The sequence below is a fragment of the Coffea arabica genome, chromosome 6e (genome assembly GCF_036785885.1).
Source record: "Coffea arabica cultivar ET-39 chromosome 6e, Coffea Arabica ET-39 HiFi, whole genome shotgun sequence".
In the NCBI taxonomy this organism is placed as follows: Eukaryota; Viridiplantae; Streptophyta; class Magnoliopsida; order Gentianales; family Rubiaceae; genus Coffea; species Coffea arabica.
In genome coordinates, this window is record NC_092321.1 from 19,255,844 (window position 1) to 19,327,932 (window position 72,089).

General features: G+C 35.1%; 4 protein-coding genes across 5 annotated transcripts in view; 3 read left to right on the forward strand and 1 right to left on the reverse strand.

Annotated features, from left to right (window-relative positions):
• Positions 1 to 13,732: 13,732 nt before the first annotated feature.
• On the forward strand, positions 13,733 to 14,446 carry LOC113696532 (uncharacterized). Its single transcript, XM_027215936.1, has one exon. It carries the CDS (start codon positions 13,733 to 13,735, stop codon positions 14,444 to 14,446), a length of 714 nt encoding a protein of 237 aa, XP_027071737.1.
• Positions 14,447 to 26,426: 11,980 nt separating this feature from the next.
• On the reverse strand, positions 26,427 to 27,992 carry LOC113696534 (heat stress transcription factor A-2d-like). Its single transcript, XM_027215938.1, has 2 exons — positions 27,666 to 27,992; positions 26,427 to 27,185 (listed from the first exon to the last, which is right to left on the reverse strand). The coding sequence occupies exons 1-2, from the start codon at positions 27,990 to 27,992 to the stop codon at positions 26,427 to 26,429; spliced, it is 1,086 nt and encodes a 361-aa protein (XP_027071739.1).
• A 22,447-nt stretch (positions 27,993 to 50,439) lies between these two features.
• LOC113695991 (benzyl alcohol O-benzoyltransferase-like) lies at positions 50,440 to 53,823 on the forward strand. 2 transcript variants are annotated; one of them, XM_027215263.2, is made up of 4 exons: positions 50,440 to 50,699; positions 50,845 to 50,996; positions 51,236 to 51,761; positions 52,808 to 53,823. In XM_027215263.2, the coding sequence occupies exons 3-4, from the start codon at positions 51,276 to 51,278 to the stop codon at positions 53,729 to 53,731; spliced, it is 1,410 nt and encodes a 469-aa protein (XP_027071064.1). In that variant the 5' UTR covers positions 50,440 to 50,699; positions 50,845 to 50,996; positions 51,236 to 51,275; the 3' UTR covers positions 53,732 to 53,823. The 2 variants fall into 2 exon arrangements, with proteins under 2 accessions (XP_027071064.1, XP_027071065.1); XM_027215264.2 differs by having other exon boundaries at positions 50,845 to 50,942.
• A 17,405-nt stretch (positions 53,824 to 71,228) lies between these two features.
• Positions 71,229 to 72,089, forward strand: part of LOC113695058 (benzyl alcohol O-benzoyltransferase-like) — a 3,865-nt gene continuing 3,004 nt past the window's right edge. Inside the window, exon 1 of the mRNA XM_027214016.2 lies at positions 71,229 to 72,075. Coding sequence (XP_027069817.1) covers positions 71,602 to 72,075 — 474 coding nt within the window. The 5' untranslated portion in view covers positions 71,229 to 71,601. The remainder of the gene's footprint in view (positions 72,076 to 72,089) is intronic.

A 72,089-nucleotide genomic window follows, 5' to 3' on the forward strand; every position in this document is an offset into this window, starting at 1 on the left:
TTCTTGCCAAATTAAATGCTTAATTACTTCCTCTACGTATGCAGTCTTCCTACGGCATTTGCATGGAAAACGAGGAGAAAAAGAATGCAAATTTAATGATCTCTACCAAGGGAGAATCGAATATTATTAAGTCTAATTCTCCTTGAAAAAATTGAAAACTTCGATGTCCATGCACCATATCAACCAAGTATATGATATTCACAAATAACTAAAATGAATTATTAGAATCCAAGTCGCTCAAAGATAAGGTTAGTATATTGAACACTCAGAAAAAAATTGATTTAGAGCTTCCTTAACAAACAAAAGAGAAACATTTATAACTAAAATCTCAAGAAACTTAGTATAACTAAAATCTTAAGATTAGGAAAAATAAAATTGATTAGTTCAGACCCATCATTTTTTTAGCTCAGATGTAGATTCGCCCCTCGGAAAAGAATTAAGCACAACGGGATTTTTCCACTATACTTTCTTTTTTATCTTTGTTTTTTTCCTTTCTCTGCCATGCAGTTTAACAGAAATTGTAGCAATGAAGCTGGTCATCAATTGGTTTTGAAAAGCCAAATTCTATAAATATTGAGGTGAATGCAAACTATTGATGGCAATTGGTGCCATTTTGGATCCAAGGCAGAAAATGCGCCTTATAGAGTTCTCCTTCCCCAAAATTTATTCTCCTTTTGAGTCAGAAGAAAACTTCTCCTAGGTCTGGAAAGCATTGCTTGATTTGTATGAGAATATGTTGTTGCAGCTGGCAATTCAAGTGGAAGTACAATTGTGTCCCATGGCAGTGCATCTGATGGCCAGGATTCAAGGTAGCAAAAGTCATCAGATTAGGATGATTTCGCTGAATATATAGTCGAAGCACGGTCCTCAGCGCCCCCCCCCCCCCCCCCCCCCCCCCCCCCGGAAAAATAAAACAAATCTTTACCATCCAATTGTATCAGATTCAAGCTCATTTGACTACTTAGAGTGGTGGAAAGTTACTAACATTACATACACGATTTTATCTAAGATGGCCTGCGATATCTTGATTATTCTGATAACTACAATAGCAACTGAGGCCACGTTCAGTGTCTGTACAGGAGTAATTAATTCATATCGAGTTGCATTGGCTCCAAATATGGTTCAAGTGCTGTTGTGCACTGGAGACTATTGTAGAAAATTTTATGGGATCAAAAAGAAGATTAAAGTGAGTCTTAGATGGCTAATTTTCACTTTTTGTTGATCAATTTACTTCTTTAGTTTTCTCCTTTTATGATTTTTTATGTTGCTAAATATGCATATGCTGTTTTGGTGTATGTAGCAAATGAGAACAACAAAAAGAATTGAGCTTTCAAAGGTTTGATAGGCTACTTCAAATTTGACTCAAGCTCAGGTGTAGTACTTGCTATTCCTATTGTAATTATAGATGTTTATTAATCTACTTTTGTCCTAATTGAAACTCTAACAATTGATAATCTTTTCATCTTTGGTCGTAGCAGACTAGGACTTGCTCGTGACTGCTATTGGATGGCTTTTTTAGCATTCGGATGCTGTGAAAAACTAGAGATTGGATTTTGGATTGTTGGCTCATGGCTGCTTGCTCCATGTGATTCTGTTGCTGCTTTATGACTTTATATGATTCTATTGATGGCTCATGAATTGTTGGATTGTTGGACTTGGCTCTTTGCTTTTTCACTTAACTAACTCTATTGCTGCTTTTTTTTCCTCAGTGCTTGCTCATCTTTTTCATTTCTGAAGCTAGATTGTGATCGGTGACAGGTTGAGACCTGAGGTTCATTGAGAATTGAGATTGTGAATATTGGCAAAAAAAAATTAAGGACATTCTCTTTTTTTTTTTCCTGTGGTACCCGTACCTAGTTTGGATTGCTATTTGCCAATACGGTTAAGAGTAGTACTAGTATGGTATGTCAAAGGTACTTCCATTTGGTGAAAGAAACAGGAGGTACAAATGCAGATTGTACCAAAGTTCATCAATCTTTCAGATTGTTGGATTTGTACCGATGCAGATTGTTGGATTTGTCTCAGAGATACTCATCAATCTTTCATATACTTCCATTTGCACAGATTGTACCAAAGTTCACGTGCTGGAAGTTACATTATTTTCAAGGTATCAGCATGTCTTGTTTACTGATTTCGTGCACATTATAGAGGAATTCTGCTTCTGCATGAGTGATTACGTTTCATGCACATAATTTGATTTGCACAGGGTTCTGGCTTTTGAAAAGACGTAGCATGGTGCTTGATTCTGCCATTTTGGAATCTGGATGATACATCCTTTGAAATATTTGGAAATTCACTGGCGGCTTTATATTGCTAAATGAAATGGTTCTAAAAATTGAGTACTTCGGGTTCTGGAATGGAAATGTGAACTCAGATAGAGGCCTGAGTCGAGTCAAGTGCTCAACTCGATAAGACTCGAGTGGCACTCGAGCCTGATCAAGGTGATCTCGAGTAAGCAAAAGTACTGACAAGCTCTTTCACAAAAGTACTGGTCTTTTGATAATTCTGACAACGATTTTAACGACTTGCTTATTCTTTTTTTCATTATTATTATTTTGAAAAGATTCTCTGGTTGAAATGCAAGGCTCCATAGAGGAGTCCAGAACTTGTGAAATTCTGCAAATGTGCTTGTCAAATGTGGCAGCAAAAACATCAATGGTACACACAATGATAAAGAGCACTTTCTCCTATCTTGGCAACAAAATTACATTGAGAAAAAGAAGTATTTGCCTATAAGCCATAGTTTGGTAAAATCTCATTTTAGAAGTAACTAATACTTTTAAACGTTGCATTCAAAGTACCTTACTTCTCATTATTTAACAATTAACTTGAGTGTCATGCAATAACAGTTTCTTTATTAATGTATTATTTTTTAAGGTGTGTGAACCTTATGCTACATAAAGATGTGTAGTATACACCTTTTTAATTTGAAAATGTTGTAATTGGATACCTAATATAAAATTACTAGAGATGGAAGGCAAGGAATGAAATAAATTAGGGAAATTTGCCAAATTGGTCCCTAACATTTACCAAAAACACTTTTTTAGTCCTTTACATATAAAATCAGCCAGAATGGTCCTTCACATTTAAATTGTGAGCCAATGTGGTCCTATTGCTCGTTTTTGCTTATTTCTCCGGCTAAAAATAGCACGCCCCTCTCACATGGTCATATTTTTAGGGGCAAAACCGGAAACACATTTCATTACCCGTTGAAAGTAAAAGGAATGGACAACCACCAATATACACATTTCACCTTTGGCTCTCAAAGTTTCAAGAAACCCTAAATTGCATCCCTTGCCTTCGCCTTTCATTGAACTCCCCACTCCCCCCGAACTCCACACCCCCTTGCTGGCTAGCTCCATGAAAATGGTTATGATCAACTCATAGCTAGGTCTTATACAGGTAACTACCTCAAAAGGGCCCATACAACCTCAAACGCTGTCGTTTTCGGTCTTCACCTCCCCTCCAGGCTCCATCCACCTAATTCTTGATGTACTAATCCCATTTTTTGCACTAGAAATGGAAACAGAGGTCCAGTCCAATAGTTTTACCTATATGGGGCGAAGCTTCAGCGGCCTCAGCATCCACGATGGTTCTTCCTCAGCTTTCAGCGACTGCAACAGCGACAGATCCGGCGAATTCCCCACCGCTTCTTCCCAGAGCCGACGTCTACTTATCGCTTGCGCCTCCTCCGAAAACAACAACAACAGCTCCTCTGACGAACTGATCCGCCAGCTCGTCTCCGATCTTAATTCTCCATCCCCTGAAGACCAAAAACAAGCCACCTTGGAGCTCAGACTCCTCGCCAAAAACAAACCCGAGAATCGAATTAAGATTGCCGAGGCTGGCGCCATCAGACCATCATTAGCATTACATTTCCAAGTAATGCTTGTTAATTCGGGGATGCAATTTAGGGTTTCTTGAAACTTTGAGAGCCAAAGGTGAAATGTGTAGTTTGGTGGTTGTCCATTCATTTTACTTTCAACAGGTAATGAAATGTGTTTCCGGTTTTGCCCCTAAAAATATGACCATGTGAGAGGGGCGTGCTATTTTTAGCCGGAGAAATAAGCAAAAACAAGCAATAGGACCACATTGGCTCACAATTTAAATGTGAAGGACCATTCTGGCTGATTTTATATGTAAAGGACTAAAAAAGTGTTTTTGGTAAATGTTAGGGACCAATTTGGCAAATTTCCCAATAAATTATGTTGAACAGTCAAGTTGGGAAAACTACTCCACATGTCTTCTGAAGAGGGGGGGGTGTGTCATCGACTTAGATCTATGGTAGAAAATCTTACAAGTATGCGAATTTGCCTGTCGACTTTACATTTATTGTGAGATTGTCTACCATAACTCAACCCATATCAAAAATTGAGCTTACCCCACTGCTATTTCTAAGCCTATTATGTCATCTTATGTGTCCTTTGGGAAAGCCTTTGCTGTACCATGCATGGTTAATAGATTGAGAGCACACGGCATGAATCTTCACTAAATTTTTTAAACTCCTTACTTAGACAATAAATTTTTTTTTCTATACTTAAAATGGTTGTAAAATTAAGGAAAATAGGGTAAATTTCTCAGGGAGCCTCTAACTTAATTCAATTGTCAATTTTGGCTATACATTTATTTCAAGCCTTAAATTAGCCCCACAATAATGAAAATGTCAAATTTTGACCATTCAAGCAATTTGCACTATTAAACCACCAGCCTTTAGGCTGGTGGCCACCACCAAGTCTTTAAGGCTTTGGTAGGGTGGGAGACAAGGGTCCCACCAGTTGCCACATTATGTGTGGTCCGGTGGTGGTTCTATTCCTATTGGTCCCCCGTAGGCCCAGTTGGACCTCCCCCTAATTAGATTAAGATAGAGTAGGAGCATGAATGACGATTGACAAAAAAAAAAAAATCAATTTTCACTATTAAAACTAATGGATTTGAGGGCAAAATTTGACGAATCCAATGGTAAAAAATGGAGTGAAGGATCAAATTTTGAGATTGTTTATTGTAAAGGAATCAAATTGAGACTTGAAAGAGATATAGGGTCAAAAATTGACGATTGAAATAACTTAGGGACACCTAAAGTAATTTACCTATAAAATAAGGCAAATTACACTTTACTCCTCTGTGGTTTAGTGTTTTTCTACATAATCCCTATGATTTCAAAAATTATATATAACCCCCCATGATTTGAATTAAAGTGTTAAAGTGACGGAAATTATTATTTTTAACGGAGTCATCTAAAATATCAAAAATACTCTTATGTAAAGTTGAAAATTATTTATTAACCAAGGGGGGTTATGTGTATATTTTGAAAATCATAAAGGGGTTATATGGTAAAGTATTAAATCATAAGGGGGTTATATGGTAAAACATAAAATCATACAGGGTTAGTGTATCATGTATTTATAAGGATAGTTTCAACAATTTTAAAGGTTCCGTTATAAATGATCATTTTCGTCACTTTGACACTTTAATTCAAAACATGAAGGGGCTATGTATAGTTTTTGAAACCATAGGGGGTTATATGAAAAATCACTAAATCATGGGGGTAAAGTGTAATTTGCCCTATAAAATATGCATAACTTACCACACAACTAACGGAAATGTACTTTTTTTTTGACACATAGCTAAAAAAATTATACATTTTAATTGGTAGAAAAAGATGCATGTTTTAATTGGTGAGTGATCATTTATTCTAAAGAAGATAACTGAAACAAAGAATTTTTAGTATTTTAGTGTCTAGTCGTGTCATTTAATCAAAGTCCAAAAAATTCTCTAACGTAGCACGCACACCAGGACCCCTCGAAAAGTAAAAAACCTTAACTACTTAAAAGCCGGGATGAAAGCTTGACAAATTTTCAGGCTACTTAAATAAACTAGTGGCCTGCTCCTAAAGAGATTGGAGCTTCTTGGACCCAGAAACATAACAAAAAAAATCATAATCGCAAAATAAAAGCCAACAGAGAATATTCAGATATAAATACATGGACGCGATCAACATAACTGTAAAAAACATCAGGAGTAACAATTATAAAGAACGCCAAGAAAGCTTTTATAATCAGACAAACGTAAATGGACAAAGTCAGCAGAAGAAAGAAATCAATATAAAAAAAAAAAGAAAAAGGCAAGAAAAACCTTTATAATGAACGAATATCCGAACGCAATCAACATTAGTTGAGAATTCTTTTTAGGGCTATTGTCACTTTACCTCCTTAAACTATATCACTATTATCAGTTTACTCCTAACGTTATCTTTTAATCATTTTAGCGTTAATCATATTTTATCCCCTTAAAGAATATCTCATTTCTCAATTTATCCCCTAACCTTTAATTTTGCTCACTTAACCCCCTTTAGGACAAAATTGCCCTTGCATTATTTTGATTTTTCATTTACCTTGTTTTCCTTTTTTTTATTTCTTTTTCTCTTTCTTCTTTATTTAATTCTTCCGCTTTTCCATAAAAATCTTCATCTTAATGATTGAAATTAGAAAAGAAGAATTGCATAGATCTATCTTCTCCTTAAATGATTAAAAAAATATTCAAATCACTTTCCTAAAATACAATTTTTTTAGCATTTCAATTCTTTTAATTTTGGGTTTTCCTCTTTCCTTTCTAGTTTCTCATTTTATTTTCAAGAAAATATCATAAGATGAAATTATTTTCCTTTCTTTTATTTCTTTTTCTCTTTCTTCTCTCTTTCATCCTTCCCAATAGAAATTCTATTTCAACGAAATTTTTTTTTTGAGTTTGTAATTGCATATTTCTGGGTGAAGGTTTAAAAGGCATCAAAAACTAATTTTGATTTTTTGTATGATGCCACGTGTCACAAATTTCAATTGATGATTATTAATTAGGTCACAATTTCATAATAAGATATTTTCTTGGGAATAAAATGAGAAATTAGAAAGGAAAGAGGAAAATCCAAAATTAAAAGAATTGAAAGGCTAAAAAAATTGTATTTTAGGAAAGTGATTTGAATATTTTTTTAATCATTTAAGGAGAAGATAGATCTCTGCAATTCCTCTTTTTTAATTTCAATCATTAAGGTGAAGATTTTTGTGCGAAAAGAGGAAGAATTAAATAAAGAAGAAAGAGAAAAAGAAATAAAAGAAAGGAAAACAAGGTAAATGAAAAGTTAAAATAAGGGTTAATCACATTTTATCCCCTTAAAGAATACCCCATTTCTCAATTTACCCCCTAACCTTTAATTTTGCTCACTTAACCCCCTTTAGGACAAAATTGCCCTTGTATTACTTTGACTTTTTATTTTCCTTGTTTTCCTTTCTTTTGTTTCTTTTTCTCTTTCTTCTTTATTTAATTCTTCCTCTTTCCCACAAAAAATTTCACCTTAATGATTGAAATTAAAAAAGAGGAATTGCAAAGATCTATTTTCTTCTTAAATGATTAAAAAAATATTCAAATCACTTTCCTAAAATACAATTTTTTTAGCCTTTCAATTCTTTTAATTTTGGGTTTTCCTCCTTCCTTTCTAGTTTCTCATTTTATTTTCAAGAAAATATCATAAGATGAAATTATTTTCCTTTCTTTTATTTCTTTTTCTCTTTCTTCTCTCTTTCATCCTTCCCAATAGAAATTCCATTTCAACGAAAATTTTTGTTTTGAGTTTATAATTGCATATTTCTGGGTGAAGGTTTAAAAGACATCAAAAACTAATTTTGATTTTTTGTATGATGCCACGTGTCACAAATTTCAATTGATGATTATTAATCAGGTCACAATTTCATCTTAAGATATTTTCTTGAGAATAAAATAAGAAACTATAAAGGAAAGAGGAAAACCCAAAATTAAAAGAATTGAAAGGCTAAAAAATTTATATTTTAGGAAAGTGATTTGAATATTTTTTTTAATTTTTTAAGGAGAAGATAGATCTCTGCAATTCCTCTTTTTTAATTTCAATCATTAAGGTAAAGATTTTTGTGGGAAAGAGGAAGAATTAAATAAAGAAGAAAGAGAAAAAGAAATAAAAGAAAGGAAAACAAGGTAAATGAAAAGTCAAAATAATGCAAGGGCAATTTTGTCCTAAAGGGGGTTAAGTGAGCAAAATTAAAGGTTATGGGGTAAACTGAGAAATGGGGTATCTTTTAAGGGGATAAAATGTGATTAACCCTTAAAATAATGCAAGGGCCATTTTGTCCTAAAGGGGGTTAAGTGAGTAAAATTAAAGGTTAGGGGGTAAACTGAGAAATGGGGTATTTTTTAAGGGGATAAAATGTGATTAACCCATCATTTTACCTCCATAAGTAATTCAACTCAACATGTTAAGAAATTTTGGACAAAAATATCCTTTTATTTTATAGTATTACTACATTGTTATTATCACTTTATTCGTTTAGATTGTAGTGATATAATCACTTTAGTTCATAATATTATTTTCTAGGCATTTTACTTCATCGTTACTCTAACTAGTATGGTCAAAAATTTTTAAATATAATCCCTTTTTATATATAATTAAAAGTCAAAAAGTTGGAATGGTTATTCTTCCTTTTTTTCACTTTAAGAGATCGGAAAACATAAAACTAAAAGGGTTTTCTCAAATTTCTTTTTTTCACACTTATTAATACTAGGAAAAGAAAAAGAGATAGAAAAGAAGAAGAAAGAAAATTAGATTTTGCAAAGAAAGAAAATAAAGAAAAGTTTAATATTATCGTATTACATTAAGGTTGTCGGGATTAGGATTGAAATTTGGTAGTAAACAGAAAAGTGAAATAATTTTAAAATAATAAAAGTATTTAATTCTTTCTTATTCATAATTTTAAAAAAAAGAATTGAGCTCTCTCCCTCTCCCCCACCCCCTCTTCATCTTTCTATTCTTTTTTTATATTAATAAGATTGTCAAGAATTAAGAAATTAATACTTTAACTTTTTTTCTTGATACTAGAAAGGAGAAAGCCACTCTAAATTTTTTATTATGCAAAGAGGAGAGTATTTTTTTTCTAAAGTTTTTTAACTTGTTAAGTTGGTTTAATGGTAGGATAAATTGCCTAAAAAATAATTCTATGGGGTAAATTGATAATAAGACTATAGTTTATGGGGGTAAAGTGATAATAATTTTAAGGGTTAAACATGTCTTTTCACTTTAATTAACAAATTCCGTTAAGTTTGACCGTTAGTCTTGGGGGTAAAGTGACTAAAAGATAACGTTAAGGGGAAATTGATAGTAGCACCAAACGTTAAGGGGGTAAAGTGATAATAACCCTTCTTTTTAATAGTTAAGGACATTCGACCAACTAACTGATGTTTTTATAGATTAAAAAAAGTTGGTTTAGTTACTAACAACTCTTTATCAAGCTTCCTTCGTGCCGAAATCTTTTTGTTAACCATTGTTGGGTCAATGCAAAGTTTATATCGTTGCAGATTGGAGCAAAGTATGATGATACTAACCTGCCTTTTTTGGATCATTGATACAATGCTAAAGATCGCAAACAGATAATCATCAAATTTTATTTTGTAATGACAAAGGTATATAAAAATAAATTTGGGCTGTGTGTTATGTTATTTTTATGAAATATAATCCATTAGTTCTTCCTGCTTTCTCCATGATACTGGTATACATGGGACTAATTCAGACTACAAATCTAGATTACTCCAAGGTTATGTGACAGGGCACTGAAAGATTTAAGAAAGAATGTCTTTTAATCTATCCTGTTGACAAATGAACATGACAATTTAGCAACACATGGGAATTTGAAGAACTCAAGAAGACGAACTTGAAGAACTTGAAAGGACTTATCACTCAACAGACTTAAAATCTTCAAAGAAAATTGAAGATTAGTTTTATCCTGAGGTTTATATTTCATTGGCGACTGTTTGTTTTGAGGGAATGGTAGGGAAAAAAAGGAAAGGAAATGGAGAAATAACATTTTTTTTTTTTACGTTTGGATTGATTTGATAGGAGGGAAACAAAAGGATTGGAAGGGAAAGGGAGGGATAAGAATAGTTATTTTTTATTAGTTTGTTTTGCATCCAAAAGTGGGCGGAACGGAGGGAGGAAGGTACACTAAGATTGATGAAAATTTTAAAATTTCCTAAAACACTTATTATGTATTTATAAATGAAGCTTTTTAAATTATGAATAAAAATGGAATTAAGTGTAATACTTTCCTTTCCTTTTGTAATCCAAACAAGATGCATTGATTTCGATTTTCTCTATCTTCGTTTATTTTCTTTTCCACTAGGATCCTTTCCTCTCCTTTCTTCTCTTTCCTTCAATCCAAGTGGTGCCTCGTGTAAGAAATTGAAGAATGACTTCAAATTAAGGCCCTGTTTGATAACCCAATTCAATATTTTAAATTAATATATTCAGGCCATTTGATAACAAAAATTTGAACATCTGAATTAATTAAGTGACACTGAATTTTCTAAGTAAAACTTGCTCTCAAAATTAAGTGATATACTATTCACTTATCACGCTATTCACTTATCATTGAATATGATATGCATTCAAATATATTAGATTTAATACTTAATAATTTAATGGATTCAGATTTCATATTTCAGATTTCAATTTTCAAACTTCAAACTTCAATTTTATCAAATGCATTGTAAGTCATTCAATCAAGTGGCCCAATAATTGAAGAATCAGATTAGCCCACAACAGAGCCCAAGAATTTCCAACCGCACTTGGGCCTGGGCTGCATGAACTTGGACACCACGAAAGAAGCCTAGGCAAACATGTGGAGAACCCGGTGGTGTTGGTGCATGATTCTGGGGTGAGCGGGGGGAGAGCCCAGTGGAAAATGTGGTGGCTATGGCTGCTCCGGTGGTGGAGGAGGTAAACGGGTGTGACATAGGGCTTGGTTGGGGAAGTGGGTTTCTGGCTCGAATTGTTTCCATTTTCTAAATTGTATTGCTATTTGAATTTATGTAAATGAAAGCTCATGTGATTCTTTTTATGCCTCGAATTGGAGCTGGAATTGAAAATTTGTGACCTGGAGTTTTCCAAGTCATGTCATTTCCACTTTATTACAATTTGAAAGCCAAGTGATGATGCGTTACTATCATAAGCTTTAGGTACCAGTTTTACCTGATTTTCTGAATCGATAAGTAAGCAGATATTACTCAATCCCTGATTTATATAATGCAGCAGAAATGAAATTTCAGTACATACATGTTTTAAATTTGTTAATTGGAGAGGTCTCCAACAGGTTTCGTTTCTTTGCTTGAGAACACATTCATTGGTGCTTTATTTTTGCTGAGGCCAAGGTGGCCAACTTGTCCATTACAAGGTTTGCCGGGCCCCCAAAGAAGCAATTTCCATTTTTCCAGTAGTCTCGGACAAATTCGAGAAAACAAAAGGCAGGGAACTCAAGGCTTTATGGCTTTAAAGTTAGACATGTCAAAGGCCTACGATAGGGTGGAGTGGAGCAATTTGAAGGCCGTGATGACCAAAATGGGATTCAATGAGATTTGGATCAACTGGATAATGGAATGCATCACAACAGCTACCTTCTCTTTCAATATAAATGGGGAGTCAAAAGGATATTTAACACCTTCAAGGGGAATTAGGCAAGGTGATCCTCTATCACCTTACCTTTTCTTATACCTTTTCTTATTAGTATCAGAAGGCTTCTCCAATTTGTTGACTCAAGCAGAGAGCAATCACAAGCTATCAGGATTGAAAATAAGTAGAACTGGACCACCAATCAGTCACCTTTTCTTTGTAGACGACTCTCTGATTTTTTGCAAAGCCGACAAGGATCAACCTGAAGAAGTGATGAAGATATTGGGATTGTATGAACAAGGCTCAGGACAACTGATAAATATGGAAAAATCATCAGTCTTTTTTAGCAAGAATGTGGACCCGGACGTACAAAAGGAAATCTGTAGCAGACTAGGACATATACAGGTAACAGGTGGTACATCAAGGGAAGTATTTGGGGCTGCCTATGGTCATCACCAGAACTAAGGACCAGATTTTTGGTTTTATAAGAGATAGATGTCAAAAAACGGTCTCTAATTGGTGTAACAAGCAGCTCTCCCAAGCAGGAAAAGAGGTTTTACTGAAAGCTATAACCATGGCAATGCCAACCTATGCAATGTCATGTTTCAAGCTTCCAGTCAAACTATGTAAAGACATTCATGCTATTATGGCAAGTAGGGGTGGGCAAAATTATCCGCTAACCCGAAAACCCGTCATATCCGATCCGATCCGATCCGAAAATTAGGGTATCCGATTTTTATTATTTGATCGGGTCAAAAGAGGGTCGGATATCCGCTAAGATGCGGGGCGGGTTGGGTCACATAATTAAAAACCCGTGGGTACCCGATCCGCCCCGTATATATATATATTTTTTATTTTTATTTTTATACACACTATAAAATAATAAGTTAGAACTAAATAAGTAATTTTATTGAACAAATTGCATTACAAATATGAGAGACTATAGTTTATTTATAAGATTCATTTGTAAAGGCCATGATCTTATATTTTATAGAAAAAAGTTTAATTAATGTGGAACATATATATTAAAAACTGTGCTACTTATTTCAAACTTTTATTGATTTTGAATTCTTTTAATTTTTTTCCTTTATCTTATATTCTCTTCATATGCTTGTTTCTTGGTGGGAAACCTTTTTTTAGAAAAAAAAATTATTAAATCTTAGATGAATGTGTAAAATATAAAATTAAATTGGTATAAATCATTTTTTTAAAAAAATTAAATGATAAACGGGGCGGAGTGGGTACCCGCTGATCCGACCCTATCTCAGTGGGTACCCGTTATAGGGTACCCGCTGATATGCGGGGTGGGTAAGGGTCAGAAAATGGCTGACCCGTAAGGTGCGGGTCGGGTCAGCGAAATGGTGAATGGGACGGGTACCCGACCCGCGCCCACCCCTAATGGCAAGGTTTTGGTGGGGGGAGGAGAATGGCAAAAGGAAAGTGCATTGGTGTTCATAAAAAAAGATGGCAAAGGGAAAGCACAATGGTGGCTTAGGATTTAAAGACTTACAAGGCTTTAATAAAGCTCTGTTGGGTAAACAAATCTGGAGGCTTCTCACCTGCCCAAACTTGCTTATGAGCAAGGTGATGAAAGCCAAGTACTATCCACATGGATCACCTCTAAGCTGCGAAGTCAAAGGCAACTCCTCCTGGATATGGAAAAGCATGATGGGAGCAAGAGAGGAGGTAAGGAGAGGTGCAAGGAAGAAAATAGGTAATGGCAACGGGACCAAAATTTGGGAAGATGCCTGGATCCAGGATGGCAAGGACGGTAAAGTAGAGTCCTTAAAGCCCCCAGATTGTATGATTAGCAAAGTAAGTGAGCTGATTTCCAACTTTAGATGGAACTCACCACTAATTTTCAGGACTTTTAATGCACAAGAAGCGGGACAGATTCTCAAAATCCCTATAAGCCTGACTAGTAGACTAGACTGCTATTTCTGGAGCCATAGTGAGAATGGACAGTACACAGTTAAGTCAGCATATGAAGCAATAACAAGAGAGAAAAAACTGTTGGAACTAAACGACAAAGTCAAGGGAGAGACAAGCTGGGAGGGAGGGAGTGGGAAAGTCTGGAAATAGCTCTGGAAGATGAAGATAAAGCACAAACAAAAACTGCTTGTATGGAAAATCCTGCACCAAGCCTTGCCATGTAGGGAAGCACTTCATAAACGAACAGGCAAAGGTGATATAATCTGCAAGATATGTGGGGAAAATAGTGAAACAGTGGAACACATCTTCTTTCATTGTAAACAAGCACAAATGATATGGCGGATGGCGCCCCTCCAGTGGGATGGACTTAAGGAGCACACCGCTGATTTCAGGCGATGGTGGACCATGTTAATGGAAGTGCAGACGCGAAAGGAGGGGAGAGAGCACATAAACTTAACAGTGGACATCCTTTGGCAAATCTGGAAAGCCAGGAATGCAGCTGAATTTGACGGCAAGGATACACATCCAATGGAAGTCATTAGGAAAGCAATTAAGGACTGGGAGGAGTATCACCAATCACAACAAATACAACATCAGCTGAGCATATCCGAAACAGAAACAGTACAAGATGAGGAGGAACGGATGGGGGAGGATGATTACTTGCTGAACATTAGCGTGGAAGTGGGTCAACATGTGGAAGGCCAAAATATGGGAATTGGAGTTGCAGCACAAAACAATTGGAACCAAAAATGCGAAGCTTGGATACTGAATGAGAGAAGCACTGGATCAGCAGTGCAGGACAATCTTTTAGCCATCAAACTGGCACTTTATAAGCTAAAGGTGAAAGGATGGCAGCATATCAAGATCCGAACACCATGCATTCAAGTTCTAAATATCATACGGTATCAAACTTTTAGTAACTTAAAGCTAGCAACTCACCTGGAGGATATAAAAGATCTTTGCTCAATGTTTAGGAAATGCTCATTTGATAGATTACCTGGTGATAGGGATAGACTCAGTGCTAAACTGAGTAGATTAGCCATACTTCTTCTTTGATGAGGAACCTGAAGCTCATCAGTGGCCTAGTCCACTTTTGTAAAGTCAAATTTGAGCCCTTGCTCATACAATGTAATTTTACTTCCTTATTATGAGAAAATTTCTATCGTTTCGGAAAAAAAAAAGTAGCGATGGGCACTGTAGGATACCCGTCTCATGCACCAATTGGAACTCCAATCTGCACTTTGCAGAATGCGGATCAGCCATTTTCGGATCCTTTCTCGTCTCGCATATCAGCAGGTACCCGATAGAAATAAGGTCAGGTCAATAGATACTTGTCCCATCCCACTTATCATTTAATTTTTTTAAAAAAATAATTTATACTAATTTAATTTTGTATTTTACATATTCGTCCAAAATTTAATAAATATTTTTTCTCAAAAAATGTCTCCCACCAAGAAACAACCATGCGAAGAGAATACAAGAAAAAGGAAAAAAGGGAATAAATTAAAGGAATTCCAATTCAATAAAATTTTGAAATAAGTAGCACCATTTTTTAAATATCTAGTCCACATTAATTAAACTTTTTTCTAAAAAAACATAAGATCATGATCTCTACAAATAACTTTTGTAACAAACTATAGTCTCCCATATTTGTAATGTAATTTGTTCAATGAAATTGCTTACTTATCTCTAAAAATATTATTTTATAGTATGTATATAAAGATGAAAAATTAAAAATATATATGTTCAAGACGGGTTGGATATTTTTATTATGTGACTCTAACTCACACCGCATATAAGCAGGTATCCAACCCTTTTTGATCCAATTAAATAATACGGATCGGATATCCTAATTTTTAGATCGAATCGAATCGGATATGATAGACTTTCGAATTAACAGATATTTTTGCCCACCCTTATAAACAAGAACGTTGGGCAATTGCCTCTGCACTTCAGCATAGCTGGTGGCAATACAATGCTAAAGAAAGCCACCTCCAATACAAATGAGGGAGGTTCAACAATGCAGGATTCTAAGATTATTCGAAGCGCAGCGGATGCTGCAGCCGTTGGGGCCTTGGGGGGACAATACTCAGGCTGCGTGCAAATTTAAGAAACTATCTGTGTTTTGGCATTTTTTCCAGCATACATAGTTCAACCTGCTGCTAAAATTGAGGTTGATAAGATCGGCCATGATACTTTCCAGCATACATCGTTCAATGTTTTGCCCCTTACAAACAAACTTTAGACTTGACAATCCCTATTTTTTTTTTAAGACACTCATATCATATGGTAACTAAAATCTTTGACAATTCATAAATATTTTTCACTTCAAGATTACAATGTCTATAATGTTACCATGTATTACTCTCTATTGTTGTGTCTAGAGGCCAATGTGAGTTCGTGTTCAGTGAGAGTCGATCATTTATTACAAGAACGTAATCATGGCGTGAAAATTTTTATTGGTCCCATTGCGGAGAAAATGTTTATGGCCGCAAAGCAGATATTAATTAATTATCAGAGGTTGCCAATCCAGCTGCTGACACTGATACTGCCCCAGCACAGCAGCAATTTTAGTGCCAGACCCCATTCTGACATAAAATGACGGAATGTACCCTTTGTAGTCAATTAAAAGAGTTGATTGAGTGGCGTCAAATTTTGTCATTAAATTAGAATGTGCGGTGCCAGTAGTATTTCAGCAGCGGCAATATCAGTAGCCATTCTTGATGGATACGGTCCTGAACGGTTTATCAATAACAACTGTTCGGAATATTATAACTCTAAGTTAATAAGGTGTAATTTTATATAAATTTCTTATACATGTTTACAACAGAGTACGTGATATTCTGTTACTGTTTATATGAATTCTATGTATAATATTTACATCTCTGTTGTTAAGTTTTGAAAATAGTTCTCGTAAAATTACATCTTATTCACGTATAATTACATTGTTCCGAACTGTTATTACTGGTAACCTCCCAGGCCCCACGTCCATTCTGGATGCTTAACTTTCATAATGCCGTAGAATATCAGTATTACTATTTGGCTTTAAGGAAAGGACAATGCTTTAGTAACGATAGTTATGGTAACGAAACAGTTTTTTACCTAATATAACAGGTTGTTGCACTTGTAGCGACCATTTGATTACTTGATAAACCTCTCCACCTAAATAGGATAACACTTAAGATAAGAAAGTAAGTTTTCCATCTAAAATAGTAAGTTAACCGTAATAAATTAGTAACTTTTATACTTCAAAAGGTAAATTGGAATAAATATTAAACTTACTTTTTAAATAAATAAATTACTACTTTATATCCCAAACTTAATTTTTAGAGAGTAACTTTAGTTCAAGTAATAGTAAGTTTTTATACATAAATAATAATTCTTACTGATAACATGGTAAATTTGATTAATAATCAAAACTTTCTGATTTATGGGACACATGTACTATTTTACTTGAAAACATATTTCAAACTAGTATTAGGAAATTTATTTGAAATAACAATAAGATGTTTTATTAATGATTAATGTTTAGTACCTTAGTTAGTAAGTACTCGTAATATATCTGTATAATACATGATTATAGGCATAATTTAAACAATTTTTTATTTATACATTTTAAAATACTATGAAAAAAGTTTGACTTTTCACATAATCTCGTAAAATATGTAATAAAATTTTGTCGTATTATAAGTTTTTAATCATTTTCAATTTTTGAAAAATTTGAAAGTTTGGATAACAATAACAACAAATCTTCCTAGTTATAAATAGAATATCACTTGTTTATATATCACAATTTTTATAATTTAACACCTATGAATATAATAAGATGATAAAGTTTTAATAAATTTACATCTAGGACACAAGAAATAATACGAGTTAAAGCCCAAACAAAATGAGAAATAATATAACAATAAAAATGACAAAATTCGTATAACAATTAATATAAGAAAATAGTATGATTTGGACTTTTTTCCTTGGGAGATTGTTCATAAAAAATGGGATCCAACAATTATAAATGAAAATCACATGCATATATAATCTATTGTATAATTTAAATTAAATTTAGTTCACGTATAAAATGGCCCTAAAATAATTAGTACACTATGATACAATGTTATTTTAACAAGAATTTTTTTTTTTACTAAAAGTCTCAAATATCCATGACATACATATGAGGGATATTTTACCATATTTATCTCACATCTAATCATTAAAGTTAATTTGAGGAAAAATATTTTTGACAATAGAACTATTTTGAATTTGGTTAACAAGTTGAGATTTTTTAAACAATAAAAGTGAAATATTTTGGGAACTTAGTTGTTTATTTTCCCATAATTAAAAATTACTATATTTTAGCAATTGTTGCCATTGACTTTTCATTCTGTAGACTAATTTTTATCAATGCAAAATTAATTTTATTAACAATAATTGAAGTTCCATTGATCCGAGGATTGGCATTCTATTTCTATTATTTTATATGTAAATATTTAACCTAAGATAAATAATGGCCACTTAAAAAAAGGAAATTGGTGCTCAATTGATTGTGGTGTAAAATATTAGTATACAATTAACTAGAACTTGAAATGGAATTAAATTTATTTAGTATTTTACTGCTAACAACTTTGACCACATTTAATGGTTAAAGAAAAAATAAAAGAGACATAGAGATTGGGATTGGTTCCTTAGTGTGAAAAAGGAAAGTTCCTCTAAAGTAATACTGCATGAAATTTTGGATGCATATGAAATTAGAAATGTGATAACTTTGCAATTCATTATCATTCATGATGAATTTCTTCTATTCTATATAGAATTGTAATTTTTTTCGTTCAGCACGAAAATATTCTTTTTTTGTCATATTGATGGCTTTTGCTTTTAAGATTATCTACATGTCAGTGGTTAGTATTATTGACAAGGTTAGAGGTCATGGAAAATGTTACTCAGTTTAGGAGAAATTATGTATTGTAAAAATGGTTTAATAATTTTCTACTAAGCATAACTATTGCATACAAAAGGAAAAGATATTTGATTTTATTTTGCTTTGATTAGAAGAACCTGCACCAATAATAAAGGAAATTTCAATTCAACAATCAACGTACACATGATTGCAGTAATTTTTTAGTCAATTAGACTAATATATACCATAAAGTAGTAAGATTTAGTCATTTGTGAATTGATAATTTTAATAGTTTACATAACATTCATCTACAAAAAATTATGATTATTATAAAATGACGTTTTATAATAATTTACATACCATTTTCCAATAAAAAAAGAGTTTGATAGAAAAAATATGGATACAAATCCATAATGTAAATGATACAACGTATATTTGAAAGTCACAAAACTTAACATATGGGTAATTTTACTATAATTTTCAAAGATTATGCTACGTTAATACAACTTTAATTTTTATACTTGTGACCCAGAAAATAAATTTATTAAAATTTTACTATTTTACTAAATTCATAGGCATTAATATATGAAAATTGTGATGTATAAGTAAGTGCTATTTTCTATACAACTCGAAAGATTTGTTATTATTATAATACAACTTTAAATTTTATACTTGTGACCCAGTAAATAAATTTATTAAAACTTTACCATTTTATTATTTTCATAGGTATTAATATATGGAAATTGTGATGTATAGATAAGTGCAGTTTTATATATAACTCGAAAGATTTGTTGTTATTGTCATCCAAACTTTCTAACCTTTCACAAATTCAAAAATAATTCAAAATTTTTAATATGACAAATTATTCTTACATATTTTATAAGGTCATGTGCAAAAAAAAAAAAAAGTTTTCGTAGTATATTTAAAATGCTTAAAACATATAACATTTATAAATGATACGTACAATTGTGTATCATACATTGACATTACGAGTAATTACTAACTATAATACTAAGTTTCAATCATTAATAAAAAATATTAACATTATTTCAAATAAACTTCCTAATACTTGTTTCATATAAGTTTTTTAAGTAAAATAGTAAATTTAAACTACAAACTAGTAGGTTTTGACCATTATCAACAATATTTACTATTAATCTATAAAAACTTACTATTATTTGAACTAAACTTACTCTCCAAAAAGTAAGTTTCGAATATAGAGTAGTAATTTATTTAAAAAAAAAAGTAAGTTCCATATTTATTCTAATTTACTTTTTTAGACATAAAAGTTACTAATTTATCGAGTTAACTTACTATTTTTTATGTAAAACTTACTAACCAAATTTTTAGGTACTATCTTATTTGGGTGACCAGTCCAATAGGTAATCAAATAGTTACTAAAAGTATTTTTACTTGTTATATTAGGTAAAAACAGTTTCGTTATCATAACGATAGTTACTTTAGACTTTTCCGGAAAATGTCAGTATTGCAAGTCCATACAAGCCAGCCTAGTAAATATGAACGAATTAATTGACTACCACTCCAGTCCTTGATTAAAGCTTCTAAATATGACCCTTTATAGTTCTGTTTCATAACAAAAAGTACATCAAACATAGAGATTCCAGATCTACAAAATCTCACGAAAAAATAAAAAAATAAATTTAAAATGATCGTATTTAAAATAACAATCAGACATTTTTTTTCAGGTGTCTTCATTTTTTTATTCTTAGTGTCAGCATGAACCAACTCCAATGGAGTTTGAACCCCCTATATATCATCTTTTTATATTGCCAATAATCTGCCAACACTTACTTATATGTATCTTCCTATTTATGCATGTGAAACTCGTCTAGTAGCAGCTGTAGCAAGAACGCCGATGATCAGCAAGCAAAGGCCAAAATCGGACCAAGGCAAGAGGTTGAGAGAGTGTGAGAAAGGAACAGTTAGAGCAAACAAGAAGACTGTGAAAATTGATAGCTTTGCCACCAGCATCAAAGCATGTCTAAAGTTTGAGAAAGTGGGGGAGATGAAGTTGGATACAAAAACTGAAGTAGATGGCTATTCTTATCAATCTCGCCTCAGATATTCCATATTACAAATTCTGACTCGTCAATTACTTCTGCATCACTCTTTGGTGAATTTCATCAATCAAACTGAACATTCTTGTACATCATATACTGCTCTTCAACTTTGGTGTTTCAAGTATGGTTCGAAGACTCGGCCGAGACCGAGACGACTCGGCCGAGTCATCACCGTCTCGGCCTAGTCCGAGACGAGACCGCGACGAAACGATACCGAAATACGTGACTCACCGAGATGTCGCCGTGAAGGGTTGAAATGGTCGAGTCTCACCGAATCACTCCGAGTCATCCCGAGTCAACTCGAATTTTTATTATTTTTACAAAATTTTTAATTATTTTTGTTTATCATATTTTTTACAATTTTTAGAATATTAAATATTTCAAAAATTCGCATCTCGCCGAGACCACGACCGATATGCCGAGACCGATGTGGAACGGTCCAGGCCGTGACCGCAACCGCGACTGCGACTTTGAACCATGGTTTCAACAGTTTATCATCTTTTATGTCCGGATCTATCTTTTTCCCTTGATGATCCTAAAGCCTTCTTTTTTTGTTCTTTTCATTTTCATTTTTCCCTTTCTGATGAGAATATAACTTGTAATTTGGCTTGCAGGAAACTAACTGAGCTGGACATACAGGAGAATGGGATCGATGACATTAGTGGAAGTTGGCTAAGTGCCTTTCCTGATAACTTCACATCACTGGAAATACTGAACTTTGCCAGCTTGAACAGCGAGGTCAGTTTCAGTTTTGATGCCCTTGAGAGACTTGTCAGTAGGTGCAAATCCTTAAAGGTCTTGAAGGTCAATAAAGGCATTGGCTTAGACTAGTTACAGCGCCTACTTGTGCGGGCACCTCAGCTTATGGAGCTTGGTACTGGTTCTTTCCAGCAAGAACTCATGTCTCGCCATTGTATGGAGCTTGAGAATGCATTCAGAAACTGTAAAAACCTGCAAATCCTCGCTGGATTATGGGATGCCTCTTACGTCTATCCCCATGTTCTATATCCAACTTGTTCCAGTCTGACTTTCTTGAATTTGAGCTATGCAACCCTTCGTAGTGATGAATTCACAAAGTTAATTGCTCACTGCCCAAACCTGCGGTGCCTCTGGGTAAGAAACTTTGCGTTTGAAGTTGCTTAGAATCTGCACAATCAATTCCTTTCATAGGAATCTATTAAAACTGCAACACTGAATGAATGATCAAGACTGGAGGATTATCGAACATAGTAATTGTTGACATCATGAAGACCATGAGCAATTTGGTGTTCAGACATTGGCCAAGTGCACAATCTTCTCTACCAGTCACCAATCTGAACTACCAGCACAAAATATAAAACTTTTTAAAGTCATTTGTATAGAACTGAGCTTTGCTATTACACAATCCCTCATGTTTTCAATGTGTTCGTCTTGCTGATGTCTGATACAGTAGTGCACATTTTGTCTACTTCTTGATGATTTGTTTGAGAGGTTTCTTTTTACTAGTATCCTTATTTTTTTCATACTTGTTGCTTGGGAGATGAAAACATGTCATGCCAATCAACTGCCTTCGTTTCGATTAGGGAAGCAACATTTTAGGCGCTGCTCCATCAAGGCATAATTTTCACATGAACTAATAGCATTTGAACTGGTGGCTAGTTCATTCCGCGTCCACCAAGAAGGTGAACATGAAGATGCTAAACAAATTGACATCCCCTTGTCCATCATTAATCACAAGACAGAACTCTGAAGCCAGCCATATCTTCCAGATATTCTTGTCTGCAACAAGCTTTGCAGAATGAAGAAGGCGGTCCGAGAATTTGAAGATGCCACTCCTTGGCATGTTTAGGGATACATAATCTCCTTGGTTTGTTACAAAAAACAGGGGAGGAACCAAAAGGCAACAAAGCAGGTGTTTTTACCAAGAGATATATTAACTAAGCGGCGTTCTTGTTTCTGTTTAATTGGTTTCATGCTTTTGCTTTGCTTATTATACTCGATGCGTGCATGATGCGTTGCTTTTCCAAGTCCAGGTCCTCTATTTGACTTTTCCAAATCCAGGTCATCAAAGCATGACTTTTTTTGTTTTTCTCAAGAACCTGAAGTAGATGGCTGTTCTTATGCATCATTTGATTAAAATAGAGACCCCTCTTATCTTTTGTCTCCAAAGCTTTAAGAACCCTATGTTACCACCAGTCCACCAACCAACAGACTAACTTTTTCTTCAATTTCTGTGTGTCTGTCTAGTGTCTCTACCTAACTAATCTTTTCATGCTGGAAGAGGATGACTTCTTAGCAATCCCACTTTCCCACTTACTCGATATCTAGGGGGTAGAGGCCTTACACGTAATACCCAAATACTACTATCTATCACTCTGCTGGGATTACGGTTTTGTGTATTGTACATTTTCGAAACATACAAAATTTTGATGCAACATATTCCTTATCAGCCAAAAAGGCCCAAAACCAGCCTTTTGCTTGAAATAATAATTGGAAGGAGCCTAAAAAAAAAACTTCAAATTCACAACTGCACGACATTAGTAGCATCAAGCATCGACATCATCCAGTAATAATAAGTACTAGATAGCCATCTCTGCTGATTAACAGAATTTGAGACTCAGAATTTCTCAAATTTAGCAGTTGCAAGCATCAGTACCTGCTAATTACACTAATAAATAATAGTGGCTAGCATAATATCACCACAGTTGTTTTCCAACGTAACTAGTTAGTTTTACAAACTAGTAAATGTCTCCAAATAAAAGCTGCAAACACAGGTCGAAACAGGGATACCCCAATCTACAAATATCAAATGCACACCTTGCAAATAAAAGTACCCAAAAGAAGCACAGAATTCTGCTGCATCAACTCTTCTAACAGCTGTTTTCTCTCCTCTTCTTGATACTGCACCAAGTGAAACCCTGCAGAACATTGATGAAGCTTTGTTTAACGATTCAACAACTTGAAAAGTAAGTCAAATGTGAGACGGAAAATGGAAAGCAAGGCAAAAAGATCACACGATTGCGAATCAAATAATCACGTCCAGAGGTCAACAACAACTTCATCCTCCATGTCCAAATTAGGCTCCTTGGCATTCACAATCTTGGATACCATCAAATCATCGAATCCCATATCAATCCTCGAGTGTTGCTTCAACAGTTGTTGCTCCGACTCATCCTCGCTAACTGAATCATCTCCCATGAACTTCTTCCATAGATTCTGATCAGCACTTTTTTTCGATTCTGCCATTGAAGTGTTTGCCTCCTGATCATCTTGGTCCATGCCACAAGCTCCATCATCCATGGACTTTGTTGTGGTTTTTGAGCTTTGTGGTAGAATCACTCTTCTTCTCTTCATGGTCTGAAGGATTTCAAGTTCTGGTTCTTTCTCTACACGCTGAATTATCTTCTCAACTAAGGCGGGGCTGAATATTCTGGCGAAGACCTTGATCAATGCTTTTGACTTAGCCTCCATTCTTTTCACATTTTTCTTGAAGGTGGCTATGCTACTCTCAAGTTTCCCCATATGATATTTTGATCTTGTGATGTCTTCCTTCAGTGCATTCACGTGATCCTCAAAAATTTCCAGCTCTGCCTCCATTGAAGGCCTCGCAGCCGTTACGTGTTGTTTCCTCAGTCCTCGTCTTTTCCTGATTGTTGGATCTTCATCATTTCGCCTTCTAATGTTCATTAGCAGATGTTCCTGCCCTCTCTGAAACCATTTATTCTCGTATTCATATTGCCTCAGTCCAATCTTCTTGAATCCCTGTTAAGTTTAGAAAGCAAACAATCAGAAATTAGGGGGGAGGATCCCAATTGCTGTTGAATTCGAGTCTCAACGAGGAATTTATTTGACATTCAAACTACAAACACAAAGCATGAGCAAAAATAGCAAGCATAAGTACAAGAAAAAGGCATTTACCTAGGTTCATGAGTTGTGATAGACATAACAAATTCTTGCAGAGACTTTCTAATGATGATAAAAAAAAATTACCTAAAGAATACGATATCCATGCTATGAAAAGGCATTTACTCTAAAAGGTATGCAATAATCTAAAATGTATAAACTCACATAGTTGTTGAGTTGGTAGATGAAGCTTGAGAAATTGCTGTGCTTGAAATATTTTGGTAGAACCTCCGCAGCAAATTTGAGATGGTCCAGGACTATTAGGCTGGTACCTTCAGAATTCCAAGAAATCATGTTTTTTGTCTCTGTATCCTCCACCATTTGAAAGGTCTTCGTCAAGAAGGGGGGCGGAGTGAAACCACGCACTCCCTTCATGAATTCTATCTTCTCTGAGGCCTGCTTGGAGGGTAGCGAAGATGGCCTAACAATCCCACCATTTCCGGCTATTTCTCCACCACGTACTTCCATTGTATCTTGACGAGTTGTTTTGCATTCCATGAGGTAGTAGTCAAGACTGTTTTAAGTTTAAAGATGTTCAAATGGGCTAAACAAACTGCCCCTGCATGCAATGGCTGTTCTTAAGTAAAATTCCATCAAAAAGGTTAGTCCCCCTCTGGTGAAATCATGACTCTCAATTCACTCTCTTTCAATTACCCACCTTAGTAAGAATGAGTCTAATACTGTTCTATTACTGCCTTATTCACCAAGAATATATTCCTCTTGCAACTTATTTCCTAAACAAAGCACAATCTAATTTTTATCTCCATATTTGAGTGGCCTTGATTATTCACCTAAGAATCAAAGTGGGAGGAGGACAACATCATTTTTAAAGCATGTTTCTGGTGTCCTTGTACTTCAAAATGAGTTGTTAATAGAAGCTGCATTAGTGTACTCTACGCTTATATAGATCAGCAATCTACCTCGTCTACTTTTCTTTCCGTTCCAAGTATCATTCGAAAACAAGCGACTAGGATGTAGCTACGATTTGTGCCATAATCGGCCTTGTTCCTTAACGTGTCATGTAAATTAACTTTGATGCTGTTACAAGATTGAAGCATTTTGGAATCTATGGGGAAACAAATTGAAGAAAAGAAATGAGACATATGGTATGACTTTTGATCCATCTTGTCATTATTTAGTTTTAAGGATGAATTGGTTGTCTTTTTCATAATCCAAGGCACATCGATGTACAATTAAGACAAGGAGGAATGGTGATAAGTGAAACTCCTGTTATTTGTTTTGGCAAATGAGTACAACTTCTGTTAGTGTGACAGAAAAAACTGTGAAAAATTAACAACCATTTCTGTATAGGAAAAGAGATAAAATCATTTATCCGTTTACAGTGATTACCTCCATTCCTAATTGATAATGAGAGATAATCACAGTTAACTTAAGAATTTGGCCCATTTCCTAGAAAATCTTGTTTCAGAATGTTTACTGCAGTGGGGAACAAACCTTGCATTTGGAATATTTCCTGGTTTGTCAAATGGGAGCTTTTACAACAGCAATAAACCAACAAATAGAAACATGAGGATTTCTCAATTGAAAACAACTTAGTTCCTCCAAAGAAAACATGTGATGCTTGCAACTACAGTGCAATACCTCTTTCCGCATAGGATACAAGCTAAAGCTTAGTAGCTTTAACCCTTAAAGTAAAGTTCTGGTTTCATTTACGAGTGTTATTATGGTGAAAAATAAAACCCAGACCAGATTGTAAACAGACTAATGGAAGAAAATTTGTTCCAAATAAAAGACACTCTGAAACCATGTTTAGAGGTCATTGCTGAGTTCAAACCTTTGCAGTAGCAAGGCATCCAAACAAACTAGAAAGAAATGTAGTTCAATTGATCAAGACATCTTTTACCTTTAAAACACACTGAAGTAATACTGGTCTCAAGAAGTCTGACAAAGTCAGTAGTGAATGAGTTGAAATAGTCTGATGGACAAAAGAAAAAAAAAAGAAAAAGAAAGATAGAATAAAAGTTGGACATTATCTGATATCCATAGAGGGAATTGCTCTTGAACTGGTTTTGCAAGAGCTTTGGCAATCCAGTGAAACACCATGGTGAGGTACCTAACATAGAATAATTGATAAATATGATTAAGAGAAACTGATATCTCAATTGTGAAAAAGAAATTACAGGTCCAGGTAATACCAGTAAAATCAACTCTTGAACTCCTAACTCCTGGCTTTGTTACCTATCCCTTTAGCAAACTCATTCCAATTTGCCGGTCCTTCAATCAAATCCTCCAAAGGGATGACATCATTTTGCTGAAGCTTTGCTCTTTCTTCTTCAGGCACATTCTCACAGCTTATATCATCCATTAGCTGCTTCTCTAGCAATGAGTATACTGCAGTATAGAAATCAGAAAATCTTCCCATGGAAACAGTACAATCCTCCTCCTCCTGAACAGCAGTGCTCAAGTTAACATTTGAAAATGTCTTTCCCGTACCTGATTGTGCCCTAGGAGAGTTTTTCCAGCTCCCATGAGATGTTTCCCCTTCATTTAGGAGCTCTACTAAGCTCTCAATGCTTTGTCTTCCACCTGATCCCTGTTCATTTGCAGCATTATTGCTCTGCAGCTTTTTTTTTCTTATCAGAAGTTCATGGATCGTATACTTCAGCATATTTTGTAGCTTGGATGTAATACACTGGGCTTGTTTCTCAAGGATTTCCATTTCTTTCACTGAATTTTCTTCCATGTCTTTCAGCTTCATTATTTCCACCTTCAACGCATCATGTTCTTGCATTAGACTTTCAAATTTCTTTTGCTCTCCAGACAAACTCAATTGTCCTTCAGTTCCTAATGGCTTACATAGATGTGCATTTTGAGTTCCTTGAATTCTTCTCTTAATTTTCTTTAGCCAACTCTTCTTACCTTTTTGGAACCATGCATTCTGGAATTCCAATCTATCCCAATTGATCTTTCTGAACCCCTAAAATTGTTATAACAGCACCAATCAGTTATGTCTCAATCTTTTCTAATTTCAGTAGTTATTCATCCCATGTCACTAAAGGAAAAAATAGATGGACAAAGAAAGAACGATGATATCAGATCACACGATGATATAAGATATGCAGAATATGATACCTCACATACATCTATACTAATACTGGTGGGCAAGTTTATTTGGTATTCAAGTTTTCTTGCTTTGATTTACAACTTATGTACTATAGTGCACATAAGAAGAGTGAGAACTCTTAATATAACAGTAAAAAGTGCCACTTCAAAAAGGAACAATTCGCAAAAGTCACATACACTAGGCAAAACATTATTAAATAATTAAAGAAGTCTACATGAAGATGAGAAAACAGGAGACAATGCAAGTGGTATGATATTGAAGGATACTCACGTATGTGTTGAGTTGGCAAATGAAGCTCGCAAAGTTGTTATGCCTGAAGTATTTTCCAAGAACCTCAGCAGCAAACCTGTGAGGATCCCACACAATGAAGCTGGTGCCACTAGAACTCCAGGATATGATGGAATCTGTCTCAGGGTTCTTCACTATGTCATAAACCTTGAGCAAGAAAGGAGGTGGTGCTCTCACCTGTGAGGATGAAGAGGATGCAGCATTAGCATAACCTTCTTTCGCAAGGGGAGTTGCAGAAACTGCAGCAGCAGCTGTAACAATAGCATTGCTACTGCTTTCACTAACATCAGTTCCTATTGGTATTATTGGATTCAGTCTCTCTCCCTTATTCTCACCTTTTTTTAGCTCATATTTGGTAGAGTTTGCTTCCATAATTGGCAAGCAGATTTCTTTGATCTTTTGGGAAAAAAATTACAAATATCTTTTGATAATAAAAACTGTAGCAACTTGGCAACTTTGCATTTGCTAATGGTAGCCAACCCAATTCTCCAGGATGAACCTCTACAAGCTTCTGAAACAAAGCTTTTGTTTTGAATGCCAAACATGCACTAGTGACTATATCATTTTCTCATCCCTAATTCTATGTGAAATGTTTCGATGCATCAGAAGACTGTAACTCACCTCATATTCCTTGTACATCACACCATCTTCACTTGTTACTCTATCTTGGTAAAGAAGCAGTACCATCTGTCCTTCATATTCCGTTTTTGATCATGATATTCCAAATGTACATGGATAATCAGTCCGCTATTTGGTCCTAAAAGCTACACTTTGTTCAATGATTATATATTAAAGCTCTATTTCTTCTGTGATCTAAACCGCCAAAAAGTTCTAAAATAGGTACACAGAATTTTGCTTTTTTAAATTATTTATTTATGAAGTATTATTATTATATTCTTTTTCTTTTCGTGGGGATAGGGGGAGGGGTGGTAGGGGCAAGATAGAAGCCCCATTCTTGACATACGGGATAGATTGTATATTTATTTAGTGCTATTCCGTGTAACCCAAGAGGCCAATATAATTAACCGAATTGAATTGAACAAAAACTTTTTGTTTTCTGTTGGTGAACTTAATGCTTGATATCCACATTATCCCATTCTTTAACAATAGTTACTAATACCCTACGGGGGAAAATGTTTTTGGAGTAGAACGACATTCCCATCCAATCGTTGCAATTTCAACAAATTTATAGATAACGGATGTGTTGACTTTTAACAACCTCACCTTCACGAAGTTAGGGCTAACTTATGAGAGATGACTCATTCATTTTTGCCCCAATCCATAATCGCAGCCTTCTCTTATCTTTATTGTTTATGGTCATTTGAATTCTCCTGCATAGGCTGGTAATATTTTTTGAAATATTTTGCAAATTACCGTCAACTTGATTTTTTATGGGCTTCTTTTAAGAAATTTGTCTATAGCTTTTTATAAATAAAAATCATAATAGCTTAATTTTATATTACAAATAAAAAAATTAGCATCCACTTGAAAATTTCTTGTTTTTGAAAAATTTGAAGTTTCAAAGAATTGGTTTGAAGAATTGATTTTTCCACTCCACTTAAGAACGACATTCCTTATTTTTGAAAATTTAGAAAGAATTTATTCTTGAAATAAATTTCATCAATAACTTGAAATAAATTCAGAATTCTTGTGATGGTAACAATTATGAATTTTCAATTGTTTAAGGGTCAATGTATATAGAAATGAGGATTTATTAAAATTTAATGGGGTTCAAATGAGTTGTAACTTTAAAATTTTCTAAATTTCCTAAACCTCAAAGTTAAGTACGGTGAATTGACCCATTCATGCAGCGGCTCTGGCACTCTACCAGTGTAATAGACAACATGTTTCCCTAGTGGGCCCTCGATTATTCTCCACTTTGAGAGACGTATGTTTAGTGTGTTCATTTTGCGGAGGTGATGAACATCTTGCGGAGCCGTAAAGCCGAAGCCAGAAACAACACTAGAGGATACAACCAGATTTCCTCCATTAAACCAGCTCACTTCTTGTCCTACATACTACTAACATTTAACCATGGACTGATCCATGTCGTGGATCCGAGGTAGAAGTTGAGCCTCGTCTCTAACTTTTGGTTTGAGATCTGACTGGCCCTTTGCTAATGGGATTTGGTGCCACCAAATCTCTCGTGAAGACCGAAATTGCGATTTCTTTCTTATTTCAGCCTCTCGCCTGCATGCAACACTTTACTTACTACTACATACGAATAAACTCAATAAAAATAAATAAAATTACTATTAAAGCGACAATATAGCTACCTTAATTTAGAACCCTAAATTGTTTCTTGAGTAAGTATATTGATATAGACGATGGATTATTGAATCCATGATTCTTCATTCTTTATCGGGTCATCACCCAGTGAATGAATGAATACTTGATAACTAGCAAATCCATGTAGTAATCATCTAAGGGAGTTGAAGAGGGGAAAATGAAAAGGACAAGCATCAAATCCTGCAACAGTGAATTGATAAATGTTGATCTCAGGTCACAAACTTACAAGCCGCACAGTTACAATATCTTCAAATAAAATATTTTGCTTTACAAATTTTAATCATTTTTTTTTATCCTTTCAATCAATTTTTTTATGTCGCATACATCACATCACAAAAAGTGATACAACAATTATCTCAAATGAATCATCCAAATAAACTCATACCCAAACAAATCCAAACCACATTGGTTTTTTCCCAAGTTGCTTTACACTTGGAAGGATCCAGAATTCCCAAAAGAATTTCCAAGCATACATAATAAACGTAAAAAAAAAAAATATCGTAAGTCTATATAACATCTATCACGTGCGCTAAGCGTGCCTAACAATCACAAACGCTTGCAAGGGGTATAGATAATGGAGCCTAGCCATGAGATGCGGATAACGTGGCTCAATTTGATGTTCGGAGCATGGCATTTGAATGATCAAAACCCCACTTCATCAGATAAGAAAGAGGACCTGCATTGTGATTGTGGCACTCTGTTTTTTTTTTCTTTTTTTTTTGTAATTTGATTGTAAGTGAAATAAAAAAATCTCAAAAATATATAAAGGTGGAAAGAAAATGTGTATTTATGATGCAACAAAAAATAACATTTAAAAATAATTGTTTCATCCAAACACACCCATTATATCAAGTTACTTTACATCTATCTATAATAAAAATAATAAAATGTGTTTTGATTACAAGATTTTCAAAAAAAAAATTTTAATTTTGTTTTGCTTACTTCATACGCACAATTTTCCATCATCTTTGTATTTCACATATATCACATCACAAAAATTGTTACAATAATTATTTCAAATAACCTCCCATCCAAACAAACTAATTTGTTGAGGAGTTGCGGATGAAGATGGGATAATGAGCAAATCTAAAATATTCGGATGACAATAATATCATTAAAATCAACCAAAACAATAATGTGAATCTATTACATTTCATTTTCCAAAAACTACCGCTATTGAGGAAATGGATTTAAAAGATTATTATCACAGAGAAAAAAAGTCAATTGTCAGAACTGGAATATTGGCAGAGTTCAATGAGAAGATTGCATAAGTAAAATTTCGTCTTAATATGGTTTTAAATTACCATCCAATCAAGATTTTAAAGTTCCAAGTTCTATTTTAATCTCCATCCCTTATCTCTGCAAGCTCACCCTTTCTCAGTTTCTGCTCCCGTGACATTTGCGGCCCCAATTCATCGAGTCATGAGGCCTTGTGTTACTTATCATGTAGTCAACCTTTGACCAGGTTTTACTAATTAGTTATGGGCTTTGATTTGTATGTATTTGGGCCCCACATATGAGGTGGACCAATGTAAGCCCAACATGTCTAAAGCAATCATTTAGATTTGCACGAATGGTTCCCTATCGCATGGAAAACTGATCCGGTTTTCGATTAGTCAATCTATTTTGGATTGCTCTTTTTTCTTTTTTTTTTTAAAGACCTTCCAAAGAGGTTGTTAAAACTATTCATTTGCCTTCATTTGTGCCCAAAAAGCCCCAAACAAGAAACTAGAAAATTAAAGGATTAAAGGAATCACTGTGATAGAAAATTAGAAATCAAAGAATTAAAGGAAAAAGTGTGAAATAGCTATTATTCAAAATTCAATTGTTATCAAATTTTTTGAACTTCAGTTTTTTCTTCTAAACTTCTTTATAATATGACCAAGAATAAGAGAAAACTCGTATCATATCCTACTTCTATTTATTTGTGCTTTTCCTTATTGTGTTTTAAGTTCTGATTATTACAACAAAAAAAAAAAGTCACTAACCTTATTACTCCCAAAATTTGCACGACAATGGCACAATCATCAAGCGGACTTTAATTTTTTGATCAAAAACATTTTCTACACAAAATGAAAAATGATGAGTACACTAATTGGACAAAGAGATCGACGCTATTGGACTATCAAATTGGTCCAACAAAATTTTTGTCTTCTTTTGCTAAGAAATTATTTTTTTGTTTTTCTTATAAAAAAAAAAGGTTGTTTAATTTATACCCTCATCGGCCCTACACGCGAAGAAAAAGCAAATCATTCTTTTAGACCTCTTAGTTGGCCTTTGCATCAGTTTCACTCGTAACATTATTCAAACGGTCATTTAAACAGACCTATAATAGAAATTAGGAGAATAGTCTCATTTTGCATAAAGTTAAAATTATTGGTATCACTTTAAAAAATTATGTACTTTTGCAAAAATTATAGAGGAGATGAAGTGCCATTAACAATAAGCGGTGTCTCCATTGATTATGCCATTGTCTAGTAGAAGGTTAGCTGTTAAATATGGCCAGAAGTTGGGAATTGTTTTTTGTTACCATTAAGCCTATATTAGACCACCAATTACTTGTTTAGGTGGATAATTTATGTCCAAATTTGTAGCACAATCTGAAATGCAATTGATTACTTAAATACTAGAAACTAGAACGGATGCTCAAAACTTACTATTTTAAGAAACCAAGGAAACTCATCTGCCTAGAGGCAAGTGTCTTGCTTCAACGAAAAAATAATTGCACTAAAATTTGATTAAGTAATAAAATAAAATAAAAAATCAAGTTTGAGTTCCCTCTGCCCCCTGGTGTTTTGTTGACATCCATGGTACAATACTTCAACCCTTCTTGCTACACAAATGACAATGAATAGTTATCTTTTTTTTTTTTTTCTGTGAAAGTCTAATCAAAGGCTTCTAATGTTGTTTGAGTTGGAGGGTTATCGTCTTTTGGTTCACAATAAACGAAGCCACTTTATTTTCACCAAAGTTTGTGAATTATGAGTTTATATATATCATGATTATGTGTTGATAAAACTGTCGAATATTTGAGTGTAATTGTATTAATCTATATTGTCCACTCTATATTTCCAATTATGAATTATCTATTCCATTCTCAAAACACCATAATTTCAAGTTTCAACCTATTTTGTTGATTTTGGGATTAACTCAAACGAAAACTAGATAATCTGAGTACGTGCGCAGTTCGGGTAATGGCCACATTGGTTGAGTTTCTCCAAAGTTGGACTGACTTCATTCGATGGGTGACCATTTGCCAAATCTGCCAGATTTATTTTAGGCACTTAATGGATTTAGGGTAAGCAACCTATAGGCTAAATGGTCATTAAACTATACTTCACTTTCGACTGATGAAAATTTCGCTGTTTAAATTCTCCATTTAACTGTTGAAGTTGGTTCTAAAAATGGTTTCATATAGGCTTTCTGTAAACCTTATTCGTACGCTCCAACGTCCCTAGTTAAGTTAGACTGAAGTACTTAGAGACCTCACCTTTTGCTTTCTTGCATAATAAAAATTTTTCTTATGAATAAACTTGGGTGGATAAATACTAAATAGTATTAATTGCAAATGTCCTTCTAAAAGTTCTATTTTAACAAGACCCTTTTTTCTTCATGCATTAATACAGCATTCCAGCTAGTATGTAAGAAGCTGTTTTGTTTTAAAGGGAATCGGTGCAACTTATTGATGGCAATTGGTGCCATGTTGGATCTAAGGTAGAAAATATGCCTTATAGAGTTCTCCTTCCTCAAAATTTATTCACTTTTTGAGTCAGAAGAAAACCTCACCAAGGTCTGGAAAGCACTGTTCGATGTGTATGAGGAATATGTTGTTGCAACTGGCAGTTCAAGTGAAAATGTAATTGTGTCCTATGGCAGTGCATCTGATGGCCGGGATTCAAAGTAGCAAAAGTCTTTGGATTGGAACGATTCTACTGAATATATTGTAGCAGTATAGACCTCAGCCTCCCCACAAATCCGAATTGTTAGATTATCTAGATAAGCCTCATCATCTAATTGGCTCAGATCCAAGTTCATTTGACTCCTTATAGTAGTGGAAAGTCAATAGTATTACATACCCGACTTTATCTAAGATGGCCTGCGATATCTTGGTTATTCTGATAACTACAGTAGCATTGAGATCATGTTTAGTGCCTGAACTAGAGTAATTGATTCATATAAAGCTGCATTGGCTCATCAATCTTTCATATACCTCCGTTTGCACAGATTGCACCAAAGTTTATGTGCTGGAATTTACGTTATTTTGAAGGTATCAGCATGTCTTGTTTACTGATTTCATGCACATTATAGAGGAGTTCTGCTTCTGCGTTGAGTAAATATGTTTCATGCGCATAATTTGATTTACACAGACTTCTGGTTTTTGAAAAGATGCAGTATGGTACTTGATTCTCCCAATTTGGAACCTGGATGATACATCATTTGAAATATTTGGAAATTCATAGGCGGATTTATTGCTAAATGAAATGGTTCCGAAAATTGAGTAATTCTGGTTCTAGAGGACTGAGTCTGAGTCATGTCAAGTGCTCAACTTGAGTCGATCTCGAGTAAGCAAAAGTACTGTCAATCTTGAGCTCGAGCAAAAAGATTGCTGCTCACCCAAAATCAAGTTCAAGTAGTAGTTTTTTGGGTCGAGTCAAGCCTATAGAGCTACTAGAACTATAAATGCAAGAGAGGATAACTATTATGGGCAAGATTAAATAAGAAAAATATATAAATGCAAGAGAGGATAATAATTGTTAATATGTGTATATATATGATAGATTAGGTGAATACTAAGTGCATTAACGAGTGAATACTAAGTATGTGTATAAATACTAAAAGCACATGTTAGAAAAAATTCTTTTAATTTTGTGGTAGGTGTTTTGCATGCTACACTGTCAGGAACTCAGAAATTAAGCCATTGTCGTTTTAGTCACATTGTTTAGCGTTTGGTATACACAGGGCACAGACACTGGAAACGGTGTCGTTCCACTAAGCGACAATTAGTAGTAAATAAAGGCGGTTAAGACATAATTGCATAAATACCCCCCTAATGATTGTAACAGAATTAGTTAGGATATTATTTGTCTGAATTTATCAAATTCCCATACTTTCCTCTTTTCTGTTATTTCTCTCTCTTCCCTTCTACCTTTCTTTCTTTCTATTGCTCTCTTTCTGTTAACTTTCCAGTGACTGTTGTAGCCCATTGTGGCGGTGCTAGCTCGGAGCCTGACAGTTGGTATCAGAGCAGCCGATCCTTGGCTGCTGAGGAGGAAGGTCTGCCATGGCGAAAGGCACGAGATACTGATCCTTGGAAGATCAACTGAAGAAGCAGGAGAGTAAGCTCCAAGAATTGGCCGAATCCATGACCGCTCTGCATACTTCCGGGCAGAATGAGTTACGGCAGAGACTCCAGGAAGAAGTGAAGAAGAGCAACTCACGATTGGAGACAGTGGTGGGCAATCTGGACCAGAGATTCTGCAAGTTGGAGCAAAAGTTCAGCGCACTAATGCAGGTGATGTTGAAGGACAAGGGAGTCCAGGAGAACGAAGGGGGATCTTCTGAACCTCTTCTGCCCACTCCACCCTCGTATTTCCGACTGGCAACTCAAGCTGAAATAGCAGGCCACCAGCAAGAGTCCAGAGGTAGGATGTCCACTCCCAATTTGCCTAGGTTAGAGTTGCCAATGTTCTCGGCAAGGAACCCCAGGGAATGGCTTAGGAAATGTCATAAATACTTTTTGAACTACCAGATACCTGCTAGCCAGAAAGTAGATTTAGTGGAAATGTTCTTAGAAGGCAAAGCCGACAACTGGTTCCAAGGGGTAAAATTAGCTAAACCTGGACTGAATTGGGAAGAGTTTAGCGAGTTGTTATGTGAGCGATTCTCTGGAAAGGGATCACTCGACATAGTAGAAGAATTTAACAAGCTGCAACAAGTGGGGACAGTGGAGGAATATGAGGAAAAATTCGAGAAATTAAAAACTTTGATGTTGACCAAGAACCCCAAACTAGATGAGTCCTATTTTGTTTTTAGCTTTATCAGTGGGTTGAAAGAGGAGATCAAGCCCATGGTAAAGATGTTCAGACCACAGACATTGACCAAAGCATTTGAAGTAGCAGAGTTGCAAGAGTATGCACTGGAGGTGCAATGTAAGCAGACTAAAAATTCTGGCAAAGTTGCACTGGAGCCTAAGTTTGGGATATACAAGGGTCAAATTGGTGGACAGAACCTACCTAGTACTTACAAGCTTCCTGCAATAACTTCTAATACTAGGAAGACTGAAGTCGCACACAAGGAGGTGGGAAGACTTTCAGCAGAAGAGCTGCAGTACAGGCGTAAAAATAACCTGTGCTACAGGTGTGGGGAGAAGTTTGGGATGGGGCATCAGTGTAGGGCAAAAGGTCTGAACTGCCTTAGTGTTGAAGAAGAAGAGGAGACTGATTTTGAGGATGCAGTGGGGGAACAGGATGAGCTTACTGGTAGAGTTGGGGAGATGGCTGAGGTATCATTGAATGCCTTGTTTGGTGCCATTCAGAGGAAGTCCATTATGCTGATTGGCAGTATAGAAGGCCTACCAGTCAAAATACTAGTGGACACTGGGAGTTCTGACAGTTTCATCAACCACAGACTTGTTACCTTATTGCATCTACCTTATCAATCTGTAAATTCCTTCACTGTGACTTTGGCAAATGGAACAGATATCACCAGTGGGGCAGCATGTCCTAAGGTAGCTTGGAGGATACAAGACTACCAGTTTCAGTTTGATATGAAGATAATGGAACTAGGTAGTTGGGATATCATCCTGGGGGTTGATTGGATGTGTCAGTTCAGTCCAATCACCTTTGACTTCCACACCCTCAGCATCGCACTCAGTGATAGAGGGCAATTACTTCATCTCCAGGGGTTCATCAATCAACCTACAATGGAGCTTATGAGGGGAAGGGATCTCAGATCCTTCATCCAGGAGAAAAAAAGGAGCTGTGCACACCTGCAAGCGAACTCCACCAAGGACCTTCAGAAAGACATTTCAGAGCTGGTGGAACAGGTTCTGCAGCAGTTTTCACAGATATTTGCTACTCCAACAGGACTACCTCCAGAGAGAGAGCTGGATCACCAAATCACTCTCAAACCAGGGGCAGAGCCATTTAAACTCAAGCCTTACAGGTACCCCCACTCCCATAAAGCAGAAATTGAAAAGCAGGTTGCAGAAATGCTTACGAATGGGATTGTTAAGCACAGTACCAGTCCTTTTGCCTCCCCTGTCTTGTTGGTTAAAAAAAAAAATACTTGGAGACTATGTATAGATTACAGGAGGCTGAATGAAGTGACTGTCAAGGATAGATTTCCCATTCCCAATATTGATGAATTGCTAGATGAGTTACATGGTACCAAGTATATGTCTAAGTTGGACCTCAGGGCTGGGTACCATTAGTTGAAGGTCAAGGTAGCAGACACTCACAAGACTGCTTTCCAAACACACCATGGGCACTTTGAATTTCTAGTAGTGTCTTTTGGCCTAACAAATGCTCCAGCCACATTTCAGGCTTTGATGAATAGGATTTTTCAGCCATTCCTGAGGAAGTTTGTGTTAGTGTTTTTTGATGATATCTTGGTCTACAGTCCCACTCTAGAGTCATATGCACAACACCTGAAAGTTGTACTCCAGGTCTTAGCTGATAATCAGTTATATTGCAAGAAGTCAAAATGTTCTTTTGCTCAGACATCTATGGAATACTTGGGGCATGTGATTTCTGACGTTGGGGTCAGTATGGACCCAGATAAGGTGGGATGTATCCTGTCTTGGCCAACCCCCAGCTCAGTTAAGGAATTAAGGGGTTTCTTGGGGCTGACTGGGTATTACAGAAGATTTATAAGGGGGTATGGTGTGATTTGCAAGCCTTTAACTCAGCTACTGAAGAAGGAGAGTTTTGGGTGGAACCATCATGCTCAGATGGCTTTTGAAGACCTCAAGAGAGCCATGACCACAGCTCCAGTACTGAGTATGCCAGACTTTGAAATCCTTTTTGTCATAGAGACTGATGCTCGTGGACTAGGGATTGGAGCAGTGTCGATGCAACATGGACATCCTATAGCATTCCTCGGCAAAGCTCTATCTAGCCAGAACTTGGGGTTGTTTGTTTATGAGAAGGAGCTATTTGCTTTGGTGCTAGCTGTGACCAAGTGGAAACACTACTTGGTGGGCCATCATTTTGTCATCAAAACTGATCACCAAGCTCTCAAACATCTGCTGGAGCAAAAGCTCACTCACCCACTGCAACATAAGTGGCTCACAAAATTACTGGGGTTGGACTACGAAATCCAGTACAAAAAGGGAGCTGACAATGGGGTGGCAGATGCTTTATCAAGGAGGAGGTTTGAAGACCCCCTTGAGGACATGGCAGTGAGTCATACCATGTATGCAATTTCCTCAGTGCAACCAGCATGGATGCAGGAGTTGGTTGCAAGCTATGAGGGGGATAATGAAGCTCAGCAGAAAATAGCTCAGCTCCTGTTAGACCCCAATGCAGTCTCAGACTATCACTTGGATAGGGGAATGCTCAAGTTTAAAGATAAACTATATGTGGGATCTGCTAATAGTATTCGTGGCAAGGTGATCAAGGCCTTGCATGACTCAGCAGTGGGAGGGCATTCTGGCCAAAGGGGATGTTTACACAGGATACAAACTCTATTTTATTGGCCTGGACTCAAGTAGGATGTTGTCATCTTTGTCAGATCTTGTGATGTGTGCCAGAGGAGCAAGCATGAGAACGTTCCCTATCCTGGACTTCTGCAACCTATTCCAGTCCCACAACAGGCATGGTCCCACGTGTCCATGGATTTCATTGAGCAGCTGCCCCTATCCCATGGTTTTGACACTATTTTGGTAGTGGTGGATCGACTGACAAAATTCAGTCACTTCATACGTCTCACACATCCTTTCATTGCACAGCAAATAGCTCAGGTCTTCCTTGACCAGATTTATAGGCTCCATGGATTACCAGAATCTGTAATTTCAGATAGAGATAGGACTTTTGTTAGCAGATTTTGGCAGGAGTTGTTCCATCTGTTGGGAGTTGGCCTGCATTACAGCTCATCCTACCATCCCCAGTCTGATAGCCAAAGTGAGCGAGTGAACCAATGCTTAGAAAACTATCTTAGGTGCATGTGCAGTGAACACCCCTCTCAGTAGAGTAATTGGCTACCTACAGCTGAGCTTTGGTACAATACCAACTTCCACACCAGTTTACAAATTACTCCATTTGAGGCATTGTATGGATACAAGCCCAACCACATTCCATTGGGACCCTTCCATGACAGTATTATACCAGCTGCAGCTAATCTGGTGCAGGATAGGCTCAAGGTCATATCACTCATCAAGAAGAACTTGGCAAAGGCACAGAGTCGCATGAAACACTTTACCGACAGACACAGGTCTGAACGTGCACTCCAAGTGAGGGATTGGGTGTTTCTTAAATTACAACCTTATAGACAACAAACAGTGGCTATTCGAAGGAGCCTAAAACTCACAGCAAAATACTATTGACCTTTCCAGATCATTGCTAAGGTGGGGGCGGTGGCCTATAAGTTGCAGTTACCTGATGGAGCTAGGATTCACCCAGTGTTCCATGTTTCTTTGTTAAAGAAAAGGATTGGAGATGCTCAGGGTATTGACCCTATGTTCCCTGCATGGGACTCCTCTGACCAATACTTACTTCAACCTGAGAAGATATTGAAAAGAAGAGCTACCAAGCGTAACTCTCAAGTAGTCATCCAGTACTTAGTGAAGTGGGATCAGCTACCGGAATCAGAATCCTCTTGGGAAGATAAAGACTTCATCGACAAACAGTTTCCAGAATTCCAAGCTTGAGGACAAGCTTTGCTTAAGGGGGAGGAATTGTCAGGAACTCAGAAATTAAGCCATTGTCGTTTTATTCACATTGTTTAGCGTTTGGTATACACAGGGCACAGACACTGGAAATGGTGTCGTTCCACTAAGCGACAATTAGTAGTAAATAAAGGCGGTTAAGACATAATTGCATAAATACCCCCCTAATGATTGTAACAGAATTAGTTAGGATATTATTTGTCTGAATTCATCAAATTCCCATACTTTCCTTTTTTCTGTTATTTCTCTCTCTTCCCTTCTACCTTTCTTTCTTTCTATTGCTCTCTTTCTGTTAACTTTTCGGTGACTGTTGTAGCCCATTGTGGCGGTGCTAGCTCGGAGCCTGACATGCACACGCTGGAACAATCGTTGTCTATAATCCAAATATTTCTCAAATGCATTAATTAACGCACTGGTCATAACAAAAGTCTTTGTTTTGGACGTTAATTACAATTGTTGTAGTATAACAAAAGTCGTTGTAGCATAGTGGTGAGTATTCTTGCCTGTCATGCAGGCGACCCGGGTTTGATCCCCGGCAACGGCGCCAAAAAAATTTATTTTTTTTTGAGTCGAATCTGTGCAATAATGAATATCTATTAGAAAAAAATATAAATTTTGTACATAGGGTGAGCAGAGTCGAATCCATAGGATTGGAAAAAATTCGTTTCTTTTAGAGTTCAGAGCCTTGGGAGATTTTTATATGATTCAGGATAATTAAACAACTCAGATAAATTAAATAAAATAAAAAATAAATGACAATTTAACAAAATTAAATCAATAATGAATAATATCTAGCCAAGAAATAATTTCGGAGACGATTCACCCAATTAATCATCGATGCAATGATAATTTCATTTATTCGCTGATAAACAAGTTATAACTGCCAAACACGCGATAATAATCAACTTCTTCTTACTGTATTGGTGATCAATGTATGACCATTAATCACTTTCCTAATCAAGAAATAACCTTAAGCACAAACATAAAATTCAATTTTCCAATTACCTTAAGAATTAAAGAAGTCATGTTCTAACCAAATAACATGCTATGCGGGTTATTTTAAGTTAGCTCATATGTTCTCCTGACACAAACCCAATCATATCAGTCACCACTAATTTAAAGTAATTAAATAATTATGGATTTAACTGATCTAACTGATTTTAGGTTATTAGATTAAATTAAATATTAGGTGCCCTTAATATTCAAATAAAATAATAACCATAAGAAATTAAATCAGAGAACATAAATTGCAGATTTATTATAAAATAAAAAGCCTACAAAACCTAAGAAATAATTCCAAGGCCAAAAAGGCACCGAAAACTAAAAACACAAAAGAGTTTAAATAGCATAAAATATTTAACGGTCCAAAGGCCCATTAACTTGCTCTTTTGGTTTGATGCTTAATTAAATTCCTCCCAAATTAGGGTGTAGGTTTCCTAAAACTCTTTTGGACTGGTGCACATGGCTCTTGGACTGATGCTCTTAGTACATTTAAACTCATTTTACCCCTACTATATTCATAACCACCATGAGAAGAGACTTCTGTGTAAAATTTTCGATATGGGATATAAAGACAAACTCATTAAATCTCTACCTTGACGTGTATCCAATATCGACAAATAACAGACAAATAACAAACAAACTCCACCTTCTCCAGAAAAAATTTAACGGATTCCAACGAACCACGATAGTCCAAACAAATCCCAACAAGCCACCAACAAACCAAGATGAAAAAGGGTCAACAGGTCCCAATGAGTCAAAACTCATAAAAAATTCAATATATCCCAACGGGTTAAAATAGTGAATATAGTAATCTTGCTCCACCTTCTTCACAAAACTCTCAATGAATTCCAACGGGCCAAAATAACTCTTCTTTAAACCATAACTAAACTCCAACGAAAATTTTTCTTCACTCTAAGTAGCGCTAAATCAATATCCCGGAATTGATAGTGATCTATTATTATCATCAAGAACCCAAAATCTGAAACTCTGATACCAATTTGTTAGATTTGGTATCAGAAAATTGATCAACAAGAACAATAGACTTCTTGGCAACCTAATAAAGACAATAACAAATCAAATAAAATAAACACAAAGATACAAAATTTTACGTAATTAGGCCTAATTGATCTACATCCATAGGCGAAAGGGGTCGCAGATTTACTATAATAGAAAAACAGTACAAAACCTAGAAAATAATTCCAATGCCCAAAAGGTACCTAAAATTGAAAACATAAAAGAGTCTAAATAGCATAAAATAACACTTGCATATTAAATAGCATAAAATACTTAACGATCCAAAAGCCTACTAACTTGCTTTTTTGATTTGATGTTTAACCAAAACTCCTCTCAAAATAGAATATGGGCCCCTTCAAACTTTCTTGAATTGGTACATACAACACTTGGATTAGTGCCCTTAGCATATTTAATCTCATTTAAATCCAAATAGACTTTTTTATAAAATTCTCGATATGGGATACAAAGACAAACTCAACAATCTATTCCATTCTTAAAATAGCATACTTCTAACTAATTTACTTATTTTTCAGGTTGTCTCAGTAGATAATTAAGTGGTCTAATATGTGCGCAATTCGTGTAATGGTTATATTTTTGGTTGAGTTGCCCACAAGTTAGTGTCGATGTGACAAGGCTTCCTCTTTCATTGACGGCAACTTGCCAAATCTAAATTGTTTGAACACACACTTTTCAAGAATAACCCAAATTAATTACATAGAGTAATTTAATAAAAATGAAAAAAAATGGTGTTTTGAGATTCACTTGCCAATGAATTCTAAAATGGTTGAATTGTCATCAAATATATATGGAATTGTTAAAAAAGAAGTTTTAGCACCTCGAAGATGCTGGGGCAAAGTAGTAGTGGGGGAAGTTCAGAGTGAATACAGGATATTTTAAATTCTTGAACCAGGGCAGTCTTCCTCATTATTCAGATGCTCATTCAAAGGCAATACAAAAGGAGATGGATATCTCAGGCTTAGCACATCATCATATTGCAAGTCACTTGCAGGTACTAATCTTGATCAGCCAATGAAAATGCTCACATTTCTTATTGTTTCATTCATTACTTTTCTTTAATTTTAAAATTCTTTTGGTTTTTTGAATTCCTGAGTTAATTTCCTATATTTTTGTTCGGCTTGAATTCACAAGTTGATTAACTAATGTTGCTGCAAATGCTAGAAAAAGAAGATTTTCTGTTTATTTTGGTTTATCTTTAGATTTTTTTTTGATATTATCATTGATTTTTGTTTATTTGTTAGGAGTTCCCATGTTTAACTTGCTGAATGCCACCAATAATAATACTAATAATAATAATAATAAGAAACCTTTTATGGCTCAACTTTGATAAGATTTGTTACTTGAGAAATATTTGAATTGTAGCAAATTAAATGTAGTCGCCAGCCGAGCTATTACTATCATAGGACATTAAGTAAATTTTATATGCCAACAATGTTTGGATAATACACTGTTGTTCATATCCTGAATTAGCCTCAAATTATCATTTGTGTGAAGTTCAGATTAATTATTTGGTGGCTTTCCATTTCCAATATTCCTGTCTCCGAAATTTTTCTTTCCTTTTGATAAATTCTCCTACATTTTTCTCTTCTTTTATTTTGTCTTGCTATTTTAGCTTTAGATATTTTAACTCCAATTGGGACTCACAACAGGAAAGATGCAACTGAATTTTGAAGACAAATTTTGTTCATTATCATCCCAAGCTTAAACATGAAGATGGGTGACAAAGTGCAAGTTAAAATAGCAAATTTTTCAATTTGTTCAAAGAGATAACATTGGCATATTCTAACCGCACTAGGGCTATTTATCAGCAGCTTGAGTGTCATTAATTGGTTAGTTGATTTAAAAGATCATGAGTGATTGGTGATTGGTGTTCAGTCCAAGTCACAAAGTAATTTTGAACAATTTCATTTCTCTTGTTCTATGTTGGTTATTGGACTAGTCTTCTTTCCATTCTATTAAAGAGAACTTCTGTGCATTACATTTCAATAAAATTAATTTAAAAATTACTTTCAAAAATCGACACCGTTCATGATATATTTCATTACTGGTGTTAGTTATACAAAAAAATTCATATGAAATTGACCAAGTTTTACCGTCTAAGTTTTTGAATTCATTTTCAACATTTTACGATTGATGCTTGCTAAATTAAGTGCTTAATCACTTACTCTACGTATTCAATCCTTCCTGTTGCATTTGCAGCTGCAGAAGAGAATCGTCAAAATGAAAAATTGAGGGATAAAAAAGAATGATCTCCTAGCAAATTTAGTCATCACAACCGAGAGAGAATCGAGTGTTATTCAGTCTAATTTCCCTTAAAAAGTATGAGATCTTCAATGTCCATGCACCATATCAACCATATACAGATCATATCACCATCATCAGCACATATTTTGCCCGTGGCATCATTGGAGTCATTTGTTTGTACCATGATCGTGCATTCACAACATGACCAATATGATCGATCAGACTCTTCTTCTTTTATCCATGATTATGTTATCATCCATTGCATAGGAGAATGTGCTAAATCGAATTATAAAATTTTGAAAATTTGGCAAGATGTTACCAGGTTATTCTTGCTCTTATGGATATGTGTCATAAATTAGGTCTGATTGTCATAAACGAACTCTTGTGAATAACCGTATCTAAAAAAAAAAAAATTTCTTGTGAATATATGTCATAAACGTCATATTGTAGGCCAATATCTTAAGGAAAATTCTTATTTGGATCAAGACCATAAGAAACTAAACCTCGAGACTGAAGGAAAGTGTTAGACCGATTGCCTAATTTGTCCACTAGAGAGTCCCAAGAGAAAAGGCGAAGGGGGTGCAAAAGTAGATTTAACAGAAGTAGAATATGGGTTTAAAAGAGAGAGATCAAATAGTATTGAATTTTTCTGGTTCAATTGTAAGAACATAAAGATAATCTAATTTAATTGAAACAGTCCTTCGAAGTGAACGGGAAGGATCTATGGTAGGATATTGGGTTGACAAAGTAGTATGGAGCCTTTCATGGCTCATAGATATACATGCTCCAGTAGTATCAAACCTAGTCTTCAAGTGCATAGCTCAACTAGTTTACTTGTACACCTTGTACATATATTGATAAATTGCCACAGAAGCATAAAATTGAGATAATCCCACCTGAAATTTCCACAAATTATGATGATGCAGTAGCTGAAATAGTCAAAACTAGAGTTGCAAACGAATCAAACCGATCGCGAGCTGTTCGAGTCTAAACTCGACTCGAGTTCAGTCAACATCGATTTCGAACTGACGAAGTCGAATTCGAGATCAAAAATATTAAATTCATTAGCTCGTGAGTCTGCTCGAACTCGATTATATATATATATTTTTTTTTTATTTTAATAGTAAAATTACATATATATTCCTAATATTTTATTATTTGTTAAGAAAAATTATTATTTTATTTATTTTTTAATAATAAAATAATTTTTTTAAACTCGAACTCAAGTTTGACATATTGAGTTCGAGCTCAAGTTCGAACTTTGTAAAATTATGTTGAGTTTCAACTCGATTAGATCGAAATTCAACTCGATTCGTTTCTACCTCTAATGAAGACTGTCATTCAATAACAATCTAAGCTTCAGACCAACAGTTTAGAAATAGAATTCCTCAAAAAAAGAGTGAGAGGGAAGTAAGACAGAGAGAATATAAAAACTCACTGTTCACAGCATTTGCTGATCATACCACTAGTTACTGTTTATGTGCGTCTTCAAACTTTGGGTAACCAAAAAAAATGAAGAAAGGAAAAACGCAATTAAGCAATGTATAAGAATGAGAAAAACGAAGAGAATGTAGGAATAAACAAAGAAGGCTCAGAGCCAACATAAAGTTACCATAAATCCAAAAGAAAGGCAGGAAGGCGGAAACAAAATTCAGCCTAGCTTTATTTGATGTTGAAGGCATTCGGGCTGGAACCACAAAACCTAAATATCATAGAAGAAGTTGCCAAGTACCTTCAGCAGGCAACAACTTGTTGGCCTTTAGGAGAACTTGAACAATATGCTACTACTTCAAGGCTTCCCCTAGCAGCTCAACACTACGCTTCATATGGAGTCTATTCCTTTCTGCACTGGGTTCATACATCGTTGTATTGATACTCTCAGACTGTGATGGACCTCTTATCTGCACACCCAAATTTTGAAGCTACCATTGTAGCTGATACTAGTGCCCAACAAGGGACAGTGACTTTTATTAACAATTAACATGTTTTCCCGTTTCAGCTCCAACTCCTTCAAGCCCTACATGAAAAACTAACCCAAGCTAGGGCTAGAACTAAAAGTACTACTCATAAGTTGATTCTGATATGACTCAAAGTAATCATGATGAAATGTTTTAAGATTAGATCTGGTTGACTTCAATGACAATTGAACTATTTTTTTTCCTTATTTTCTTTTGATTCTTTTTGGGGTTAGTTTTGAAGTTCATGCATGCTGCTCTAAGCTTCATACTTCCATATGCTAGCAAACAAAGTGCAAGCTATGGTTTATTTTAGGACAACTTGTTAATTGAATACACACTCACTTGTTGAAGAGATTTTATTGAAGTTATATAACTGCAGGAAGTTTTACCCACTGAGAGATATGGTTGTAGCCATTCAACCTATTTGCTCTATGATTCTATGAAATACAGATTCAAAATTTGTAGGTCCTATGACCTGATAGTATACGCCTACAATGGATGTTACGAAATTAACAAGGTACCAAACACGATTGGTGCACGTGATATATAACTTGATAACAAGACATGAATTGTAAACTTTAGCTGATCATTTATCATTAAAAAAAAAAAAGAATTCAAAAAGGAAATTTTCTGAAATTAAATCATCTTCTAAGATAATCATAAAAGTTCTGCGGAGTTCCAATAATAAGTGAATTTTTATAGTGACACCACTTTTCTTCCTATTTCTTTAATTTTATGATGGTATTGGTTATCATGATGATTATAGTTAATTTATTGATTGAAATCTTTGGAATTCCAGGGAAATGGATTTTGTTGTGGATTATATGAAGAAAAGGGAAGATGATGACTGTGACAGCTTGATGGCATTTCTTTCAACAAGAGACCTATATAAGAGTCTCATCATCTGATAAGCATGGAAACATTGCTTATTTTATAGATGGCATGAACCACCATTTGCCATAAGCCTACACCCAACAAACATATTAACCATATCCTTGCAATTATTTTTACCTTCCTTCCTTTCTTTCTTTTTTTCTCCTGATATCACTCATCGATAACTTTACTAGCTTTGAGAAACTGTGGAGGGAGCCTATTGGGAAAGCAGAGACAAGCTGTGCAGGAAGTTGTGGATAAATTTTTAGCAGTGGTGATTGGAGGAGGAGAAGAAGAAGAAGAAAATTGTAATCGGGTATTTGTTTTTGTGAAAAAATTTCCACTTTTTTTTAATTAAATTTACCAGAATAACCGCTGATTTATGCGTTTGGCAGTTTAATTAATGCATGGTCCTGTGTTTGCATGTGTATATATGCACAGATACACATAAATAATGAAAGAATATGCACTGCTGTTGCACGTATGGTATAGAATGCTTGATGATAGGAATTTGGTCTCCACCGGCCTTGGTGACATGCCTTCCTACAATGATGTGTTTTCTTGGAGCGTTGAAGACCAAAAGCATGGTGATTCAAGCTTGCAGCGTTGTCATTGCCGGCAGATGCAAGTTGCGTCCGAGGAGTTGAAGGGCATATTAGTTTTAAGTTAAAAAATAATTCGAAACCCTTGGAAGCACGGTTCGCAATCGCGGCGGTTACAAACACAATTGCTCCGCATTGTTCGCGGTATTTCGGTTGTAAATCGAGTGATACGCATATTTTTTACTACTGATATTTTTTAAAAATTCTGAAAATTTTATTAGAAAAAGGAAATAGAGTAACAAGCATAATGATGAAATTAAAAATTGCAAAAAATCAAGATCAATAAGTCCAATTACTAATTCAACGAAAGAAGTTAAAGTTGTTCTTAAACAAAAGAAAAAAAAAATTGAAGCCTAATGAATCACCTGAGATTTATGGCAGAAGATGGAGCCTCCAATTCTCTTGGGCCTAAATTTGATGCTTTCTATAGGTGGGCTTCTTCTTTGACTAATTGAGCAGCAGACCAATGCATTCATCTCTTGCACTCTTTCTCTCTTTTTATTCATTTTCTTGTCCAGACTTTCCTTCCTTTGACTCTTCATCCTCCCTGCCCCTTTTCCTTCCCCCTTTCAAACACATAGCTTTGAAAGATACAAATTGAAAAATATCTAGAGCTGCTAAAATATCTTTGTGTCTAGATATGATCAAACCTTGAAAGAGCTGCTAAAATTTCAGTCTACCTTTCAAAGATCACACCCTTCAATCTACTTTCACCAAAAACCCAGAATGATATATTAAAGTAAAATGAGTTTGATGAAACAGCCCATCTTTTTTCCTCTGATTTTGGTGAGTTTCTAACCGTTGAATTTGCTCATCATTAATTGTGTTTGATGAAAAAGTTGATCGGTTTCCCTTTTATGTATTATATAGAATGTTCTGTCCATTGTAACACTTCAACTTTCTTGTATTCTAGTTCAAAAGATATCAGATCTTTAAGTTCTAATTTCCAATCAACTATATTTTTTAACAATTTTTGGAGATTTTGATAGGACTGCCACAAGGTAACTATAGTTTTCTGACCTACATCTTCACACCCTATCGTTTTATTTTCGATGGATTGAAAATTGTCATATTTGAATTCCATCTACCATAATTATTCATGTATTTCACATAAATTTCTTCATAACATCCCAAAACCTAAACGCAAGCATATAGCCGTGCCTTTCGTTTAATCTGCTTAATCTAAATTGAAAAATATGAGTAAGTTCTCTAAGAAGAAAGAGAAAAGAGCAATTTCAACGTCGAAATTTCGTTAAGTTTTGCAGCTACATATTCCTGTAAAATGGAAAAAAAAAAAGAGAGAGAATAGTAATAAAAAAATTAACCCCTTAGATTCAGTATTAATATAACCATTAACACATGTTTATAATGTTCATAGGAAAATCATATCTACTAACTTAGGCTTCAACGTCTATACCATATGTAAAGGGAGATGCGGTTTTTGGTATAAATAAAATTTTGTCACTTTATAATTTTTCTAAAATATTCTTACTACCTACCTAATGTATTCAATTGCTAATTATGGTTATGAATTATTTATAAATAACTATCTCTTTATGCATTTTATTTTGATAAATTATTTCAATATTTATTGTCAAAAATATAAAACCAATCCTTCTAAAAATGATATAACTTTACTCAGACTTTAATAATATTTTTCTATTAGTTGCACAAACGGATCTGAACACTTGTCAATAAACAATTTGTGAGGTTAAATGGTGAAGTTCACGTGGGTAGTCCAGAAGAACGGCATCAGCCGCCACCCTAGACAAGCCGTGCCCCAGTCTTATTCATGATAACTTATTATATGAATATATTTATGGACCTGTCAAGCTCCCTTCAATTTTAGAAACTATCACTTACACCCCCTATTTCACCTTTAAGATAACAAAACAAACCCAATATACTGGCCTGGAGATAAAATTCCCATGAACACCCTAAAATGATCCTCCCATGAACAAATTTTAGAAAAAGGATAAGGAATAATAAACAACGATTGAGTTGTATTTGAACTCAAATAGCCAAAGAGCCAAAGCACTTCATTAGCCCTCACTTCTTATCCTATAAATAAATTCCCATGAATAACCCAAAATGACACTCCTATAAATAAATTTTAGAAGGGGATAAAATTTCAAGGAATAATAAAATACAAGGGATAATATCAGAAACCTCCCTTGAAGTTTCTTCTAATATTAGTTGGCACCCTTAAAATTTTAAAAATAATTGTAAAAAGCTATATTAACTTTTATTTGATGCATAATTCACATATTAAATAAATGAAACTTAAAAATTTTTTTTAAAAAAAAGAAACAAAAGTCACTTTCTTCTCTTTCCCTTTTCTCCAACGTTTTCTTTTACTCATTTTTTTAGATGACTATACAATATTTCATTTGTAAATTATAATAAATTGAATCTTATTTATCTTTTGCTTTTCATGATTGTGATGGAGTGGGGTATGATTTATTTGTTTATTTTGAGATGATTTTTATAATGATTGGTGTAATTTAAAAGTTTAGGCACGAGTTGAGAAGAGGTTGGAAAAAATATAAAGTTCATAAGAAATCAGTTTTGAACATATAGAGTTAAATTGGTGCAAGTGTATTTCTTTGCAAATATGTTTTTATTTTTCAAATTTATTTTTTTATGGGATATAACATTATGATGTGACAGTACTATCAAAGATTATTTTTTAGGTGATGATTTTTTGAAGTAAATAAAGTGGTATAGGAATATTTTTATTTGGCACGTAAAAGAGCAGTTAGGATTTTTAAAAAATTCGTTACACAAATAACAAAAATAAGGGAGGTAAGTGATATTTTTAAAACTTTTAAGATACCAGATGAATTAAGAGAAACCTTAGGGAGGATACTGATATTATCCCATAATACAAAACAAAGATTGAGTTATATGCTTGCCTCATTCTCCCCTTATAATTGTGTCTCACCCAAATTCATGCGTCTCTTTCCCAAATCATGTGGTCCATGTCCTCTTCTTCTACCACTGCCACACTTCCCTCGTTCCTCTTTTTTTCCAGAAAAGTACAGACAAGTACGTGTTCCCGCACCCATGGACCATGGCTGAATCCTCTATGAAGAAAAGTTGATCTCCTAGGACTTTTGAGTGACATGACGAAAGGAACCCATCGGTAGCTGGAAAATTGATTGTGGTACTGCAAATCACAAGATTGAGGCTGGTATGCAAGTATATGTGGCTGAATTCACGATTTCTTGTCTACTATTGCTTGGACTATGTTGTGATTTTCTTGCATGTTTGATAGCTTCATGGTTTTGGACACTATTATTCACCTTTTTTTAAAAAAATTTTTTTTGCTACGGCAGGATGTTTATAACTGCTGACAGAGATGAGGATTAGAAGGCAAGGGAAGATTTGAAAGGTGACGGGTGTTTTATGAGGCTGGCCAAGTAATTGAAAAAGGGTAAGATTTGATGAGGGGTGAAAAGGGTGGAGGAAATGGAGTTGGAGTCTTCTGGTACCTTCTTCATTTTCATTTTGGTTTTTCGCATTTTTTTTTTCCTGAAAATTATGGTTAGGAGTCAGGCCCTTTAAGATAGTGAAGGGCGGTAATTGTTATTATACAAATCTGAGGGGAGCTTCCTGTAATTAGGCTAAACCTCAGGGAGATATGTGACATTATCGCATATATGTTATACGCATGAAAAACATTCTTGCTGCTTGTTTGCATTTCCTAAAGAAATATATTTGTTGTAGATAATCAGTAGGTGGTGGAAGTTTGTTTCTGGACGGTAGAATGGGTTCCGGATCAGCATCATCAAACTCAAAAAAGTCTTTGACATTCAGGGTGACCAGACAAAAGCCTGAGCTGGTCCGTCCGGCCAAGTCCACCCCTAGGGAATTCAAGCTCCTCTCTGACATCGACGATCAAGAGGGTCTTCGCACTCAACTCCCTGCCATCCATTTTTACCATAACCATAATAATGATCCCAGGATTAATGGGACCAGGAGGAGATTAGACCCCGTGAAGGTGATCAGGGAGGCTATTGCGAAGGCTCTGGTGTTCTACTACCCGTTTGCTGGGCGGCTGAGAGAAGGCCCCGGAAGAAAGCTGATGGTTGAGTGCACGGGAGAGGGTGTTCTGTTCATTGAAGCCGATGCAGACGTGACGCTGGAGCAGTTTGGGGATGCGTTTCAGCCTCCATTCCCGTGCTTGGAGGAGCTCCTCTATGATGTTCCTCACTCTGGAGGAATCCTTCACTGTCCTTTACTGCTTATACAGGTACAACCCAACAACTGTTCCACTCTTTTGTGTCTTGTTTTTTTTGGTTCGTGAATGTGGAGGTGTCCCCATCACTCTTTCCCAGATTCTTCTAAGTTTCTCCAAGGAAGAGGTAAATTGATAGTTGAATACTTGGCAATACTACCTATTCTTAACGGTAGAAAAATGCTACCCTCTTTTTTGGTACATATCCATGATTCTAATCTACACTCTTTTAGATAAATCTCGCCTAGTTTCGTCTAAGGTGGCGTCTCACATAAATTGTCAACTTCAATGATAAATGTCTGCTCCCATGGGTAGTCCGATTGATTGGTTCTGTAACCTGATAGTTACTAGTAGGTCCGTGATCAACTCTTGCGTGCTACCTCGCTGTGTATCATTGGGACAAGACTTTACATAACCTTAAGAATTAGTCCAGCGGAAAGGTTGGAATATCCTTTAAGTAAAAAAAATATGATAAATGCCCCACAAGTAGGCCTGGCCCTGTCCACTACCAATTAAATTGTTCAGGGAGTGGGCTTTATATTTTGTTCTTACACTTGCAATCAATTACTGAGTGCCAATGGGAATTCTGTAAAATGCATCTACAATTATTGTATGAAAAAATTTAGTATCACGATACGGAGTAACTATTTGGATGAAACTCTTTGGTAGAATTATAAATTCTTAGTTACGATAAATAGCAATTGGAAGTCATAGTAGTGGGTATTTTCATATTTTGTTCTAGTAAGTAGCAGCTAATTAACTAGCTAAACTATATTATTCACTGATCATGTATATAACTGTAATGGTATTGTACTATATATGGTTTCGGACAGGTACGATTGGTTTTAGGTACTGTTGGTATGGTTATTATACTTTTTCATGATACTTTGTTGTATTTCATGATGTACAATAAAAGTTATAGAAATGTACATCAAATCATGTAATACAACAAAAGTTATTTGAGTGTACACAAAACCATGAAATGTGTACAACAATCGCACCAGTTATACTTAAGAGCAAATGTACCTGTCCAATTCCCATCATGTAAAACGTTTACGCAGGTAACTCGTTTAAGATGCGGTGGTTTCATCTTCGCACTTCGCCTAAATCACACCATGGCTGATGGTGCTGGACTCAGTCAGTTCATGCATGCTGTGGGAGAAATCGCACGGGGAGCCTCTGTCCCATCTATACAGCCAGTATGGCAGAGAGAGCTCCTCAATGCTAGAGACCCGCCAAGGGTGACGTGCACCCACCACGAATACGACCAGGTAGCTGATACCAAGGGATCCATCATTCCCCAGGATGACATGGTCCATCGTTCTTTCTTCTTTGGCCCGGCAGAGATCTCAGCGCTGAGAAAATCGATCCCTCTTGACCTTAGTCGCACGTGTTCAACGTTTGATGTTCTGACAGCCTGCCTCTGGCGCTGCCGAACCATCGCCCTCCAGCCTGAACCTAACGAGGAAGTCCGTGTGATGTGCATTGTTAATGCTCGTTCCAAGTTCAATCCTCCCTTGCCCCAAGGATACTACGGCAATGCTATAGCATATCCAGTGGCGCTGACAACAGCCGGAGAACTATGCAACAAGCCTGTGGGATATGCAGTGGAGCTGGTGACCAAGGTCAAACGTGTTGTGACAGAAGATTACATGAGATCTGTGGCTGATTTAATGGTTATTAAAGGGAGGCCTCATTTCACTCTGGTGAGGACTTATCTTGTGTCGGATGGTACCCGGTCTAGGTTGACTGACGTGGATTTTGGTTGGGGAAAGCCGGTGTATGGGGGGCCGGCCAAGGGTACTGTTGCCAGCTTTCACATAGCTTTCAAGACCAAGAAGGGGGAGAAAGGAAGAATAGTTCCTATTTATCTGCCGGGTTTGGCAATGGACAGATTTGTGAGCGAGCTGAAAAAATTGTTGAGCAACAATGTCCATCTTGGTGCCATTACTGATCGCTCCATCTCCGTCAAATCAGCCTTGTGAACTAACTTTCTTTCTGTACCTGATCAAGTCCACCTCTGTATTTCTCATATCATTCGGATGTCGCCTGTCTAACTATTGTCAGGATTCACTCACTCACTCTTAATCACCAAATTGAGTACACACTACACACCGATTATTTACTCTACCAAAAGACGCAAAAATTCTAATTTACGATAACAAGAAAACGTAAGGAAAAACCCTTGATTATATGTTTAATTGCAATTATTGAGGGGGTGAATGAGTAGTAAAACTATTATAAAATAATGGATTCCAAATAAAAGGGAATTTTAAGAAAATATGAGGGATTTTACAAGTCCTCACAATCACACTACCAAAATGCACAAAAAAACACACCAAAACCCTAGTATGCACAAAAATCCTAACTTATGCCCTTCCTTTAGAAAAATCATAACTTGAGTTATAAGTATCAAAAATTCATACAACTTGGCTTGGTAAAAATTAGACTTCAAATACTAAATCTCTTTAAGGTGTCTTTTGAGTATAGTTTCTATCATTTGTGACCGAGCGAGTGGTACAATCATTCTAATTAGACAAAAACATGTCTCTTCTTCTATTATACCGCCACATGAATGCTTCAGCCCAAATTGCAAATAATTCATGTAAGTTTGGATCAAAATGTTGCACCAGATTGGCCGGATTTTTTCCGATTAGACCGAGATATGTTCTTGTATTACTACCTCTAATCTAAATCTACATGAGCCTAAGAAATCTACAATGTGGGTATTGTCGAACCATAACATTTTATCCAAGAGTTGAGGAATCCAATGAAGTGAGTCTAGCTGAAACTTCTCCAAAGACTGACCAATACCATAATTTGATGTTGGATCTTTCACTTGCTAATTGTAATGGTTTTTAATTCACACTTTTTACTGATGTCGCAGATGAATAATGGGGCATGACCTACGGACTGGAACTTGCACGGGAGAAGGGATACAGTCCATAGGATGTTGTAGTGAAGGATGGAGTAAGAACAGCCCACACTTCAACATCATGCCATCAGAGTTGGAGCCATGATCATCAGCAGGACCTGCTGATTCTCTGCAATCCACCAGATGTTTTTGAATAGGCACAATTTGTGTTTTTTAATGTAATGGGGTTACTAGTCGTCAATCAGTTACTCTGTAATGGGTCTGAGGCTTCCCAATGCACCTGAAAAAGAAAAATCATCATACTTTGAAATCTTAATAGAGTAGTTAAATCCACAACTTTCCAGCTTAATTTGACTGATTACCATTTGTTTGTTTTTTAAACAAAGAAATTACTTGGAGATCGTATTAAAGCTCTTAATACTATGAGAAGTTCCTCCTCATGATCAAAATGATTGAACCCATTCAATTCATTGGCCCTTTGAATCTTTGATATATCAACATGATACAAAATTTGTATATTATCACGAAATTCTAAAATCACCCTTCAATTTAAAGTTAATATAATGTCCAAAATATGAGGACAAACATATACTTTTAGAAAAATTTAGATAAAAATGAAATTTTAGAAAAAAAATTATATTTTCTTTGTTTTCAATGCTATTTATTAAATTGCTACCACTATGATCAGTGGCGGAGCCATATATAATTTTCCTCCCTCCCTCAACATTGAGAAAATTGTTTTTTAGGCTTAAAAAATTTCAAGAATTGCTCTCTATTTGCCCCCTCCTAAAATCTTTAAGGCTTTCTTTTCCAAGTGCATTGCCCCGCAACATCTATAAAATTCTCTTTTCAGGTGCTTTGCCCCCTCCCCCTCCCTGACATCAAATAATTAAAAATTTCATAATTGTTACTATTTACAATAATGTTAAAAACATAGATATTAATCCAAATATAAGCTCTGTCGATATTTCTAAACACAAATTGGTAGAGTGATTTTTATTATTAAATTTAGGTCTAATTTAAACTTAAAAACATATTTTATATAGGAAAAATATATATGTTTTACATAGATTTTCATTTAATTTAATTCACTATTACTGTGTTCTACATACTGTCGGAGATTGACCCCCTTGACCTTAGGGTCTTCACTTCGCCACTGATCGTGATAAAAAAAATTTTATACTTATTTTGTCTCATATAAAAGAGCAAATACAGACCCCAGTGGCAGCTAAGAATAAAGCTTTGCCATCTTTGCCCTCATCATTGCCTTAGCATCCTTCCACCCTTTCCAAAAGTTGGTAAAATTATCGACGGACGAGAGATATTAGGAGAAAAAGAAAGAAAAGATGAGAAGGCAATTGTGTGGATAAGGTTGGTAGGCCAAAGGCTTGCCGCAAATAGTTTTTTATGCAATCCATAAAACAAGCAATGTTTTCAAGCTTATTAGACTGATATTTTGCTAAACGAAGTGTCATCTAGCTACCATAGTCATCATGTTTGATGTTCCCGTCTCTTCATATCATCCACACAAAAAAAAAAAAAAAAAAAATCATCCACCATAAAATTTTTAAAATTTGCACGATAGTGACACAAGAGCTAACTTTAATTTGTTGCTTTGCTAGCATATCAAAAACATTTTTTTTCTATAAAAAGGAAAATGATAATTATTTCAAATTGGACGAAGGCATCAACAATATTGAACTATCTAATTGGTCCAAAATATTTTATTTTCTTTTGCTGAGAAACTACTTTTTAAGCAAAAACATTTTGGAGAAAATAAATTACATAATTTTAAGCATGAACGAGATGAAAAATGATTGTTTATCCTGTTGCCTAATGTCTATGTGAAGTGATTATTACAAACAAAGGCACATTATTAAGAGAGGGAGAAAATGTACTTTAAAATTATCTTTGTGCATGTAAAGAACTGTGCAACATTTCAGGTAAAGAACACGAATATCAAAAGGGTTATACGAATATCCTCCACAGTAGATAAATCAGGAACGGTGCACAACCAACTCTCCAAAATAAACGAGATTCATCAAGAATCTTAACCCAAGACGCACCCAATAGGACAAGGTATGAGACCCAAACAAAACAACAGCTGTTAAAGTTGATAAAATACGTCAAAAATCTGAATGATGATAATAGCCTTAATAAACCTAGTTATAGGCACACAACCACTGCTAAAAATACGCAAGGAATTGAAAACAATTAGACTAGGAAACTACTTAACTAAAAAGAAACTCTTAAAACATTTAATTAGAATAGGAAATGAAATACTATGAAAAAAGGAAAACGAAGTAAAACGAAGTTACTGTCAGAACGGTGTTCAGCCCCGGTCATAGAGCCGGACTTGGTCTGGTCTCATTCTACATCAGTCCCCTCAACTTCGAAAGAACTCGACCTCGAGTTCCATGGTAAATTCATTACGCATATATGAACAAATAATCCCACAATCCTTCCTCAAAGTTTATAGGGGCACCTGGTTCAAAATAATTGATTTCCCTGAGTCTTATCTTCCTTTGATGAAAGATTGCGAACCATATACACGGAGTACTGCTTGTCTTGAAAAAAGTTCTCTCTAGAGCTACGGTTTAACTCAACAAAACTTGCCAAAATTTCATCATCCAAAGATAAGACCTCATAACTGGCTATCTAGGATTTGGGGCAGGGACGGTCATCAGTATGACCGTCCCTGCACGGTTAAGGGCCAAGATTTGCCCTCAAAATTTTGTGCGGCTGAAATTACACCATGTAACTCGATTTCCGCGCCAAATGTGGGGCTCACCACTATCTGTTCTGAAAATACATCCTGTGAAAAAAAAGTTACATCGTGTTTAACCAATGTTACGCGCAGTGCAAAATGAGGACAACCGCCACAAACGGTTGCAGGTGCAACCGTTTGTGCCCCGTATCCGGCTATCTATAAGGTTGATATAGACCATGTTGAATAAGGGCGCAATCATGAGCAATTCTCCTAGCACGATCACCCTCTTCTCCATGATCCAATGTGTGGTGTGCATTAGCAATCATCACAAGAGAAGTATGCTCTGATACCAACTGACACGGCACGGAAGGGTGATAAATCAAGGAATACACAATCAATTTTTCAAAATAAACAACATTCAATAAGAATCTTAACCCAAGGCGCATCCGATGGGGCAAGTTATAAAACCCAAACAATACAATAAGTATTAAAATTGATAAAATATGTCAAAAGACTGAATGATTATAATAGCCCAAATAAACCTAGTTGTAGGCATACAACCACTACTAAAAATACTAACGAACAGAAAACAATTAGCCTATGAAAGTAATTAACTAATAAGAAACTTCTAAAACATCTAATTAGAATAGGAAACAAAATAATACGAAAACAGGAAAACAAAATAAAACGATATTATTGTCGTGATGAAGTTCGATGCTGGACTTGCTTTGGTCTCGTCTATATTAAGGTGACTTGGTAAATGAGTTTTGACAACCAAAATAATTTACGTAACATAATATTAGTTTCTAAATAATAAAATTACCATAATTTGACCCCAATAAACTACTAAAAACTTAATTTGAATAAAATACTACGCTAAACAATACTATAGAAAATTCTACTTCATAGGCTTGATTTAATATGCCAACATTATCTCCCTTAAATCAAGTTCTCAATCCAAAACGATCCCTAACATTAATATGTCTTGTAAATTCTACAAGCATCAATTTGAACTCTTCATCTTTAAAAGGTTTTGTTGCTGTAATATTTCACGCATCTGGACTGATTCATCTTGTCACTCAATTTGTTTTTGACTTGCTAAAATAATCCATGCTTCTAGATAGGCTGTTTTCATCACACAAATTTAATGTCAATTATTTTAATAATCACAACGTATTTTATAGAATTCTTCTCTGATCTCTATCTTTGCAACAATTTTCGGACTAATCTTATAGTCCATCTTCATCGACTGGATACTAACCTTATAGTCTAACTCAATCAACTGACTTTTTTCTGAATAAATCTTGTGACTCAACTCTAAAAGCAGAAGCACCCGAACTAATTCCATTGTTGGGCCAATTCTTCAATTTTCACAGGCATCCCAAAATTAATTTCTTAGACCTGGAGTTCTGGTGCTAGATGTAGAATCCAAAATTTTCATCAAAAAGCTATAGAAGATCAATTTTATAAAACCAATATATATGGGAAGACAATTTATATGCATAAAAATATGTGTGGGAAAAAAAGGAATAAATCAATAATTTACTATCAATAATGCAATAAGAACAAGCCTATCAAACTTTAACTCTTCTCAATTGACAAACATATTAAGACTCCCTATTTATAAACTATATGACTTGATAAACAAGTCTTAACAATCACAATAAATTACCTAACATAATATCAGCTTCTAAACAAAAAATTACCATAACTTTACCCCAATCAGCTATTAACAACTTTATTTGACTAAAATACTACTATTAAATAATAATATAGAAATTTCTTTTTCTTAGACTTGATTTAACATGCCAATAAAATTTGTAGAACAATCTGAAATGCAATTGATTACTTAAATCCTAGAAACTAGAACAGATGCCCAAAACTTACTTTCTTAAGAGACTAAAGAAGCTCATCTGGCTAGGGGCAGGTACCTTTCTTCAAGGTGAAAATAATTGCATTAGAATTGGATTAAGGAAAAAAAAAAAACCTAGTTTGAGTTCAGTCTAATCTCTTCATTGGAGACATCCCTGTTGGTTTCTTGAGTTTCGTTGACCTCCATGGTAACATGGTCCAGCCCCTTTTGATACACAAATGACAGTGAATAGTCATCTTTTCTCTGGGAAAATCTCCTCGACGGCTTCTTTTATTGTTTGAATTGGAGGGTTATCTTCTTTTGGGTTCACAATAAGCGAAGCCGCGGAATTTTTTTCCCCCAAAGCTTGAAATTATGAATTGTCTACTCCATTCTCAATATTTCCAAGCATACATGGTAAAAGTGGAAAGAAATTCTTGTCACCATATATACCCTATTTCACGTGCGCTAGGCGTGCCTAATCTGTTAATAGAGCACATCAGCTTCAAATATATATGTTACAATTGTTAAGTTATACATAGTCTACAAGTTACTTAGGCTATAATTTTCAGCTCAACCATGTAGATGAAAAATTGAAATTCAGTGTATTTAGTTTAAGGGTTTTTTTTTGGGTAGGTTAGTTTAATGTTTTTGTTAGTTGAAATTTCATTACCCATCAAGACCTCACCTTTGCTTTCTTGCACACGGGGTATATAAATAGTATTGATTGCAAATATCCTTGTGAAAAAAAATTTATTTGAACAAGACCGTTATTCTTCATTTAGTGATACAGCATTCTAGCTAGTTTATAAGAAGCCATTTTAAAAGGAAACCCCATCTTAATTTTTAGGTTTATCTAATATAGATAGAGTAAATATTATATACGTTAATAATATATACGCTATCATGATTAGATGAATGACACATGAACAAAATTTGAAATTTAAATTCAAATAAATTGTCATGTATTCAATAGTGATAATGCATGTATTATTAATATATAAAAGATTAATTCATATAGATATCAGTCATAACTATGGTTTATTGTGTTTAGTTTGTTGGTTTCCTTTCTTCAGTGTCTACGATGCCTTGTACCATGTGAATAATGAATTCGATACACAAACATCAAGTTGACAGATTTGGCTAAGGTAAAAAGTCATTATCAGTTATGTACCAACTTAAACTTCAGCGTCTGATTTCTGAAAAGATTGTTATGTTACAACATTTTACCAATTATGCTTTCTAAATTAAGTGCTTAATTACTTACTCTACGTATTCAATCCTTCCTTCCTGAGTTCATGTGGCATTTGCTGCTGCAGAAGAGAATTGTCAAATGTATGGGAGTTGAGGAGAAAAAAGAGTGATCTCCTAGCAAATTTAGTGACCTTGAACAAGGGAAAATTGAGTGTTATTTAGTCTGATTCTCCTTGAATTTTTGAAATCTTGAATGTCTATGCACCATATCAACCTAGTATATGAAATTTGCAAATAGCTGGTCATAAAATGAAATTTTAGAATCAATTAACTCAAAAATAAGTTAGTATATCGAATAAAATTTGATTTAGAGCTTCCATGTAAAGAAACATACTATAACTAGAAGCTCAAGATTAAGAAAAATAAAATTGATTTGTTCGTATCCTTCATTTTTGGGTAAGCTGTAAATTCACCTCTAGGTACATAAGTAAACACTAGATGATTTGCCATTTCTAAGAAAATATAGTAACACACTTTTGCTTTTTGAGAGTATCAGTTCAGGGTAGTGGGAGATATATCCAGCCAAAAAGAATGATGAAAGATGCAATTGGCAGCTTAATCTCTGGTAGTGTATTTTTTTTTAAGTGTGTTTATGTATACACTTACATAAACATATAAACACAAGCACACATAGGATCAATGAGAGAATCCGCACTCTCATTGCACGTATAGGATGCATGATTACAGGAATTTTATCGGCTCAATTCAACTTGAAATTATAAATACACACTCATTTTAATCTTTAAACTTCAGTTTTAGATAAAAAAAAAAAAAATCTAATTGGACACGTAAAAATCAATTGGTAATTTCTATATTCATTTTTTTAGATAAGCAATTTCTATATTCAAATAGAACAGCAATGGGCTGAAAAAAATTAGTGTTAAGTAGGAGTACTTAACTTTGAAAGTTACAGTCTAAAATCCTCCTGTAATTTTGCACATTACCAAATGACATCCTAAAGTTTCAACATGTCTATATAAACTCTTTGTAGTTTTATGAGAAGTGGAAAGTAGATTGAAAGGTGGTCACAATCCCCGCCGTTTTATTCTGTGTTAAGGGGCTAAACCCCTCTCTTGCAACCAAAAGAAAAAAAGATTGAAAGCATGTTTGATTATTGTGATCGAACCAGACGCACATGATATGTAATAATCGTATCCACTTAACCTTGTATGATTTCCAAAACTATCCACTTAACTTTTCTACCATTTGGGTGTTTATCCACATAATACTCTCAATATTTTTATGCAAGATGTTTAGACCATTATTTGATTTAGTAATTAAGAAAGAACAATAGTGGTATTTCAACTAATAACACCATCAAGGTTATCTTCTATTAAGTTTTGACTTTAAATGAAACCATGATGGGAGTTATGTAGATATTTTCAAACGTTAGATATGCGAAACCACAGTGTTGCCAATTTTGACGAATATGATGCGTGCGCAACCCGTGGAAGGTGTTTGGCATCACTGAAGCTGAAGCTCTTGCCATGGCCGGTTCTTGATCCGTGAAGAATGTTCTCGGCGGGTTACCAGACATGGCTTCTAGAATGGTTTGGAACAACCATTTGTAGGAATCAACACCATCATCATATAATAGTGCAGCACCAAATATTACCATCTGGCGGTGATGATTAAATCCCGGGAAAATGCCCAAAGGACGATATTCCTTGTTTGTTCTAAATGTCGTGTCGAAGGTAACCACCTCTCCAACATATTTGTAGTCTATAGTTATTTGTTCCTCACTATCCAATTGTACAGCAAAGTAAAATGATGGGTTTTCCAGAGGTTGTTGTTGAAAATGTCTGAAAATGGTTCCAGCTTCCCCCAACCTTAAGCTTCTAGAGCGCTTGTTTGGAAGATACCCCAGCTTCAACGATAATGACACAAGCAAGACATCCTGTCTTAGTTTCTGCACGGGGTGTCTTTGTTGCCCTATCCCTTTTATCCTGAAGCCGGAATCCTTCTTTATTACATGCAAACTCCCTTGAAGTTATGATTTCCGATTTATCTTTGTTGCAATACTCTTTTAGAACACCAAATCCAAGAGTTGCTGCATACATGTTATAGAATTTGTAAGATTCATCGTCTGAATCAAGCAGTTGTCCATAATAGGGTATCAAACCCTTTTGCGTCATATCAAGCTGGTCTTCCTTGTCTCCCATTTCTGCATTATTCACACAAAGAAAGCACTGAAAAGAAATAAATAGAGCAACAAATTCATGGTACTGAACATGCTTGTAACTGATTGTATTCCGAAAAAAAAAAAGGTAATCTAATAAAGGGCATACATTTCAACTAGAGGTTTCAACAAGCCTAATCCAGTCGAACAATACAATATTCAATCTTGATATGATTTTTTTTTTTTTAAAGATCTGGCTTTGATCTTAACTCAAGCTAAGCTAAAACCAATGTGGAATGTGAAAATTTGAGGATGGTGGACTCGATGAGTTTGTTATTAAAAGGGCAAATTACATTTTAGTCTCCTATAGTTTAGTATTTTTTATACATAACTCCCACATGATTTCAAAAACAGTACATAATCTCCTTATAGTTTAGATTAAAGTATCAAAGTGACGGAAATGATCATTCATAACGGAACCTTTAAAAATATCGAAATTACCTTTGTTTAAAAATTAAAAAGGTTGAAGTGACCAAAATATATAAATATAATATAGATGACACACTAATCCCGTATGATTTTATACCTATAACCCCCTAATGATTTAATACTTTACTATATAACCCCCTTATAATTTTCAAAATATACACATAACTCCTTGTTGTTAATAAATAATTTTTAACTTTATATAGGGGTATTTTTTACATTTTAGAAGATTTCGTTATGGATTGTAAATTTCGTCATTTTAACACTTTAATCGAAATCAAGAGGGGATTATGTATAGTTTTTGAACCTATAGGAGGGTTATGTACAAAAATACTAAATCACAGGAGAGTAAAGTGTAATTTGCCCTTATTAAAATTACCTGGTATTCTTGCTAATGTTGATATTAAACAACTCTTTTCTAGATGCTAATGTCTTTTGCAATTTTCCTTCAACCTTCTAATTTTGATGCTGATTTCATTCCTCCTCTTCCTCTTATCGGTTTCTCCCATTTCCCCATTGTCTTCTTTTTCATTTCCCCCTTCTCTCCCTCCCGGGGTAGTAATGGTTGATATCTTCTTTTTTTCTGCCATTTTTTTCCTGTGATGTATAATGGTATGTGCTTTACATCATTCCCAAAACGAAATCATTGATGATAGTCAATGTATTCGAGATTTTGTGCTCCGACTTCAACACAACAACTTGCCTCTAAGCCAATTCGTAGTCGCTCAAGTTTTTTAAGCTTAATCACCTTAAGATTTGCAAGGCCTACGCAGCCTCAAATTTAATTCCAAAAGATTAAGGAGGGCTCTATTGTTTTTGGTAATTTTATTTAAGGGTAAATTACACTTTACTCCCTTATAGTTTAGAAATTTTTCATGTAACTATCCTATAGTTTTAAAGCTATATATATCTTGACCTTTGTAATAGAATTGATTAAAATATGAAAAATACCCTCAATGTCAAAATCAAAACTATTTGCTATCCATACAATGTTTATCTATGGATTTCAAAATCATATGAAGGTTATTTTAAATCAACATTGTAATATTAGGTCTACACATTTTTCCTATCGACCACACATGCGGTCTACTCTTTCTTTTTTACTGTTATTTTTTTGCTAAAGAAGAACCCAAATGAATTAAAGAGAGATAGGAGGAAAGGTCCATCTAAACAAGAGAGAATTCTATGCACTCTTTGAATTTTTTTATTGCAAAATACGAAATATGAACACCTAGCCTACATTCAGGGGCGGAGGGAAGGGGGGGCAACCGCCCCCCCTCCAATTGTTAAAAAAAAAATTTCTAAGTAAAAAAAATTTTATTATATTGTTTTGCCCCCCCCCCAAATATTGATAAAAAATTTCACTTTGCCCCCCCTCCAATTGTTATAAAAAAAATTTCTAAGTAAAAAAATTTTTATTATATTGTTTTGCCCCCCCCCCAAAATATTGATAAAAATTTTCACTTTGCCCCCCTCTCAAGGACCCAAACAATAATATTTAAAAGTTATTTGGACTTGGTCCAAATAACAGAGACTCATCCCCCCTAATTGCAATTCCTAGCTCCGTCACTGCCTACATTCCATAAAAGAAATTTAAAATTCCTCGTTGTGGCCAACTATTAATGACAAATTAGCCTTCAGGATAGATTCAGATTTGCCTTCGATAATATGTAGTCCACTCAACTCCTAATGAATCACGGTTCACACGCCAAGAAGCAAAATCTAACATCCAACTATTCACTAAAATTCAACATATATATCCATGCTTCTCAATTTTGGACAAATTCTTGCTGAAATTTTAAAGCCTAGCCAAGATTGAAATGTGCCCAGCATTGTGGGGTACATATTTACTTTCTTCTTATAAACTCTTTGAGCTTCACCATATATATTTTGTTATCATGATTTTGAGGACAAAAAGAAAAAAAAAACAATTCATTACTTTGGTTCCTAAAGTATCTAAATTTAACCAGAAAAGCATATTTGAAAACATGGAGACAATCCTACAGGGTGGAAGTCATGTGAACAATAATTGAAACAGTTGAACAAATTCGATCTTGAAAATTAATTACAAAATCATTCATTTGCAGTTTCATATTTGCACGAAAATGTTAGCTTCGATTTTAGGTTGTAAAGTTATAAAAGATGATGGGTTCTTGTTTGCTAGAAATAATAAATAACTGGTGTTGATGGAGCTAAGTATTTTATTCTTTTTTTTTCCAGAAACGATAGATGAATATATTTCTACTAAGAGAGAATTTACAATATATGAGTAAGGGCTCAAGTTTTACTTTACAAAAGTGTACTAAGACACTGAGGATCAAAGAACTCCTCATCAAAATAGATGTGCATTGCTTGCTTACTCAGTTTATAACTGAGTGTATTAGTACTACCATTACTAGGCTGGCTAACAAATGAGCATGTCCTAAACATTAAGCTTAGATCATTGATGCATTCAAGATGGCCTGCTATACAAATGTTGGTTGGGGCTTGGTAGTTTATCAACTTTAAAGTCTGGTTACATGATGTCTGAACCTGTATGTGTTGCCAGCCGCGTTCCTTTAGCTTACAAATTGCCAATTGTATAGCCACCAAATTGTCCAAAACAGCTGATCCAGTACTTCTTTCCCTGAGCATCCACGCTGCACCAATCTGGTTCATTGCATTTGTTGCTGTGATGCCAATTCCCATATTATGTCCTTCCTTGTGTTGCCCTACATTTACATGAATGCTCAGGATGTTTCGGTCTGATTCCCCCGGGTCGTTTGCTATTTCTGTTTCGGAGAAGCTAAGTATTTTATTCAGTCTTTTAACTTTTAACTAACAGATATTTTAACAAAATATTCAGGCACCAAAAATGATGGAATAATATGAGCCACCTTATATTTATGGAGGGGCATATAAGATAAGTACTAAATAAATCCGACTTTTTATTTAACTGTATATATTAACTTACATTTCTTAATCTGTGTAAAAATTGAAATAAGTAATCTTTATAGGATTGAGGGGGTATATTAACTCTGACATGTTATTTGGTTTATAAAACAACCAAATTCATTTTTTAGCTAAAGTTTGGAGGCTTCCAAATCTTTAACTTTAACAATAATGTATTGGTTCCTCTTTCACATATGTTTGTTTGTGTTTTTTGACCAATTAAGAAACACTTAAACTTGAGGTGGTCGTGCAGCAAAAGTGCAAATCCAAAATGAATTGACTAATCACTACCGCTAGTTAGAGCTCTGAAGAAAATATATACTGCTGCTTAAAAATCGATTTCCAGAAACCAGTTATTGTACCCTAATTACCTTTGTTGGATCGGTTAGAATTGCAATGAAGTGGAAAAGATCTCAATTATACATGGAGAAGAAATTAGAGTAGATGATAACTTACACAACGCAAAAATAATATTCAGATCATAGACACAGTCAGAATTTTTAGCTTAGGGGTGAAAAAAATTTAATACATAACAATACAATTAATGAAACAAAGAAAGTGTATCAAAATATAATACCAAATTCAAAATATTATAACTAGCAACCGAATGCTTTAGATTCTAACCCAAAAAGAAAAAAAAATGGTTTTGGAAACACATGAAACTAAAAAGTAGTTCAAACCAAAACCACTCATATTTTGTTTCAATTGTTAAGAAGATTTTATTTGGATTGTTAGTAGCATTATTTCGTTCTTGGTATTGATCGTGTGGGATTAATTCTTTAGCCTTTTCAGTTTGCTTAAGCAAGTTTTAGGAAATTAGATAGTGTAGAAGTAGTTCATAATGGGGATTTATGTGACAAAAATAAAGAAGCATAGAATTAGTAGGTCCCAATCAGACCATTGAGAGACATAACAATTAATAAATAATCAATAAATAAATGTCTGTACGTATTGTTAATTGTTATTTCTCATGCTAGTTCCTTGCAATTAATCAAATTTTGATAATAATTAAAGGGACTAATTCCACTTTGTACTCTTAAACTTGTACCACTTTTCTTGCAATTATTTAAAATTTGATAATAATTAAAGGGACTAATTAATTTTGATAATTAATTAAAGTTATTTTGATATTAAGCCATTGCTCTAAATATAAGATTACATGGTTTTTGAAAGACATTACTGTCATGCATTTCATATTTCTCCATGAATTGGAAATCTTGGTTTTGTTATTGAATACCAGATTACTTATCCTTCGGATTGGGGCCCATTTAAAAATATTTGTCATGGATATTAATTACGATTATCATTCACGAGAAAAAAAAAAGTGAATAAGCATTTGGGGTTTAGGCCAAAGTATTCTTTGTAGCTTTCTTTATTTTTCTCTTTTCCCCTCACCTGAAAAATGACCGGTCCAATCATTATGCAAAAGATATTGTGTTGGCTGTGGTACATTGGGTACGTTTGATGCCACTGATCAGTCAGAGACTTGGCACGCGTGGCGCACGTGTGGGATGCATGGTGACAAGATATTTAAAAAAATAATTAAAAAAAACTTTTGGGATGATAATTGAGAAAATATACAATAATAGGAAAGTTCCCTCCCACATCGGTTGGATGGGGTTCTTCAGCCTGGGTTTAAGGTCCATAGGAGTCTCGTCTAGGCACCAATTGGCCGAACGTGGGTTTTTTGTGGATCCCCTTTAGATTACTTTTGACTGGGTCGTTTAGCCACTAACTGGGGCGTTTAACCGCTAACTTCCTGAGTGTTTCTAATCTAATTGAGTGTGTGAGTTTCTGCCTCTTGACAGAAAAAAAAATACAATAATAGGAAAGTAGAACGATTCAACAATAATTCTTAGGCAAAAATTTGAGTAGACCCAGTATATGAACCTCATGTGTAGATAGGGTGATTCAAAATTTGCAACACCATCTCACCAATTTAAACATTAAATACACAGTGAAGATGTGAAAAAAAATTGAACCACTAGATCTATTAAACCAAGTCTATCCAAGTTTTTGCCTAATTCCTTATACACTAAGCCAATTTAGTTCTCTATCTTAAGCCACGGTGAGGCATGATTGCCGTGACATAATTGTCACCTGTTCGAAGTTAATTGAGAAAATTTTTAATTTAGTCCTCCAACCTTTTTACTTCAGCGTATTTTGTTTTCTATTTTTTATGAATTAATATTTTATTTACTAATAGTATAGTAATTTTTTTACACTAACAATTTTTAATGTATGCTACATGTGTGCATTTTTTGAAGTTTATATTTAAATTTATATTATGTGACATAATTTAAATATGCTAATATAAAGAAAAAAAATTATCCAATGGTAGCGTATAAAAAAGTTATCCATCTTTTGTTTGACAGTACTATTTAGTCCCTCAAATCTTTTTGGCCAATTTCGTCCTCAATGGCATTAAATTGTGTTTTTTGCTCACTTTCATGACCCAACTAAGGTCAATTTAGGAATTACAAGCCCAGTCATAAAAGAGGGGAACAGTACAAACTTTTCATTGTACTTTTGATAAACTTGAAGTGAAACGAAAACCAGTAAAGATCTGTTGTGGATTACACGGAGAGACAGAAACCGGATGACTGGGACAGCAGTTCGGACTTCGGTGACACTTCTTTTAGCAAAAGACAAAGTAAGATTCTAGCTGTCTTCCTGATAGGCCTACAAACATTACTACATGTAACATGTTCCGTAAATGGCATAAAGATCCATTTGAAGTTAGGAAATCACCAATTTAGTACTCCCAACATTTTTACCTCAGCCAGTTTAGTTGTTTATCTTTTATTTGGTATAAATTAGTCCCTTAACTTGGAGTTTTTAGCATATGTCTTCCTTACACGAATTAAATTGTGGTTTTACTCAAAATCTCCTCCCAACCAAAGCAATCGAGGAATTACAAGCCAAGTCTATATCAAAGAGAAGGAAAAAATAAATAAATTTTTTGTTGTATCTTAATATCTAGTAGGAAAACACAAATTCTCCACGACCCAGCAGTTAGAGATGTCAAATTGGATAATTTAGGCAACCTTGGACGAGTTGAAATGGGTAATGGATATATATGGATAAGTTAAAAAAATGAGTTGAGTAATTAAATTACTCCATTTATTTTAAATATATTAATTGAATTTGATAGGTTACTCAATAATACCTATTTATTAAATATGTATTATTAGATAACCCATTTATACTCATATGTAAGAAGTTAAGATAACCCATTTTCAGTTATTTATGGGCGAATATAAGTAAATTTAATTAAATGAATTTGTTTGTCACCTATGCCAACAACCATGTTACACAATCATTTTTAACATCCTTTCTTTTTGTTTTTTTTTTATCTTTCATCAATATATAATTTCTTTTATATATTTTTTTCTTTATATTGCTCGCTAATAATTTTTTTCTTTCTTTTCTCTAATATCTCTCGTCAATAATTTTACCCAAATAAATAATTTGGAGCCAACTAAGGCCCATTGGTTTATGAAAAACTTTTTTTTTCCTTTTCTTTTTTTTCTTTCTTTTTCTCTTTCTTTGTCTTTTTCTTTCTTTCCTTTTTCTTTTCTTTCCTCTCTTCTTCTTCTTCTTCCTTCCCCCTCCCCCTTCCCTCCCTCGCCATCTCTGCCTCCGACGTTGAAGAACCAGCAGATGCGGTTTGGTACCGCGAATGTTTGCGATCTGGTAGTGCGACCAGATCGCAGCTAGGGGAAGAGGGAGGGTGGCTGGGGTGGGGGAGGGAGAGGAAAAAAAAAAGAAAAAAGAAAAAAACATCACGGAGGGTCGCCGCGCGTCAGGAGCTTTCTTGTTGTCTGTTCTTGGGCTACTCCCCGAGCTGCTATTTGAAAGAGAGACGAAAGTTGACTTCTGTAGCACCCCAGTAGGAGAGCATCCCATCTGAGGGCTATCATCCCAGACGTCTGTCATGAGGTTCAGAGTAGTTGAGCTCTTGAAAGCTCCTGCGTTGCTAGAAGTGCTATTCAAAACCTCTCCCAATGACCCACCTAAAATTGAGGGGAAGTTTGGAATAGGTTGGCATTTTCGGAAGGGAGAGGGGGAGGGGGAGGGTAGGAGAGAGGGATATGGAGAGGGAGAAAGGAAAACAAAATTGTTCAGGCCGGAGCGGAAGCAGCGGCAAAGGTAGTGGCCGGCGATAAAGGTGTGATGGATCGGGGTGAGGGAGAAAGAAGAAGAAAAGAGGTGTATTAGATATTTTAAAATGTGTAAATTAAAAATTTTGATAAATTTTTTGAATTTATATAGCAAAAGTTATTAAAAAATTAGTAACATGCAAACTTACAAAAAAATTAAGGTTCAAACAAGGTTCCAAGCAAGGCTAAGTTTTGAGATAAACAAAAACTTGGATGGATAGATACGATCTACGACTCGTGCATAAATGGGGTGGTGCCCACATTATAATAATTCCAATCTCCCATCAGATCAAAGTACAGGCTTTAGCTTTGTTCATCTGCAACATCTGCAACATCCACAGCTTTGTTCACAACATGGTGTCCTGCAATTCACCATTGGGATTACAAGGGACAAGCACGAACCATGGGTAGGCATTGAAATCTGTCTAATAGGAGGAGCTCAGGAAACACACACAGGCTGGGCAATGCGTGAAACCAGTTCAGGATCTTTCTTGCTGGATGAAGCATTAGCTCTAAAATTGGCAATGTGTAAAGTTGCTGAAATGCAACACAGAGTGGTCCAATTCCAAGTGTAGAATCAGCAGCTCCTCAACCTTATTCAATCCAAACAAGCGCGGGATATCAGATTAGCAACTGTGGTGGAGGATATTATTTAACTTAGACTTTTGTTTCATATGTGCTCCTTTTGTTTAGTTCAAAATGATAACTATCATCTAAGCTCCAAACTTAGTACTTATGCTTTAGGCATTACTTTTGATGATCGCTTGTATAGTTTCATCGAGCCTTTGCTCGTACTTGTACATCTTTTGAAAAGGAATACAACCATATATCGTTTTAAAAAAAAAAAAAAGAAAAGGTATAAGGTAAAAAAAAAAGTACAGGCTTTAGATTCCTCGTCACAGTTCCAAATCCTGCTTTACCTTCCATGCGTACCCCAATCATTACTACGCCTTCATTAAAATCACTGCTCCCTTCCTATCCCAGTCATCATCACCATACTGTCCTCCACACATCTTTATTACTTCCTCTACCTTCCCTCCCCAAAAAATTGTGACCATTCCCTTCCTCCTCTATGCCTCCACCACCATTCTCCTTCTTCATGATTTCCTTCCATCTTTCATTTCCTGAGATGCTTTAGGGTTTTAACTTTTTTAGGGTCTATACAAGTTTTTGTCATTGTATCTTCCTTCAGGCACTTGGTACTGCTACTACTGATTTGAAAAAGGGGGAAAGAAAAAACCATGCGGGAAAGAAAGGAAGAAGATATCCTCCTCAAACTATGATCAATTTTCATTAGCAGTTAGCAAGAATACTACCTGTACAGTTGTACTCACTTTTTTCTTCCTCTGCGCCTAACTGTCTATATATATTATATACATACATATACTTGATCAAAAGCATTTTCATTGATTAATCAGTACAGTACGCACTACGCAGTAGTAGTAGTTTGTTTGTGGGCAGTAGAATGGGATCCGTATCAGCATCATCAAAGACTTTGACATTCAGGGTGACTAGACAAAAGCCTGAGCTGGTCCGTCCGGCCAAATCCACTCCTCGGGAATGCAAGCTCCTCTCCGACATCGACGATCAAGAGGCTCTTCGGATTCAAATCCCTTTCATCCAAGTTTACCGTAACCGCGATGATCCTGGCATTAATGAGAGCAGGAGGAGATCAGACCCCGTGAAGGTGATCAGGGAGGCTATTGCAAAGGCTCTGGTGTTCTACTACCCGTTGGCAGGGCGTCTCAGAGAAGGCCCTGGAAGAAAGCTGATGGTTGAGTGCACGGGAGAGGGTGTTCTTTTCATTGAAGCCGATGCAGACGTGACGCTGGAGCAGTTTGGGGATGCAATTCAGCCTCCATTCCCATGCCTGGAGGAGCTCCTCTATGACGTTCCTCACTCTGGAGGAATCCTTCACTGTCCTATAGTGCTTATACAGGTACAACCCTACAA

Coding starts and splice junctions, on each gene's coding strand:
- LOC113696532 (XM_027215936.1), top strand. CDS start 13,733: ATGGCGCCCCTCCAGTGGGATGGACTTAAGGAGCACACCGCTGATTTC.
- LOC113696534 (XM_027215938.1), bottom strand. CDS start 27,992: ATGGAAGCAAACTCTACCAAATATGAGCTAAAAAAAGGTGAGAATAAG. Junction 27,186..27,665: donor CTCACAGGTTTGCTGCTGAG/GTTCTTGGAAAA, acceptor TAACAATTTTAG/GGGTTCAGAAAGATCAATTG.
- LOC113695991 (XM_027215263.2), top strand. CDS start 51,276: ATGGGTTCCGGATCAGCATCATCAAACTCAAAAAAGTCTTTGACATTC. Junction 51,762..52,807: donor GTCCTTTACTGCTTATACAG/GTACAACCCAAC, acceptor ACGTTTACGCAG/GTAACTCGTTTAAGATGCGG.